This window comes from Aythya ferina (genome assembly GCF_964211825.1).
Source record: "Aythya ferina genome assembly, contig: HAP1_SCAFFOLD_37, whole genome shotgun sequence".
Taxonomy (NCBI): domain Eukaryota; kingdom Metazoa; phylum Chordata; class Aves; order Anseriformes; family Anatidae; genus Aythya; species Aythya ferina.
In genome coordinates, this window is record NW_028181461.1 from 64,612 (window position 1) to 134,358 (window position 69,747).

General features: G+C 45.7%; 5 protein-coding genes across 31 annotated transcripts; 1 reads left to right on the plus strand and 4 right to left on the minus strand.

The window, feature by feature from the left end:
• Positions 1–573: 573 nt before the first annotated feature.
• Positions 574–15,519, minus strand: ACADM (acyl-CoA dehydrogenase medium chain). Its single transcript, XM_084539761.1, has 12 exons — positions 15,372–15,519; positions 12,431–12,530; positions 12,079–12,176; positions 11,901–11,970; positions 10,388–10,488; positions 10,221–10,301; positions 8,362–8,492; positions 7,053–7,161; positions 6,101–6,241; positions 5,928–6,023; positions 5,038–5,286; positions 574–1,903 (listed from the first exon to the last, which is right to left on the minus strand). The coding sequence occupies exons 1-12, from the start codon at positions 15,393–15,395 to the stop codon at positions 1,832–1,834; spliced, it is 1,272 nt and encodes a 423-aa protein (XP_084395887.1). The 5' UTR covers positions 15,396–15,519; the 3' UTR covers positions 574–1,831.
• LOC311428226 (uncharacterized protein) lies at positions 15,507–57,731 on the plus strand. Of its 22 annotated transcripts, XR_014687625.1 has the most exons (7): positions 15,548–15,760; positions 16,209–16,266; positions 16,909–17,020; positions 23,123–23,258; positions 23,334–23,419; positions 24,109–24,189; positions 24,598–25,489. XR_014687625.1 is itself a non-coding variant. In XM_084539766.1 (6 exons), the coding sequence occupies exons 1-6, from the start codon at positions 15,638–15,640 to the stop codon at positions 43,248–43,250; spliced, it is 726 nt and encodes a 241-aa protein (XP_084395892.1). In that variant the 5' UTR covers positions 15,548–15,637; the 3' UTR covers positions 43,251–44,139. The 22 variants fall into 22 exon arrangements, 6 of the variants coding, with proteins under 6 accessions (XP_084395892.1, XP_084395893.1, XP_084395894.1 ...); XR_014687615.1 differs by lacking the exon at positions 24,109–24,189 and adding an exon at positions 20,141–20,322 and having other exon boundaries at positions 15,508–15,760; positions 23,130–23,419; XR_014687616.1 differs by lacking the exons at positions 23,334–23,419; positions 24,109–24,189 and adding an exon at positions 20,141–20,322 and having other exon boundaries at positions 15,508–15,760; positions 23,130–23,308.
• Positions 25,889–43,047, minus strand: LOC311428220 (caspase recruitment domain-containing protein 8-like). 6 transcript variants are annotated; one of them, XM_084539759.1, is made up of 15 exons: positions 37,182–43,047; positions 36,356–36,607; positions 36,032–36,064; positions 35,660–35,689; positions 34,920–34,955; positions 34,534–34,566; positions 33,125–33,300; positions 31,413–31,477; positions 30,866–31,086; positions 30,483–30,739; positions 29,735–29,866; positions 29,495–29,651; positions 29,254–29,298; positions 28,859–28,912; positions 25,889–28,203 (listed from the first exon to the last, which is right to left on the minus strand). In XM_084539759.1, exons 1-15 carry the CDS (start codon positions 37,456–37,458, stop codon positions 27,902–27,904), a joined length of 2,070 nt encoding a protein of 689 aa, XP_084395885.1. In that variant the 5' UTR covers positions 37,459–43,047; the 3' UTR covers positions 25,889–27,901. The 6 variants fall into 6 exon arrangements, with proteins under 6 accessions (XP_084395885.1, XP_084395880.1, XP_084395881.1 ...); XM_084539754.1 differs by having other exon boundaries at positions 25,889–26,937; positions 27,875–28,203; positions 30,483–31,086; XM_084539755.1 differs by having other exon boundaries at positions 30,483–31,086; positions 37,182–37,493; positions 38,081–38,096.
• On the minus strand, positions 52,317–53,252 carry LOC311428298 (olfactory receptor 14C36-like; the record flags this gene model as incomplete). Its single annotated transcript, XM_084539821.1, has 1 exon — positions 52,317–53,252. One exon carries the CDS (start codon positions 53,250–53,252, stop codon positions 52,317–52,319), a length of 936 nt encoding a protein of 311 aa, XP_084395947.1.
• Positions 57,732–68,164: 10,433 nt separating the features above from the next.
• Positions 68,165–69,133, minus strand: LOC311428273 (olfactory receptor 14A16-like; the record flags this gene model as incomplete). The annotated part of the gene is made up of 1 exon (XM_084539801.1): positions 68,165–69,133. One exon carries the CDS (start codon positions 69,131–69,133, stop codon positions 68,165–68,167), a length of 969 nt encoding a protein of 322 aa, XP_084395927.1.
• Positions 69,134–69,747: the final 614 nt, after the last annotated feature.

Genomic DNA, 69,747 nt, shown 5'->3' on the forward strand with positions numbered 1-69,747 from the left:
CTCTTATGCTGGGGAGCCCAGAGCTGGATATGGCACTCCAGATGTGGCTGAGTAATTTTTCCAAGAAGTCCAGGGAACACGCGTTCTGCCAGCACTGCCCAGCAGAGTCTAGCCAAATTTCAAACAAAACACAAAATTCTCAAGAATTCCTCTTCCTTTGCTGTTCCTGCTGCAAACAGTTAAGTGCATACACTGATGGAAAGGAATATACCTTTAAATACATTGAATCTGAAATAAAAATGATCACATAAGTCATTCTTACGGAAAAGTTTCACTTTGACTTGAAGTGAATCATCGTGACTGAACATTTACTTAAGCAAGTGCACCAGTCAGAGAGGCTGCATTCCTTCAAGCCGCATACCGTCACTGCTGGGTTGGATCTCAGTCCTCAGAACAGTCGTCATGCAGGCAAAGCCTTCACACTGCTGAACTGCAACAGCCATGCAGCTGTTGTGGGCAGTAGCACAGAAGGAACTGAGGTGAAGCTATTTGCCTGTTTCAGACGCTGGACAACTTATGCAAAATACAATTTAAATGATGTGGCAAACAAAATGAATAAAACCACCACGCCTCTCTGTTTAAAATGAGGTTTTATTCGAATGCAGCAACGGCTGTCAGAAATAACATTTTGATCATCTAACTTTACAGTGAAAAAACATTGTGTTGTGAGGTTCTCGTTTCTTGCCCTTTTTGTACTTGGATTTTTGGAGTAATATTCAAATTTAGAATAGATATATTATAAATGAAAATATGGCAATGTTTATTAGAGGTTATTTTATGTGGCATTGGTTAAAATTAAAAAGTTAAAAATTGAACAATCATTCTTATTTATGCTATAACAAAACCACATAATTACTTTTACCAAAAGCTGTCCATAACACCCAGCTGTAACGCAGATGTCTTGCACAGGAGAAGGCACAAGTATTTTCTTCATGAACACAACAGGTTTCTTTGAAGAACAGAGATAAAGGCTTTCAATGACATTTTTTTCAGTGCTGGATTCAAGTGAATAACGTGGTTAAGAAATTGAAAATAAGCCCTATTATGCTGTGTCTTTTGAAAACAAGAAGTAGGTTTTGTTCATATTGCTTCAGGGACACACATAAAATATAGACAAACTACAAATAGTAATCCTGTCTCTGTTTGAGAAAAATAATAGTGCAGTGTGTTCTAATTTATGATAATACATGCTTTCGAATGGTCCAGAAATTAATATTCTTTTTTTTTTTTTTTAATACAAATTTCTAAAGGCCAACAAAACCAACATGCTATCGTATTTATTTTCAGCGAGCTCTAGGTGACCTAGAGACAATCTGCTGCAACATGGTATTCCTGAGGAATTAGAATAGCATTTGTAAGTAACTATTTCCCTGAGATTTATTAATTTGATATCCATCCAAATGCCAATGATAAAAGAGACGGAACAAATCTGTATCATTATAAACAATACAGAAACTCTCCGTATTTAATTCCTCATGCTGAATTTCCACATGCTGAATGCCTTCACTGACCAAAAAAAAATAAAAATCTGAATTTTGGTAACTTTTTAAATCAAATAAATCTATAAATTTTATAGGGAAGGTTTTTTCCCTTCCCCCATCAAAGGCTGAATATTTGAGTGAAAATGATTAAGTGGGGAAAGACAACAATCAATCACTTTGGAATTCAGAGGGAGTGGATGGGAAGAAGTAGTGTTTAATAATGTATTCAATAAAAAGATTTTTAAGGAAAAGGACTTTTTTTCCCACAAATTTTCCATTGTATTGAGAAACACACTAAAATCCTCTTCCATGAGAACACAGAATACTACCATAGTGCCACACACATTTCTTTAAGCCTTAAATTTGCTAACATGTTCACGAGCTATGATCATCCTTTGAATCTGAGCAGTTCCCTCATAAATCTGAAAAGAAGAATTGAAACAATGTTAGATGATCATTCTTAAAAAGGTTTAAATTGATCTTTCTACACTTTTAAACCTCCTTAGCATACTAGATTACAGTGTGGATTGGAATGTTAAATCCAAGAAAAATAGAACTGAAAAATTCCAATGTGAGTAAGTAACTACATTTGGCTAAATAAAATAAATCATACACAAGACACTGATATCACTCATATCCTCTCATCTAAATTCAATAATTTTCTCAGGCAAATAGACATAGGGAGCCAAAAAAGATCAAGAAAGCGTGTTATCTGAGGAAGAAAATACATAGTTTAGGTTTTACAAACTAGGTTTTAAAACAATGGGTGAAGAGAAGATGACTTGTGCTGAGTGTTGTATTTTTGTTGTCTAGCCTTTCAAGGTCACATCAAGCATTTGCTTTGATTCATTTACTTCCATTTCTTCTTGTTAACTAGTACTCTCTCCAATACAGTATCCCTTTTTTTCTGTTCTTTAACCTTACATTCTTGCATCGTCTTCTAGAAACATTCTGCATCATCACCCTGTTTTACATGGCTTGATGGCAGGAAAGACAGAGATGCAAAACACTGTATATATGAAGCTCTAATGCAGTAAGAAGACTCTATGCTCCACAGATATACTGCAACAGGATTTGAGGGTGGAAGTAACACAGCTTAGGGATTCAAGTGTTTCAGTTCCCAGGTCTGCCAGAACTTGGTTTGCCGAGTTGCTCAAATTCAGGTAAATTCACTTTCTGCAGTCATAAAACAGGGACAGTATTCTCAAGAACCTTACAAAGCTTTTTGGAAATAGAACCACTATAACCTGCAGTCACATTAGTTTTTTGCTTCAGAGGAAACTTTTCATTCTCAAAGTGAATCATCGGACTGCTGCTGCTTACCCTACAATGATCCAGGTTATAGAGCAGATTTAGTTTGGTGAAAGCAGGTGCTTTTTAGAGCAAACTTAACTGGAAACTCTACTCCCTCTATACACCAAATATGGTCCAAATCCTAATGAAGCCAAAATTGTCTAGGCCTATAACGATTTACAGATTTGTTTACAACTTACAAGCCTTTACAATTACACACATAATGGGGACATTCAGTCCAAGTAACCAAACAGGCATGCTGTGAACTTAGCCTCTCCAAACTGGATATAGTGTAGCTGGAGGGCATTCAGCAGCTATTCCTGCAATCTGCTAATTTCCTCCTATTGTACTAAATTACTTGCTGATGAAGACAGCCATGGAACTCAAGTGTAAAGACATCAAAACTCTCAGTCTGCTTAAATAAATGCAAAAGAGGTTTTGGCTTATAAGCAACGGAAGCAGCTTCTAGCACCACCTTCAACTGAAGGGAAGTAGTAGAACTGTGTAATACTGAGAAATATCAAATATATGGAAGAAAAGAACAAGTGGAAAATGAAGTTTTATACATGAAACCCATGGCTAAAAGCATGTACCATGTGGAATTGGGCCATAACATAGTAAAGCATAATCAAGAGACATGGGCAAAATTATTCTAAAGACAAAATCCTTCCTTGTATTCTTTTAAGGGATGAAGGGAAGCAGAAAAACAACAAAAAATAATACTAAATCTTATTAGATTGAACAATTAGAAAAGTCTACCTTGACATGCACCTGTGATGGATCAGTATAATAGAAGATCTAAATAACTAGAATTCTGTAAAATTAATCTTAACTTTTAAATAAGCTTCCAACCCTCACAACATCTTTCTCTAGAAAAACATAGAACCTGACAGAAAAAAAGCCCAAAGTAAAATTAATTATATTACTCATTCATCTTGCTTGCAGGACTGCAATTAGTACTAAGGACCTTTAGATTCCAGAGTAGTAGCTGTCTTTCCTTAAACAGAGAAAACCAAAATATTGGCTAGGGAGAATCATAGTTTTCATTTTAAAGTCAGCTATAAGAGAAATGCTAACTACATAGGATCTTAAGAACGACAACTGTTATAACTAACTAACCTTTCAGATTATGGTTCACATGCATTTCTTGATACCTATTCTGATAAGTTTTACCTAGCCGCTATTACTATCAGAAAGAGGTGAAAAGACTACTGGTTTTGCTGAGCATAATTAAAACATTCTTGCTGAATAAAGAACTGCAGCATAACATATCCCAAGACAAGAATTATGACATAACATGGAATAATTTCTCAACAATAATAATGCAGAAAAACCTGGGAATTATGAGTGACTACAGGCTAAACATGAGTAAGTATAGGTTTGGTTTGTTGTTAAAAACAGGCTAATCGTTCCAGGTTGTGTCATAATTCTGTTAATACAACATATGCAAGACCACGATATAGTCCATGACACTCAATGTTGGTGATATATCAACTGAAATATTCTGCCTGGGTTATGCTACCAAAGTTTCAAACATAAGGTTTGGAGTACAGCCAGAAGCAATGAAGAGACTGGAAACAGAAAAGGAAAAAATAAAAATAAAAAAGTCATTCAGCATGACTGATGAGGAAAAAGGTGAAGAAGCCGCTGTAGTGTTCTCTTCTAGACTAAGATAAGAAAAACGTGAGAAGCTCCTAAAATGTCATTACCAATCAGTTGTTCTGCATACTGTCTTTGGATCTGAGGTGTAAAAGGAGATAATTTGCAACAACTGTTATTTGAACTAGGTATCAGGCTGAAGGAAAAGCTAAACTATAGGCAGGCACCAGTCTATGATACATATGGAAAATCAGAGAATTTCCAGCACCGAAGGTTTTCAAGAACAGCATCATACATAAACTACACCTACTTATAGAATACCAGAGGAAGTATTGGTATTTTGAGTAGTGTTTTCTACAGTGTTTGATTCCAAAATGAAGAAGATTCCAAATGAAGAAGAGCCTAAGAATTTCAGAGTTACCATATACGGAAAAAAACACACCATTAAATTTATTTGTTACATGTAGGTTAAGCTGTTGATCTAGTGCATAGTATGCAAGAATTTGCCCAATTTGAGTTTCCCTTTTTTTAAATTGAAGGATACTTACTGTCATTCTAAAAAATTATTTCATATGTGTACATCAAGATTTGAAATAAGTAGCCATTAGGTATTTCTATATAAAATTTAGGCATTATTGTAGAGATCACATTCTCTTTTACTTACCTGGTAGATTTTAGCATCCCTCATTAGTTTTTCTACAGGATATTCAGTATTAAATCCATTTCCTCCAAAAATCTGCACCGCATCTGTAGCTACTTGGTTTGCAATGTCACCAGCAAATGCCTTTGCAATGGAAGCATAGTAGGTATTTCTGCGGCCAGCATCAACTTCCCATGCAGCTCTTTGGTAAGCCATCCTAGCAAGTTCCACTTTCATTGCCATTTCAGCAAGCATGAATGACACTGCTTGGTGCTATGAATGATGAAATACACTAGATTAACATTGCCTGCTTAAGATTCTGTGACATCCAAAAAGAATATAATCTTTTTTATACACTAATACCTTCAACAAAGTAAATTGTACAAGATGAGTTCTACAGAATATGGATCAAGCTGTCATAATTCTGTGTTGAATTAGACTTTTAAGGTTTTCATTCTAAAATTCATTTAGTCACAGGGATTAAGTACTGAATTATGAAGTTGTGTTTCAGTATTTATGACATCTTATTTAGCTAGCTGTTTATTTAAATTTCTTTAAAACTGGTAAATTGTGTGATTGGTAACATATTCTAAGTTTTTATTAATACTGTGTATTGTTTCATATAGCTCAGAGAGGCTTATACCTTGCCTGAAAATCCCTATTTATTAGTATTGAAGAACTTACGTATGTCTTGAGAGTTTAGAAGAATTCCTGGAGTAACTGCATGGCTAGATTTACTTAGATGTCACTGACCTATGTATTTGAGAACCTAAGCAATGGCAGAGATGCAGTAACTCATACCCTAAAAATCAAGGAACAACCCTGAAAAATCACTAGTAGTACATCTACTGTACTGATGTGAAAACATAGCTTATATAAGTGAATACGTATGAATAAATATGTAATTAACTTACTTCAGCAATCACTTTCCCGAAGGTTTTTCTCTCCAAAGCGTATTTAGTAGCTTCATCGAGTGCTCTTTTTGCTAACCCAACAGCACCAGCTGCTACCTGAATTAAATACAGCACAGAATAAAAACAAAAAAATTCCTATTACATTTTATAAATAAATTATTTTTGATACTTACAGGTGGTCTGGTCTTATCAAAAGCTCCCATTGCGATTTTAAAGCCAGCTCCCTCAGCTATTAATACATTTTCTTTCGGGACTCTCACATCTTCAAAGACAATACCTCTCGTATCTGAGCAGCGTTGACCCATATTCATTTCCTGAAAAGAGAAATTTACGGAGGTGCAACTAAGTTGGATTTTTCTAAGGTACAACACATTATCTTGCTTTAGTTTACTCAAAGCATAAGGTAAGCTTCTCCCCTCCAGCTCCTCCCAGACACTTCAATTTCTTCTAAGAATTACCATATACGTGACAAATAGTAGTTCTGCATTTACAGACCAGCATGCCCTTTATTTGTCTAAGCTGGGCAGTTTATCTTACGCCTATATAAAATTGATTCTGTAGCTACAATCACTCACGTGGTCTTTCTCAAGTTCAACTGTATCATTTGAGGTGGGAAAGGAAAAAGTAAAGAAACTAGTATGCAGGCAGTAGAAAAAAATAACTGTAACAGAAACACACACACAAAAAAATAAAATGGAGTTTTCAAGTTTTCAGATTCCTTCCTTTTTTCCCCCTATTTATTTAATTTGCACCAGAACCTCGTGAGCCTTCCTTGAGCAGTAGCTAAAATTAAAGCTCACTGTGTAATTATGGTTAAAACTGTCCACCTTCTTTTTTATCCTTTGACGGCGTATTTCTCATCTACTGGCATTGATCAATAAAATGGTTCTCAAAAGATTTTTTTGCAGCTATTCAAAATCATTTTCTTTTAATCCACTCTGAATAATTCTTTATCTGACTGAGTAAAATTATGTCTTATGAATAGTTTATGTTGTGAAAATGAAAAGATGACAATGTGAAAATGTTCAGTTGCGTAACATGTTTTCTTTAATTGCAATTTGTTGTGATTTGATTTAGAAACAAATAATAACCCCTGGTTTGTCAAGTAAGAGATACTTTCTTTACCTTTCTTCCAATTTGGATTCCAGGGCTATCTGCCTCCACAATGAATCCAGTAAAAGCTTTGCTTGCAGGAACTTTTGGATCTGGATCGGTACGAGCAAGCAAGAAGTACCTAGTGTAAAACAAAGAAGTGGAAACTCAGTTTATCCTCACAATTAACAATGTGTGTGTATATCTATATATTTAGTGTCTCTAGCATGTAATAAATCTATAAGAAAATTAACAATCCATTCTTCTTGCCCCTTACAAAAATAAACCGACAGTGTGCAATGGAGAGAAGTGTCACTGCATCTCTTACTGCAACATTCAAGATTTAATAAAATTACTTAATATAAACATGCAAAGATTCTCCACCTTCTCCACTTACTTTAAGTCTTTATGGTATTATCAGTTTCACGAACAGTAAAAAAGAAACCTGTCACATCACATATTTAAAAATGAATTCTTAGGAGATACAGTGTTGCACAGAAAATGTTATCATCTGATTTCAAAGATCTTAATGTTATTCTTCTAAGTTGTAAATAAGTATTTCAATTAGAAATTAAACAGCTGTAAATCACATTCATGGTGTTCGGTAATGTCAAAAGATACATGTAGCTGGTACATTCTCTTTGATAGTTCTACCTTTTACAAGGAAATAAATAATTAGAAAATTCAGCTTTATGAGTCAATGCACACAGCTTTTTCACTTCAATTAAGACAATTTATGTGTTGGGGATGAGTGTGGTATTATGTGAGACATGATGAAAAGAGGTCTATATTGTCAAGCATGCTCCACAGACACACCACCACAGCAATATCTGGATTCTTTGTCTGTTAGAAAATGTCTTCCCTTATGAAAATAAAATGTAACACCACAATCCAAGAGTGTTTCTAGCCTCACTAAAAGTGAGAGATGTTTTGAACAGAATCAGTAGCAAGTGATCTCGATCACTGCACCTTCAAAGTAAAGTAGTTGGTAATATGGGCTTCCTGAGTATTTTGCAAGTTAAATCACACTCCTGCTGTCCTCCCTTGAAGAAAAAGCAAAATTATTTTGTTTGGTAGCATCAAGGTTTAAGAGGTATTCTTGAATGTATAGTTGCCATATCATCACTTAATTTCCTTTTTAAGCTTTGCACAGCCCTGAGAGTCTTATACCTTATGCTGATACACTAATCACAGATGCAAAGTTGTATTGGGGTGAAACATAATGAAGACTTGGATTTACAACAGAACTTTAAAGAAACACTAATATCTAACTTTGGGGAAAAAAAAAGCCAGTATAGAACAGAATAATAGAAAATGTAGGATGAGTCAACTGTTAACACACCAGTTTGCTTTCCCACCGTTTGTGATCCACATTTTCTGTCCATTAATAACATATTCATCTCCTTTCTTCTCAGCCTTTGTTTTTATACCAGCCACATCGGAGCCTGCTCCAGGCTCTGTTACGCAGTAAGCCTAGAAAAAAATAAAATATAAAATCTTGAGGAAAAAAGTTCTTTCTTTAGGAACCATATTATTGCAGACTATGTGCACCAAAACCACATAGTAAACCCTAAAATATTATACAAAAAACCCTACCACAAAAAGCAACAACTATTACCCTACAAAAAACCTACTACCCTGCAAAAAACCCTACTACCAAAAGCAACAACTGTCAAAGCAAATATGGGTTAATTTTCCTAATAAATGCATATTTTAAATAATTTTTAATGATCATAGAATGGTTTGGGCTGGAAGGGACCTTAAGGACCATCTAATTGCAACCCTCCTGCCACAGGCAGGGATGCCACTCACTAGATCAGGTTTTCTTCACCCTTTGAGTGAAGAATTTTATCTAACCTCTAACCTAAATATCCCCTCTTTTAGTTTAAAACCATCACTCCTCATCCTGTATTATCTGAGTGAGCAAAGAGTCTCTCTCCAGCCTTTTTAGAAGAACCCTTTCAGTATTTCAATATACAGGCCACAATGAGGGAGCCTTCTCTTCTCCAGGCTGAACATCCCCAGCTCTCTCAGCCTCTCCTCACAGGAGAGGTGGTCCAGCTCTCTGATCATCTTTGTGGCCCTCCTCTGGACTTTTTCTAACAGGTCCACATTTTTCCTGTTTTGGGGGCCCCAAACCTGTACGCAGTACTCGAGGTGGAGTCTGACAAGGGCAGAGCAGAGGGGGACAATCATCTCACTCGACCTGCTGCTCACACCTCTTTTGTTGCAGCCCAGGATGTATTTGGCCTTTTGGGCTGCAAGCACACACTGTTGAGCCTTTCGTACACCAGATAAACATGATAAACAGAAACATTTTGTAACTCTTAAGTCATCAATTCCTCATACTTCACAAACTGATGTAAAAGCTGAGGATCTTTAAAATTTGCAAATAAGAGTACAGTGTAACATTTTATACCTACTGTGTTCTTCATTTTATGGGGCTTATTTATTCAGGTTGTAATGCATTGCACATGACTCTTTCTTTCTCTGTAACAAGTACTGCTCATGTCATATGAATATGTGCTTATATAAGCCTCTTTTAAACTCCCACACCTCTTCTTAGATTCACAGAAGCTTGTAATTGTTCAGGTAGGAAAAGACCTCTAAGGTCATCTGGTCCAGCCTTTAACCTAGTACTGAAGTCCACAGCTAAACCATGCTAAATTCTATATCTACACGTTTCTTGAAGACCTTCTGGGATGGTGACTCAACTACTTCCCTGGGCAGCCTATTCTTATGTCACATAATCTTTTCAGTAAAGAAATTTCTCCTATGTCCAACCTAAACGTCCCCTGGTGCAACTTGAAGTCATCTTCCCTGTCTTATCACTTGGTGCTTGGGAGAAGTGCCCAATCCCCACCTCACTACAACTTCCTTTAAGGCAATTGTAAAGTACAATAAGGTCTCCCCTGAGCCTTCTCTTCTCCAAGCTAAATGACCCCAGCTAAACAACCTCCTGAAAGGGAAATAATTTTTTTTTTTTTGGTAAGTGATTAGGATGGTTTTCCAGGTAATATCTTCTATTTTCTCACTGTTCGCATCAAATTTACTATTCCTTGTCTTTGAATAAATGACACAGTGTATTTACATGCAAAAATAGGCTAAATTTTAAGTAGATACCACTGCTTTCTTTCAAAAAATGACTAATACCGATGAATGTAGGTTAGGAACATTCTACAGTGTATAAGTTATACTTACACACATCATTGGTTCTTCTGTCATTCTTCCCAAGTATTTTTTCTGTTGCTGCTCATTTCCTGCAATGATTACTGGCATTTGCTGAAAGAAAATATTTATACTATTAATCTGCTTTTTTAAAACGCACAGACTTCAGTTTAAAGGAGGTAAGAAATGACAGAACTTACCCCTAGGGAATTTGCTTCAATGGCAGTTTGAACCCCTGTGCATCCATAAGCTAACTCTTCCGTAATAAGGCATGCTTCAAAACTGCCAAGGCCAAGACCGCCTACAGTTGAAATATTTAATTTACTAAAATGATTTTAAAGTGGGACATACTAGCAATTTACATAAATTAACTATCAAAAACATACTGCCCCGTATACACTTGATTGTGCGCTGCGTTTGATCAGACATCCCACACCAACTTTTTAAATAAAGTTTTGTCAGAATGGTAAGAGATGATTGGAAAACTACATTTGACTGCTCCAAGGTTGCATGATTGATATGGGGCATGTTACACAGAATGGCAACAACTGTTTGACTACTTTACATTTGAGAATGTCCTTTAGAGTTCTTAGGAAGCAGAGAAGTGACCACAAAGGCTCCTGAGCTACCATAGCTCCTATGAATACCGAGTTATTCATGTTAGTCAGCCAACCAATCTTGTAATCTGTTTCTGACAGAAACCGACTTTGGGAAGTGCTTCGAAATACAGTAACAGTGCAGCAACATTTGTTCAAAATACATGCTCCATCCTCTAGGTGTCTCCCTCAGCCTGAAGTACTCTTGGTATCCTTGTTAACGCTAACCCTTGACAGACTTCCCTTCAGTGAATTTGCACTCATCTCTTTTTAACATAGGTAAATATTTTAGCATCAATATCATGCAGCAGCTATGAGTTTCACAAATTAACTACACACTGCATAAAATGAAGGGGATATAGAGATTTTAACTGTTCAGCAGATGTGACCAAGGAACGACCTGGCTGGAGAATGGGGTAGGCTGGCTGGGAGCAGGAATGCCAGGGACAGAGCAACTCTGCCACAAGTTTCTCTTGGTACCGTGATGAGAAATGCCACAGCTTTGTCTTGTAAAAGTGCTCAGGGGCCACCTTTGGGCCGTGGACCCGGTCTGGGGGGTGAATATAATGCAGGGCTAGCATGTTCCATGCTGATGTTCACAGTGATCAGTGCTGGTGCAGGGGCCTATAACAAATGGGCTCATGATGCATCTTGGCAGGCTCCTTGTAGTGGTAGGACTTCATCCAATGCATTGTTCATTAAACCTTTTTACATTTAAGGAAAAGCATGTGTTTAATTCACACTATCTCCTTTACTTTACTCAGAACCTGCCATCTGCTGACTTCACTGATGCCTTCTAGTTGTATGGAAAGGGATGATGAGCTATCAATCCCTTTTCACACTCTTCATGACACTGACATTTTAGTTATTTCTCATACAGAAGCTGTTCTGTATCTTTTGCTGTCTTTATCCTTTTTAGGAACCCCTTCCACTTCCATGATAGCCTTTGAAGATGGAAGGCTCAGACTACATAATGAATATAACAGGAAATTAAAAGGTTAAACTTAATTATTCAAATATGCAACTGTTTATTTTATACAGAATCCCTAATTACACATATAAACACCTCCAAGTCCTGTTCTTAGTTTTATTTTACAGATTAAAAATATTTACTTACCGCAGCTTTCTGGTATGTGTGAATTTATAAGACCAAGTTCCCAAGCCCGTTTTATGAGTGGAAGAGGATACTGAAATAAATGAGGAAAATCACCTTCTGATTAATCACAGCCAACATTTTAAATTTCATGCAGGGTAATATAAAAATCTAATTTTCCCCTACTGTATGATAGATTTACCTCTCCAGTTTTATCATATTGTGCAGCAACAGGAATAATTTCCTCCAGAGCAAATTTACGAGCAGTAGCTTGAAACTCTTTCTGTTCATCAGTAAGTTCTATTATAAAAGAGAAAAAAGAAGTCACAAATTCTACATTAGCTTTAATTTTGCCAGTTGTCAGAGTAGGGGAAAAGAAGAGTAGTGTCATTCCTCTCAAGACAATCTAAACCACCACTTCCTGGGCCTCTCTAGTAACCAAAAAAATTCAACTTTCTCTTCATACTGAACTGCAATACAGTGTTTTTTATTTTAAACTAACTCTGCAATTTGTCCTTAGTTGCTGCACTCCTTTCAAAGAATGTGATACCTACCGAAGCTAAAGCCAGCTCCAAGTTTGCCTGTATGGACATTTTGAGCAGGTTTACTAGAATGTGATCGCCATCCAAGCCCTGCAATGGTTTGGAGCATCCGCTGAAGAGAAACAGAACAGGAGATATAAGACATTGATAGCTCAAGTCTCCTAAAGCTACTAACCTGATGGCAGCACAACTTTAAATATAGATTCCCTGTTTAGAAAACAGTATCGCATCAGGTACAATACAGTGACTAACATGATCTAGAAGAATTCCTGGCTACCTTCAACTTTGTTCCTGTGGCAAGCTGATGCAAACTGATGGCTTACATCAACATGGGATCCAAGACAGCACTGAGCTTGTGTGAACTGGTGTACCCATTTCTAAGATTGCAAAATCATTTATTTAAAAATAACTAAGCATAATATAGCACGTCTTCTTTAAAGAACATAAATCCACATGTGAACATGCTCAGAGACATAATAATACATATATTTTGAAATGTACACTAATCAAGCCAGAAGTTATTGCCCACTACTAAGCACTCCACCTATCCAGTGTTTACCTATGGTCAGGATTAGTATGATTCTGAAAACAACAATCCACGTAATAAACAATAGGTATCAGAATATTTTGACCTAATAATGCCCAAGATTCCCTTCTAGCAAGTTGCAGTAATGTATATATACTTAGTGATTACTGTTGTAGTGGTGTCATCGCAGCCTGCATCAGAACTGGCATGGCCAACAGGACTGGGGAAGTGATTGTCCCCTTGTACGTGGCACTGATGAGCCTGCACCTTGAGTACTGTGTACTCCAAGAAGGACATCAGGGTTCAGGGGCATGTTCAGAGAAGAGCAAGGAAGCTATAAAACACATCTTATGAGGAGTGGCTGTGGGAACTGGGGTTGCTTAGCGTGGAGAAGAGGCTGAGGGGAGACCTCATCTCTCTCTGCAACTACCTGAAAGGACATTGCAGATGTCAGTCTCTTTCATCGTGTGAAAAGTGATTAGGTTAAAAAAAAAAGTTTGATGAGACCAGTCACTTATTTTGTAGCATTAGAAAATTGAATTAATCATAATAGTACAAAAATATGTCAGAATTTGTATTGGAAACTCTAGAGACAGGAGCGGAATATAGCTGGGTAGGCTATAAGTAGTTAAAAAACAAAGTAGTGGTAGATGACTGCTCTTAAAAATAAGAATGCTATGCAGAGAAGGTTAAAAAAGCAAACACGGGTATCAACAGAGTGAAAAGAGGTATTTTTAAAGCATACTGAAAACATCTATAAAGTTGAAAGGTGAAGAAATGCTGGAAGACTAGGCATAGGACAGGGGAAGGTATCACATAACTGAATACTTAACTATTAAGTTTATTCACAGTTTGGGATTGTATTTTCTATTAGGCAATATATTACTCATTTGGAGTTTTCACAAGCCATAGCATTGCAGAATAGTAGCATGATATTTTACTTAAGTTTTATGCAACTGCTACCACTGTTGTAATATAGGATAACAAACAAAATCAACAAGCATCTAGACGAACCTCAATCATTCAGAATTTTTTACACCTTCCTTTATCTAGTAGAAGCCAAGATGATGATAACATTGAGCAAAAGCTAGGTACTAGAAATCACCTTTTTTTTTTTTTTTTTAAAGGAGCAGCCCTTGATAGTCATACACAGCTTTTTCACCAAAATGTTTTGTCTCAACTAGAAAAAGTACTGAATTCAAAATAATGCTAAGGGTGACATCCTACATAAAGGAAACAGTGAAATTCATCCCAGAAAACCTATGTCTGTTGGGGTATGCCAGATCAGCACGGAAGCTTCTGCAGAAACACCACAGACAGACACATGGAAAGGACAAGGTGTGATCCATCCCTGGCTGTGGCGCAAGCAATCAAGTGACAAAGGACCACAGTTTGTAACCTGTAAGAATTTGGGTTGCCACCTATTTCATCTGCTTCCCTGTTGGACTCGGTGGGACAGCTGGATTCAGTGCCAAGGTGCTAGTGATGCTCACACAACTCCTACAGCTCTCTGCAGCCAAAACCGTGACTGTGAAGGTGACGTGTCCGGAGGCTGAACTCGGAACACCGATGTACATGGTGCATGGTCACTGTCTGTCGCCTTCCTATGGCTGGAAGCTCTCTGCCTGGTGCCCTGAACACCCGCTGGCCTGGCACACCACCCGCCCTGGCTGCAGGCCCAGCCCAGCGGTCATGCCTCAGCACTGACCCAGGGCCCTTCAACTTTTACCTACTTCTGGAAGTGGGGAAGCCAGGAAAAGGCCCCTGCGAAGGCTTAGCAAGGTGCTACCTGAGCCCTGAACCACCTCCACCCTGGAAATTAGGAGGTGCCGGTGGGTCAGCAGCTTTTGATGTATACAGAAATCCAGGTTTATAAAAGCTCAGCCCTTCAGAAAAACAACCTTTCTCCACTGCTCAGTAACTTCTTTCCATGTAAGCAGTGTTTCAAGTTTAGAGAACTGCAGCACTTCAGAAAACCAATATTTATGTACTGCACATATAAAAACAAAAACAAACCAACATAAGCAAAACAAACAAACACACAAAACAACTGTGTAGGCAGCACAGCTAGAAAAGGCACTGTATGAAACACTCTGAACCGTAAGCCCTGACGCTTAGAAGCAGGAAGCAAAACCCGTTTTTTTAATTTTTTTGTTTGTTTGTTTGTTTTCTAACGGCCCTGCGTGTGCAGCACAACAGCAGAGAGACACGAGCAGCGCTCCTGAGATAAACGCTGCCAATTCACGGCCGAGACGGCAAAAAAACAAACAAACAAAAAACAAAACACAACAAAACAGCGCAGGGCGCGGACTTCAGCCCCGCACAGCTCCGTCCTCAGGGGCTCCCGAGCAGCCCCGAGCCCTTCAGACCTCCGAGGCCTCCGCAGCCCCCGGCCCTGCCCCGCGTCCCCCCAACCCCGCCGCTCACCCGGGTGGCTCCGAAGGCAGACATCTTGGCCAGGGCCGCGGAGGCTCCCAGGGGAAGGGGGGGGCGGCGCTCCGGGGGCAGCGGGGCCGCGGGGCCGGGGCCGGGCTGAGGCGGGTGACGGGGAGAGGGGCGGGGAGGGGGCGGCCGGCCCGCAACGGGGCTGGCCGCGGGGGACGGAGCCTCTCGTCCCTCCCCTCGGGTAAGGGGGAGTTTATTTCCCTCTCTGCTCGTTACAGGCAGTGTGGGAGGCGCGTTTCGGCTACCAAATGGCTCTCTGGATGCAGTCTCCTGCCAGCCGCCTACGTCTTCTTCCTGCTGGCAGAGCAGTCCCGAGGCCTGTTTCACCGTGTTTTCGTCCCTCAGGGAGCGACGAAATGAACTTTGCGAAGGTGTGCCAGGAGCTGGGGCTTTGCAGGGGGTAGTTCTGTGGAAGCGTAGCCACAAGTGCTCTCAGTCCTGGCTGCGCGTTAAAGCAGCGAGCTCTAAGTTATTATATTATATATAAAGCAGCGGTGTTCTTGCAAACATCTGCAGTAAGGTAACTGCAGAGTGCAAAACACGTTCTTTTGAGTAGCATCGCTCCAGTGTCCTAAAGCAGAATAAACGCTGAAATAACACTTCCGAGAGAAATGGCTACTTTGATTTCTCTATTAACGTTTTTTTTTCCTATTTGAAATTTTAACAGAATTACCAAAACATAAGGCAGTTTTCTGAAAGCTGGATTTTTGCTAACCTTTTATTTTGCGTAACAGTTTAAAGTAAAATGTTGAAGGTATTTTTAGCATCGTTATTGCCTTGGTTTGCTCAATTCTTGATTGCTTGTTTTGTGACTGCCAGGTATGGCTACTGGTTTTGTACTCAGTACAGCAGAAGCACTTCACTAGGAAACTGGCTGGTAAGTTACTTTTTTGTCATATAGATGAACTGTTTGAAAACAAGCTGATTGTAATCTTGCATAGGCTTCATACTCCAGGCCTTTACTGAATGAAGGCATGTAAGCAGCATTGACTTAGTGCACAGACTACTAATTTTTCACTCCAGTATCACTGGATTTTTTTCTGCTGTACTTTAAGGGTAGATGAGTAAAAGGTATAGGCAAAATTTATAGCTGTATGTTATTTAAATATTTCTTGAAGATTTTTATATCTTTTTCCTGTTTTATATCTTGTTTCAAGTACTTTATACCTCTGAATCGTATGTCAGTGGGACTTTTAAATATAAGCACACAAGTCTGTGTTGTGTGTTTTTGTAGGGTTCTGTGCCATAGCTCACATTTCCCAAGTATGGTGTGGAAGATTGATTACTGAGCAGTCCACTTACTAGTATTTTGACGGCAAAGCGACAGTAGGGGTAATGTAGGCTGGGTTTTAAGAGGCATTTGTATCTATCCTATCCTGAGTTGTAAGACCATAACATTGCATTTAGTAACATCTAGTATACGTAACATTCAAGAACTTAACTGTCTAAATGGGTGTTGACATAAGATGCAATGTTAACAGTAATTTTGCAGTCAAACCTCTATAATTATCTTTGGCAGCTGTAGCAAAACATGAAAGAAATCCTACCTTAAGGCACAGGAGTTCAGTTTCCAGAACAGCTGATGGAACTTCTGCCCACACACTGAAGACAGGAATCAACAATGATTGCAGGTATCCTGTCTTCATAGGAGAGGTGCTCCAGCCCTCTAATCATTTTTGTGAGCCTCCTCTGAACTTGTTCTAATATTTCCATGCCCTTGTGCTGGGGGCCCCAGGGCTTGTGGTGGTTTTACCTTGCTAGGCAGCTAAACTCCACCACAACCGCTCTCTCACTCCCACATCTCAGAAGAGAAAGGGAAGAAGAAAGGAAAAAAAACAACTCACGGGTTAAGATAAGGATAATTTAATTAAAGGGAAAACAATTAAGATAAAATTGTTTTTAAGGGAAAATTAATTGAACTAAAGGGAAAAAGAAGACGGGACAAAAGAAAAAAAAGTCCATGTGGAAGCAGAGAGAGAGGAAAGAAATTACTCACAAATTAATCACTTCCCATCTATGATTGATTCTTGATCATGTCCCTGAAGCAGGGCCTCCATACACGTAGCTGTTGTTCCGAGACCATACATTTTCATAACAAGAGCCCGCTCCTCCCCACTCCTTCCCCTTTCCCACCTTTTATTGCTGAATGTGACATCATATAGTATGGAATATCCCTTTGGTGGGTTTAGGTGCCCTGGTGATGTCCCCTACCCCCAGCTTGCTGGCTTTTGGGGGGATTGGAGGGAGTCCTGGAGCTGTGCCAGCATTGAACAGCAATAGACACAACACTGGTGTGATACCAGTGCTGTTGTAGCTACAGGTGCAGAGCACAGCCCTGTATGGGCTGCTGCAGGGAACGTTAACTCCATCCCAGTCAGACCCAGCACAGAGCTGAACGCAGGGCTCCAGGTGGGGTCTCACGAGAGCAGAGCACAGGGGGAGAATCACCTCCCTTGACCTGCTGGCCACGCTGCTTTTGATGCAGCCCAAGGTACAGTTCGCTTTCTGGGCTACAGGTGCACGTTGCCAGCTCATGCTGAGCTTCTCATCCACCAATGCCCCCAGGTCCTTCTCCCCAGGGCTGCTTTCAGTCCTTTTTCCGCCCAGCCTGTGTTTGTGCTTGGGATTGCCCTGGTCCAGGGTTCAAGAACAGAGTATTTATTGACCATGTAGTCATTTTTTTTTCCATTTTTATTCCCTCTACCCTCCACATTTATTCCAGTTTAGAAGTTTGCATGTGTATTTGCTAGCAAACTTTAAGCTGGACCTGCCAGCGAGTAGCAGGGCCCTTGGGTCTAAGCTGGGGTATCAGGCAGGTGGTGGGGTCTGTGTGCTGGTACTCCCAGGGGGACCCCTGAAAGTGGTGTGCACTGGGGGTGAGTGTGAATGCTACATGTGTGCAGCAAGCACCATACTGGACCAGCCAGTGAGCTGGGGACCTGTGGGGTAGGTCAGGGGCTGGCGACTGCAGGAGTTGTGGGTGGACAGATGGGCCATGCTGATGCTTGGGGACCTGCAAATGTATGCATGTTTTTAAACCCTGAGTGTGTTTGTGTACCTGCACTGATGACTGTCTTCCCCTGCCAGCCAAAGAGAAGGGGACTTGGCTGGCTGTGTGTCTTGTTTTACCCGAGTCCTGCGTGTAGGTGCTGTTGAAGGCAGCTCGTGTGACCAGCCGTGTCACTGTCCTGTGTGTCTCTGGGGCATGTGCTCAGCATTGCTGCTAAGTGAACCCCACGAAGGGGAAAGCGGCAGCTGCATCCCTTACTTTGGGCAGAGACTCCAATTTTTCAACAGTTGGGATGGAAAAAAAAACAAAACAGGTGTTTATAGAACATTGGAAGGACAAGAAGCGATGCAAATGGCTCAAACTGCAGGCCTAGTGATGGGATTTGTAACTGAGGGGTGGGTAGGGGGAGAGGGAATGAAAAGAGCCACTCACTGCAGTAGGTTGCAACACCTCCTGTAAAGAACAGAGCATTTGCAGCTATCAAATTGATAAATTATATTGGCAGGAGAAAACCTGAGAGAACAAGTCTAAGGCTGAGCTCTTTAGGATTTGTGAGGAATCAGGTAGAAAAGGGAAATGCACCACTGCAAAGGAGTAGCCTCACCTTACAGAGATTTAACTGTGACGGAGCTGAGCAGTAGGGCTGAGTGGTGCAGAGGACATTGCTGAGTGCTGGGGAACAAACATCACAACTCTGCAAGTAAGGTGCTCACGGGGACTGTACATCCCTCTTTACACAAACACACATCCCTCTTGCAAATGAAAGGTGACTGGACAGGACAGCCCAGGGTCAGTGTGATTGCCAGTGGCACAAGAGGTGCTTGTCCCCAAGGATGATAAAATAAACTCCTAACCAAGGAGATACATTATTTTTTCCTCCCCTAAAATTCCCCTTCTAGAGATCCTTAAAGACTGCCCATGAGAATGACAACCTTTTGAGCAGAGGGATGGGCCAGGTGACAGTTTCAGTGCTGTCCTACAGAGCTCTCACCCACGCCCCAATATCAGCCCTAAAAGCATCCACAGCAGCAACACTTAGGGTGTGTGTTTGGGGGGTCAGTGCAGGGGAAGGGGCTGAGATAACATTCCGACCCCTCTGCCAGAGAGCCAGAGATATCAGGCTCATTCACCAAAGCAGCATGAGCACTGCTTAAAATGTTAATTCTGCACACCCTCTGAATTTGCTACTCAGCCCACGCTGGCTGAGATTAGATGCAGTACAACTCCCTGGGAGGCAGGAAGCCCCTGCAGGGAGCTTGGGAATTGCTTTTCTATCTTTTTTTTTTTTTTTTTTTTCCTCCCCTGAATGCTGCTGTCACTTGTACAGCCCTTCTCCTTCCTCTGGCTGCCGGCCTGCATAGGAATGCAGGCAAGTCCCTGCACACTCCTGACATCTCCACTTGCTGAGTCTGCTAAACCTTTTGTAATGTTCAATCTGCTCATTGACCTGAGGACAAAGGAAAACGTACAGCACTAGCCTGCACCCCACAGTGGTCTTGGAAGTAACTGTAAATCCCCCATAACCATGGGCAAAGAGACCTCTCCACCAACACGTGCCATGTGACACACCTCTAAATCCAGTTTGTGATTCACAGGCCAGTTATTCTTGTGGCAAGGAAGGGGAAACTGGGGGGGGAAGGGTTAGACTGGGGTGTGTAGAAAGGGTTACCTGCTGTGCCCTGCCCTAATGAGTTACCTGTTCTCCTACAAGCTTGATACTGATTGCTTTGTGTCTGCCTAGAGCTGCAAACTAGGGCCTGAGCACTCTCCTGGAATGCACTAGGAGCAGCAATCACCAAAAGTCCTGATTTGAGGAAACTTCAACCTAGGAGATGAGAAAGTCCTTTTTGTCTCCTGAGGCCTGGAGCCAATCTAATGCTTGCACCTCGCCTGCCAGAAGCCGTGCTGTGCATGGCAATGAAGGTCAGGATGGTTCTAATGATGTGTTCAGATGTGTTTTGTTGTAAATTATCTATTAGCTGCTGCAAAATGTAATGGGGGGGCTTTCATTTCTCTAGTGGAGGATGGGGGTCTTATGATCTTGACAAAGCTTTAGTAAAACTGTGTAAATCTGTCCATGGGTCCTGTTTCTTTCATGGTCGTGGAACATCCCAAGTCATTTTTGTGACAGAATTTGGCTCCCCAGGTGGGACCGCACTGACTGACTGCATCCAGAGTCTCCGGGGATGGTCTGGGCTGTGAACTGGGTAAAAATCACCTAGTTTATGTCTCTAACAGATGTGGTGGTGGTAAGATAAAACTGTAAATTCACAGAAATCTTGCAGAGTGGTTGTGTGTTAAAATTGTAATTCCACATAAATCCTGAAACTTAGAAATTGGACAAGATATAGTGAGTGATTGATGCTCCACTAGCAGAAGTTTTGGAAAATTGGAATAAAATTGGTGGCATCTATAGGTTGTCTAAAAAAAAGGTAGTGGAATTTTGTCAGACACCTTGGCCTGCTATGACTGCATTAGGGACTGCAGACTAAGGGTGGCCAGGAGTTGGCTGTTTTAGCATAGATTGCCTAAGGTTGTTGTGATTATTACTGCAGGACCAATCCCCTGCCCTGGTATGTTTGGGCAATTTGGAGAACTGAATTGCCCAAACAAAGTGGTCAATTTAAATAAAATGAGTCATAGGGTGATAGAAAAAAGGCGTCAACTTACAGTGTTTTGTCTATGCAAGTTCAAGCAACTGCTGCTAGTGGTGAAGGTGTTTCTGCTGTGCTGCTGTTGCCTCTGGATCCCTCCTCTCTTGCTCTCTTGTTTTGCATCCCTGGCTGTTCATCCTGCCCTGCCAGCTCTGCTAAAGCAATCACAGAATCACAGAATTTCTAGGTTGGAAGAGACCTCAAGATCATCGAGTCCAACCTCTGACCTAACACTAACAGTCCCCACTAAACCATATCCCTAAGCTGAGGTTGTTCTCCCTTTGCCTGCCATCTTCCTTTCACCCTCCCTAGAGGATGCATTGGCATTGTCTTTGGTGCAGGTGCCTTTTAGTGCTGCGCTGGGTTAGTAACTGCAACAGAGGCAGCAGGAGAAGGAATGGCAAATTGGACAAAGGTAAGAGGTGGTCAGCAAGGATCAGAGTACACCCCTCTGCTTCCAAATGAGGTTGGAGAAACAGCTGTGAATATTTGGGGAAATAGATCCTGAAACAGGCCCTTGGTTGTCTTATTGTTGGTAGATCAAGCAACGCCAGATAACAAGAAATATTTTACTAAATATACCCCAGGATGGCAAGGTAGAACAATAGAAGTAATGAGCATAACCACATTTGTGTATAATGGGAGAGATGAGGATACGGAAAAGCTAGACAAAAGAGGAAGTAGCAGGAGCAAACGGCAAGCCTTCTGGCAGCCGTAATTGGAAGGGATTTTAAGAGGAGGCAAAGAAATAGTAGAAACCAGAGAAGCAGATATCAGAGTAGAGGCTGAGCGACATTAGAGGATTGCTGCAGTTATTCCAAGCAATCAGAGCACTGGAGAATGCCCAGGAATCTCAAGGAAGGGGACTTAGAATGCAGGTTAGGGAAGCCTGATAGAGCAGGGGACAATGAGAGGAAGATAAGCAAAGATATTTTTAGATCACAAACCCCAGCACTGGGAAATGAAACAGGAATATACCTCCCAGGTGGATCCCAGGAAACGATAATAGATACAAACATTGGAAATAAGGTTATTCATGTTTACTTGATACCAGGACAACTTATTCCACAGTAACCGATGTCCCAGTGGGCTCAGATGTAACAGGAAATGTAAATGTCATAGGTGCAGAAGGAAAGCAGGGAACTGTTTCAAAGATAGAAGATGTGATGGGCCTGCTATTAGTAGACCAATTCTTTTTGGTATTAGAATCAGCGCCTACAAATTTATTAGGGTGGTACTTATTCTGTAAATTGTGAGCAGAATTGGTATGTGATCACTCAAGGTATAACTGTAAAACTTCCAGGAGAAGATGTTCCAACAATAATGTTTATGTTCTGGCAGAAAATAAACAAAATCCCTGAGGAGCTGAAAGGCATACAAACATCTTTGTGGGCATGGAGTTCAACGGGTATGGGGCTACTAAAATCAGCAGCCCCAGTTACATTGAAAACTAAAGGAGGAAACTTCCCCCCTTAAAGCAATACACATTCCCACAAGAGGCTAAAGATGGAATAAGGCTGACGTGTGAAGAGTTGTTGAAGAAGGGAATTTTAACCCCTTGTAAATTTCCTTGTAAAACAGCATTATTGCCAATAAAGAAGCCCAAACGTGCCCCAGAAGGAAAGCTGGTTTTTAGATATGTACAATGATTTTCCAGGCCATGGATAAGAGCCTGTGGGAAAATACCTGAACCATTTGTGGCCTGCACAAAAGCAGATGACTGAAATGGACTTCAGATTTGGAGAAAGCTTTCATAATCCTGTAAAAAGTTTTGATGTCAGCACCCACACTCAAGATGCCAAATTACAGTAAGCCGTTCCATTTACTTGTGCACGAAAGGAAAGGAATGTCCTCTGGGTCTTGGCTCACACTTTGGGAGGGCGGATGTACCCAGTGGCTTACTGTCAGCCCAGTTGGACCCAGTTTTTAAAGGCATGGCAGGAAGCATTGGAACAATAGCCTCAGCAGCACTGATAGTAGAAAAACGTCAGAAGATTATGTTAGGACTCTAAACACCCTACATGGCGTTGAATTGATGTTAACTAAATGTGCTTCTTTATCTGTATGAGTTTTCAGAGACTCCACAAGTACGAACTGCTGTTGATGACAGTAGATAACATCCTCTTGAGAAGATGCAAATCCTTGAACCTGGCAACCTTGTTACCATTGGTGGATGAAGGGGAACCACATCATGGCTGCATAGAGGTAACCTAGAATCAAGAAAAGATGACCTTTTCTTGATCTGTAAGACCAAGGTGAGCTCTTTCTTGATCTTGACAGACATTTCAGATCCTTAGAGACCTTAGCCTGCCAGCTCCAGACTGGACTCTATCTGTAGATGGATTATCTTACTACCTGGAAAGAAGGTAAGGAACGGGGTATGGCACCGTGACCCAGAACAGATTGCTAACAGCAGAGCGTATTTCTCCTAAACACAATGCTCAAGCAGTTAAGTTAATAACCCTGACATAAATCTGCAGGGAAGCAGAATGGTAAAAAGTGACCATCCATGTGTAGTAGAAATATGCTTTTGATATCTTCCATGCTGCAGGACAGCTGTGGAAACAGAGGTTTCATGACCTCTAGTGGCAGACAGATAGTAAATGCTGAATAGATTGAGAATTTGTTAGCAGCTATTAACCTTCCACTTTGAAGAGATCAGTGTGATGCATAAGACAACCCACAATAAAGAAAAGACTGATTTATAAAAAGTAGGCACCAATGCAAACACTAGAGCCAAAGCAATAGCAAGACAGCCTTTGGGAAAAAATCACATATCAGGAGACTCTTCCTAATTTGCTAATTTTATATGAACAAATAGCAAAAGAAGAAATAGAGGAATGGAAAAGACTGGGTGCACAGATAGATAAAAGAAGAAGTAAATCAGGTTTACCAATTTTGGCCAAAAGGTACTTGATTACAATGGCAAAAATCCATTACCAACTAAATCATTTTGGACATACAGCATTGGCAAAGACAATTCTGAAAGGACTGGTGTGCCTCAGGAATTTATGTTGCAGCAAAACAGGTGACTAAAATTTGCCCAGTTTCTCAGGTATACAGTTTGAAGGTGGACAAGGAGGAAAAGACTCTTGGAGACAAACCATGGGCTACTTTCCTGTTCCAAAACCTGCAAGTAGATTATACAATGTTGAAAACACATTATGTGCATGTCAAAGGGATACAAATATATGTTAGTAATTATTGACTAGTCAGGTGTTGCAAATAGATTTTTACACAACTTTGATTTAGCAACAATCTAAGATTTATTAATACTTTTTATGGTAAGTCACAATATTAGATTGTATTATTCTTAATAGCACTTAATGTGCATTTAATCATCAGCCAATTTAACACAATAATTCAAAGGAATTTGCTACAATTGAAACTGTGACTTGGCTAACGGTTTGAGAATGGCAAGGTTCATATGAGACTTACTGCAGGGTATTGGGAGGGGGAGGTCTAAAGTCAGTTTTGTGCTTACAATCTTCCTCCATTTTTGGTAAATTACTCACTCTTCTCCCTCATTGGCCTTTGTCTGCAGGTGAGCCTTGACACTCAAGGCGTCAGCCCTGAGAGACACCCCACCTCAGAAGTGTCCCAGCTTAGGGACACTGAGGGTCACAGCCTGCTGTGATCCCTGGAGAGCTCCATAATTTCTCCACGGGGAATTTCAATGGGTACCTGCTTTAAGACAGTACCCCCTTTGTTCATGGTCATGGCTTTGAGCATGCACTTGGTGCTCTGATATTGATGTGCTGTCTGGTTCAAGGAATGGTCGCATCAAGGCCTGCTGTGGCTCATAAACCCAAGGAAGACTTACGTCAAGTGCAGGAGAAAAGCATACCTACCACAATAGGATGCCCCAAAGCAATCACCTTTATGGAATGCAGAGGCAGGCAGTATAATAAGATACTTATTAAAAGATATGGTGACCAGGCTTGGAATTCCAGAAGAGGTTGATTCAAACCAAGGGAGCCATTTCACAGTTCAAGTTTTAAAAAGGTGATATGAAACATTAGGCGTCACGTAACACCTGTATACCCCATATCAACCACCATCATCAAGGACAGTGGAATGAATGAATCAGAGCTTGAAAAATACTGTATTTAATACTTGTGCAGAAACCAATCTGAAGAAGACAATCACTTTAATGCATACAAAGCAGAGGCCAAAAGAGATAAGATTAATGCCAGCTGGGGTATTATTTGGGAGATATTTTCAGATTCCAAATAGATTTTCATTTTCAGATTCCAAAAATTCTTATGTAGCTGCAAAGACTATCTTATGGGGAGGGGGTGAAAGGTTGACTCAGTATGTGGTTATGATCCACAAGTACATAAAATCTTCACAATACCAAGCTCAACTACAGCAACCACTGTCTTTAGAAGGGAAAATGCAGCCCTATGAACAAGAAGATTACATAAAAAGAAAAATCAGTTAAGCCCAAGGTGGGAACAGCTTTCTTTCAGGGGATATTGTTGACTTCTTTTTCATCAGTACTTGTAAGAGGGAAAAGCACTGGGATGCACTGTTCTCATATGAAATTTGGCAAGGCTGAAGAAGTTAAAGTTCCCTTGAAAATTATATTGAAAAAAAAAACAAAACACCAAAAAAACACAAACGCAACAAGTAAAGAGAAATAGAGTCACAGAATCATAGAATATCCTGAGTTGAAAGGGACCCACCGAGGATCATCCAGTCCAACGCCTGGCACCACACAGGTCCACCCAAAAATTCAGTGCACAGTCCAAACGCTTTTTAAACTCCAACAGGCTTGGTGCAGTGACCATGTCCCTGGGGAACCTGTTCTAGTGCGCGACAACCCTCTCAGTTAAGAACCTTTTCCTGATATCCAGCCTGTATCTCTTCTGTTGCAGCTTGACACCATTCCTGCAGGTCCTATCACTGGTCACTAAAGCGAATAGATCAGTGCTGCTTTCCAGCATCTCATCTCCCAGTCTGTACGTATAGCCCCATCCCAGTTGCCCCAACCCTTTGCCCCATCCCAGTTGCAGATCCAGCAGTTGCTCTTGTTAAACTTCATGCGGCTGGTGGTTGCCCAACTCTCCAGTCTGTCCAAATACCTCTGCAAGGCCTTTCCACCCTCAACAAAGTCAAAAACACTTTCCAGTTTAGTATCATCAGAAAATTTACTCAAAGGACCTTCTAGTCCTGTATCCAAATTGTTTATAAAAGCACTGAAAAGAACTGGCCATAAAATGTAGCCCTGGGGGATCCCACTGGTGACCGACCGCCAGCCTGATGTGGACCCATTTAGCACAACCCTTTGAGCCCTACCAGTCAGCCAATTGCTCACCCATCATATGATGTTTTTTCTTTTAGCTGTATGCTGGACATTTTGTCCAGTAGGATCCTATGAAAAACTGTGTTGAAAGCTTTATTGAAATCCAAAAAGATTACATCAACTGGGTTCACTTGATCGGCTAGATGGGTGATCTTATCACAAAAAGAAATCAAATTTGTTAAACCAGACCGACCCCTCATGAACCCATGATGACTGGGATCAATGACTGCATTGTCCCCAGGTGCACTTCAGTAACTCCCGGGATAATCTTCTCCATAATTTTACCAGGCACTGACATGAGACTGACAGGCCTGGAGTTATCAAATAGGTGGTTCAAGATAAGTAAAATAGATCTGTCATTAATTGTGATATTGTTGTGTATGGCTAACAGACAGAAATGTCAGCCCTGCTTACAGCTCTATGCCATTGATTTAAGTATGGCAATACAGGCATAATACACTTGGATTGCTAAATTCCTGATCATAAACCAAAGTCTTGCTCTCCGAAGGACTGGAATTCAAGCCTGCACAGTGTGCCTGGGCTTCACAGTGCCATTCACTGCAGCAGGTATGGGATCTGGAACAGAGGATTGGAAGAGAAAATAGTAAGGTTGTAGTGCTTAAAATTGAGAAAATTTCCAGTATGTATCTGGAACAAAGCAAATGTCCATAGTTGCCCAGACCAGAAGAAAAACATCACTCTGCATGTTTGTTCCCCAGCTTCTGGGGTTGGGATGGCAGCAGCCAGCCTTGTGTGTAGTTCTGAGTTCTGGTATGGGCCTGCAGAAACTGTGCATACATTGAACCTTCCTGGGCTGGGGGAGCGATGGGTTGTCCCAGGGTAGGACAGAAACCCAGGCCCTGCTGTGCTGGTGTGCCATGGACTCCCCCCCCCCCGCCCCTAACAATGCTCACCCTCTCCCTATTCTTTTGCATCCCCCACTCCCCTTTTTTGCTTCCCTCTCTCCCTTTTCCTCAGGCACCCCCTGAGGGGGCTGAGGGAATGGCAGTGAGGGCACTGGATTCAGGGGTGCCAGAGATCTCGGGGTTACCCAGGCTGTGGGAGATGATTGTGGGGGCAGCCCTAAGGCAACAGGGGCCAGTGGGGGTGATTGTTGTCCCAGGGGGGTCTCCTGACAGGAGCTGTCAGTTGTGGGGACACCCAGGAGCCATCCCAATGCCTGAGCCCCCTGGTTCCTCAGGGGCAGCTGAGGCAGCCGTGTGGGGCTGGTAGACCTGGGCTCTGCTGGAACAGCACTCAGAGCGCAGGCAGAACACGGAAAGTGACAAACATGGGTGCAAACAGTCTTCTTGTGCTCTAAGGACAATTCTTGGCTCAGAAGCACCATTTCAAGTTTTTTTTTTTTGTTGTTTTTTTTTTTTTTTTTTTTTTTTTTTCACACCTGCTGGCTCTGGGGTCAGCTTTTTCCCCATGTGGTGCAGTGCACACTACTTCATCAGTCCCCCTCAGCAGCACTGGCTGCTGGCTCCTCCTGGGGTTCCCCATCTCTCACCCTCCCTGAGTCCTCAAAGTCCTGTGTTCACTTGGAACCACCATCATCCTCAAGTTGGCCCTCACGACCCTTGATCTTTTGGATGAGGTAGGGATTGGTTTCCTTCAGCACATCAAGGAACAGGTCCTTGCAGTTGGTGTCCCAGCTGGGCATGAAGCTGTAGAGGAGGCGCATTTTCTCCTGTGGGGTGCTGTTTGCTCGGATGCAGTTGTACTGCTCATTAGTCAGAACACGCATGTAGAGCCGATCCAGAATGCTGTCGACAAATGGCACACACTGGATCAGCTCCTCTCGGTGTTTCTCCACAAAATGCTGTCCTGGTGCACAGGCTGGAGATGTACAGAAGGGTGAATGGTTGGGTGCTGCTGCCAGCTTGGCAGGAGACAACCCACCAATGTTAATACTGAAGGTCCCGTTACTGCTGTCCCTTGACCCTTAGGGCATAGGTGGCATGGAAAATTAATCCATCTTGTATCTCCCACTTCCACTAAGATTTTGTGCAGGAGAGAGAGATATCCATAACCTCAAAGCAGATCTCATCCTGGTCCTCCTCACCCTAGACAGAATCTATTTCTAGAGATGTGCTTTATAGGCCACAACTCTGAAGTGCTTTGGGGCTTTGATATAATCCTCTGGAGCTGTCGGGGACACCTTGTGTTGGCAGATAGGACAGAGTTGTGTCCAGGGACACTTCCCTCTTGGAGCTAAAGTGGGACCTCCTGGGAGTCTCCTAGGGGACCATCTGGATGAGCAGAGGGACATCATGGAACCCCAGTTCTGCACTGACAGGAGCCAAGATGCACCAGCTCAGAAGACATCTGCATGTAGAACCCTGAGCTGTGGTTCTTTGGTGTTGTAGTGAATCCTGAAGCACTGATGAAGGGGACACGAGTCCACAGATTCTTCTGCATTATGGCCTCATGGCCCTTCCCCTTCTGGCAGTCTGGGCTGTATTAGGGAGAATGAAAACAGTCATGAACTCACCTTTATGTCTGACCTGGAGAACAGAGGATGGCTCATGCTCCAAAAGTGAGGGACCTGCATGGGTGAGCAGCAGAAAGGAAGATCTCAAGTTAGGTGGAAAGCCATGGCTGGCATTCTGTGGAAATAGCTCATGTCCTCATACTGTCCCATTGTCCCTGGCCTGGATATCATACTAGAATCATAGAGTTATAGCACATCCTGAGATGGAAGGGACCCATAAGGATCATCGAGTCCAACTCCTATCACCACACAGGTCTGCCCCCATTCTCCCCTGAGATTAGTATGTCTGCTGAAGGGAAATCTGCCACCATGACTGAGGAAACGCTCCTTCCACATTTGATGTCTTCTCCTTGGCCCTCCCTGCCAAACCCACACACCCCAAAAGATGAACAAACCTGAGCATGTTGGAGTGGAAGAGGTGGCCAGCTGCTTGATGTCACCTGGAGGAGAGACAGAAGGAGAATGGAGAGTAAGAATTGAAGACAGGAGGATGGGACATGCACTATTTGATGTCTGAACATCTGCACCTGAGCATGTCTGCACCATGCTCCCTTCCCAGGCCAGGGGACTGAACACTTGGACATCCTCCAAGCCTGTCAGAACCTGTGACACAGGCCTGCATCCTGCTCTCCCTACCTGCTCTAAGGAGGGTGTCCCAGAGTGGCCTGCAGTCCCTCTTGCCATCCTGGACCACCTTTGTCAAGGTGAGCTGCATTCCTTCCTCCATGTCCTTGGTGTAGATCTCAGTGAAGAGCTGACGTCTGTCCAATGACAGGTAGATGAATTTCAGCTCCTAGCAGAGTCAGGGTAGTGTGTCAGGATGATCCATGAGAACACTATTGTTCACCCTGGTCGTGAGGTATGAGGCTCACTTACTTTGGGGTTTATCTCTGCCCTTGAAGGACTGGATATGCGATACCACCTGTTAAATCTCAGTGGTCGGATGGTGTTGGGAGGTTTGTTCACCAAGACCGAATGTCCATTTCTCTTCTCATCCTCATCCACTGCCTGCAAAATTGTAGCATAGTGACTTGAGAAGTGGTGACGGGAGTGCCAAGAGGGCAGGGAGACAAAGTGCTAGTCTGATTGCTCTGGTAGAACTCAGCTGAGGAGGAAAAGCTACAAGCAGTTTGAAAGAGCAGGATCCCTCTGATGCCTTGTGGGACCCTCTTCAACAGAAGCCTTTCCTCCAGGTGATTTCACCGAATGAACCCAGTCTTTTCCTGATGCTCTTGCTGCACCAGAGTCATAGAGAAGGTGTTGTTTAGTGTCCCCTGAGATAAACTGTCTCTCCAGGCCACCCTCTGATGGCATGTTGTTGCTGCTGCCCCTCAACTCTCCTTAGATGACAGGCACACTGCCTGGACTCTCTGGGGATTTGTGCCCCAGTGCAAGCAGCTAAAGGTTGGGCCTTGCTTCTGACCACATGGCCAAGGCTGTTTTGTGGTCAAGGGAGAGACGTCCTCCCAGAAGCTGTCTGGTAATGTGTGCCATGGCCAGGGGGAGGAATTGCAGTCTGGAGGCACCTGTCTCTCTTGACTGCATAGAGGATGTGCACAGGTGACCTGGGTGTGTACCCTGGGAACCAACAAACTTGAACGAACAGAATCAGAGTCACACTCACCTTTTCCAGGCCACGATGGTTGGGGATTAGGTAGAGGTGAAAGGTGATGTCTGCAGCACTTAAGACCTGATAGAGGAGTACAAGGGAATGGACGGGGATGAATGGCAATATGTCAGAAAGCACTATGACACCCATGGGGGAAAAGCTGGGGTCCTGCAGCACAGCATGGAATGGCTTCACCCTTGTAGGCTTCTCCAGGAGTAGGTTCCCATCAACAACGTGGGCAATTTGCATCCAGAAAGTGTTTTGCTTCCCCTCTGTCAATGGACAAAATATGTTACAGATTGGCTTGCCCCACCAGGGCAGCCAGCCAGCAAGTGGGTGTGTGCTCCTGTAGGGCCTTTGCTGTCTCACCCACCAAGCCATCATCTTTGCCACAGTACCTCCAAGACACAGGAAGTGTGGGATATAAATGGCCTCTACAGTGCCTGGTGGGGCATGGATGTCGAACACGGGGCCAACCTCCATCCATACAGGGGGGATCCCTGAAGCCAGGTGACGCTCCCAGAAGGAGTACTTGTACTCAATGCTGGTGGCCATCCTCACCAGGAACTCAAGGTCTGTCTCGACACAGCGGAACAGACCAGCCCGAGGAAAATGAGCTCTGCAGAGTGGTGGAATGAGAGGAGAAAGGAACTGTCAAGTTAAACACCAGGCTGTGGGATCACCCTGCCCTTTTCCTTGGAGTGTCCTGCTTTGAGGCTTTCCTCAGCACAACTGCCCGATGTGTAAAGACATGGCAGGGATCTGCCCTGTAAAAGCACCTATGTCTCTCTGTTGCATGGATGTCTTCCTCTGTTGGAGACTTTCCTGGCCTAGAGATCTTTGATTGGTATGAATCAATCCCTTCCACCTCCAGTAAGAACTGGCCCATGCTTGTAACTGTTTGTGCAGGGCAGAATGGAACACACTCAGCCACCAGGTGCTTACCTGTATATCTCCTTCTTCCCTCGTTTGTCCCCAATAATCTCTGGCTTCATTTCTTCTGCCCAGTCCTGAACAAGAATCACAGAATCACAGGGTGTTCAAGGTTGGAAGGGACCTCAGGAGGTCATCTAATACTGTTTCCCACAGCATTCTCTTGGAGAAATGGGCTGCCCATAGCTTAAATGGGTGTACACTTCTCTGGGTAAAAAAATGTCTGGGTGGTTGGGCCCAAAGGGTTGTTGTGAGTGGAGTTAAACCTGGTGGGCAGAGGGCCACAAGTGGTGTTCCCCAGGGCTCAGTACCAGGGCCACTTTTGTTTAAGACTTTTATCAATTATCTTGTTGAGGGGATGGAGTGCACCCTCAGTGAGTTTGCCGCTGACACCAAGTTGGGTGGGAGTGCTGAATCTGCCTGAGGGTAGGAAAGGTTTGTAGAGGGATGACATTCAACAATGGTAAGTGCAGGGTCCTGCACTTGGGCCACAGCAACCCCATACAGTGGTATAGGCTTGGGGAAGAGTGTCTGGAAAGCTGCCCAGAAGAAAAGCTGAAGGAATAAGCAAGAAGGGTGGTTAGGCATTGAACAGGCTGCCCAGGGAGGTGGTGGAGTTGCTGTCCCTGGAGCTATTTAAGAGGTGTGTGGATGTGGCACTTAGGGACATGGTTTAGTGGTGGACGTGGTAGTGTTAGGTGGATGGTTGGACTTCCTGATCTTAAAGGTCTTTTACAACCTAAACTATTCTACAGTCTGGTCCAAAACCCCTGTTCAAGCAGGCCCACCTAGAGCAGGTTGCCCAGCACCATGTCCAGAGAGTTTTTGAAGATCTCCAGGGAAGAAGACTTCACAACCTCTCTTGGGAGCCTGTCAGCACTCTCAGGCTTTCCTCATAGAAGTGCTCCAGGCCTTTTGTCATCTCCATGTCCCTGTGTGGGACTCTCTCCCATAGTTCCGTGGTGCTCTTTCTTGTACTGGGGAAGCTCTGTGCAATAGTACAGCCAGTTGTGTGTCATCTACAAACTTGGTGATGGTATGCTCTGTCCCATTATCCAGATCATTAATAAAGATATTAAACAGGACAGCACCCAGCACAGATCCCTGATGTACACCACTAGTTACCGGACTACAACTAGACCTTGTGCTACTGACCACTACCCTCTGGGCCCAGGTGTTCAGAGAATTTTGAATCCGCCTCACTGTTTGCCCACCCTGCCATCCATAAACAGCTTCTTTATGAGGATATCAATAGAGGACAATGTCAGAGCTGTGGATATTGTCTTACTGAAGTCCAGGAAGGCAATGTCCATAGCTCATCCATTAGGCTGGTGGATCAAAGAGCATGTGCTGGTCTTGGCCCTATGGGCTTCCTCCTGGGTGCTTCTCTGGCTCTGACTCAGGGCCTCAGGCTCAGAAAATGCATCAGGCTTTTGTCCCACATGAAATGAGTCAAAGAGCTCATTAGGATTGTATCCAGATGCACTGAAGTGACTGGAAATGAATCCCCCTTTTCACTTCCCTTTGCTGGTCAACACCAGAGATGGATGTGTACAAGGGTAGCCTGGGAAACCACAATAGCATGAGCAGGCAGAGATGTGCAGACCCTGAGCCCAGCTGCTGGATGTCTTCATGCACTCACATGCTGCCCTTGGAGAGGAGCTCCAAGAAGCTTTTGTAGCCAAGGTGAGGACAGGAGTAAAGAGAACTCAGTACTGCCTTACCTCTTCAGTGCGACATGACATGCAGATGGCACCTGAACGTGTGTTGCTGCCCGAACTGGGACTGGTGCTCTTATCAATGTCTCCAAAGAGTGGTAACATGGACACTGCTGCCCCATGGACGCTGCTGCCCTCGTCCGACCAGTCTGTCTTTTTAGAGGGCAAGTCCGCAGCTCTAGCTGTCAAGTAACAAGGAAGTGAGCATCCTTTCTCCCTAAGGCCTCAGGAGCTGTGATGGCCTCCCCAACTCCTGAGGTCTTGTAGGAACTTGAGCCTGAATGCTCCAGAGGAGCTGTCCCAGTCCAGAACCCACCTTTACATTTTCCCCTAAACCCCTTGAGATCCTTCCTCTGCCTGCCCTGTGGGTCTATTCATGAAGGTTGAAGCCAAGAGATCCCAGCTGACATTTAAGCCCCACATTTCTTGCTCAGCAGCAGGAGGCCTGAGGAATGGCCTCATCCCATCCTCCCTGTACTTCCATTTCCCAACAGATCCCTTAAAAAAGATGGCTTGGGGAACAGCAAGCAGAAATGCAGCTGAGCTGTAGAAGACACTTGCCACTGCCTGGAATAGCGACATGCTGTATCATGTCGCTCAGCACATAGTATGAAGGAGGAAACCAAAAGCCAAGGACTGTCTGGATCTTTAGACATTTTAAGTAGCATGACTACATAGAATTTGAATTGATGTAGCTGCTGCTCTGGGTAACTCTCCATTCTGCACACAGCTCTTAGGTATTTGGCTGCAGTGTGGATTTAATTTTGTTTTATCAGTTGTGATAATACACTTGCCAGGAATGTTTCTGACTTTCTTATCCTGAATGGTACTGGGAAGAGAACTGGAGTGAAGTCAGTGGAACCCTCACTGCTGTGCGGCATAGCCACATGGAAGCTCCCTTTGTGCTATTCCCTGATTATGGTTGCAAGATACTTTGCTGCCTTTGCTTGTAAACTTTGAGTTTTGAGTGGCTACCCAAAGTGGAGCTGTGATCATGACCCACCTTGCTCCAGCTGAGGCAAATTTGCCTCTCTCTCCAGCACTGAGAAGGAAGGCAGACTTGCATCCCTCCCTTCCACTGTCCAGGACAGGTCTGAGCTTGGCTGAAGGGAGACATTCCCTGTATTGCATTTCCTCACAAGGATCATGATTTACATTACCTAAGTTCAGCCATAAGCTCTTTGGGTGTTTCGTAGATTCTCATCTCAGAAGTGGAGAGATTGTTCCCTCCAAAGCTTAGTCTGTACTAGACCAGGTCCCTGCCCAGGATGCACAGGGGAAAGGTGGAAACTCAAAGCCAGCTGTGCTTTTGGAAGGGTATGTCTTGAGGGATGGAGGGGACTTTGGGAAGGTGCTGTATTCAGAAAATAAGGAGCTAATAACGCTGATCAGTAAAGAGTACACTCAGCACTTACCGCACTGACGTTTAAGGCCAGACGCCTGGAGAACTGCAGGAGAGAGGAGTCAGTGGTGAGGTACAGAAAGCAGGGTGACCTGATTGCTTCGAGGGCTTGGGAAAGGCTGCTTGGAGTAGAGCAAAGGAGAGACAGCTTCTAAGGAAAGAGATGCAGATGAGCAACAAGAGGAGGTACTTGCTCTGGAGTGGGAAAGCAGCACCTTCCACACTGTCCAGCGCATAGCTCCAGGATGGGGACCACAGGGCAAGGACTGCCTGGATCCTCACCCATCTTGAACATTATTATTGTACCAAATGGGACAGGAGGGGACTTTGGAAGGGTGATGTATTCAGAAAACAAGGGAATGATGATGTTGAGCAGTTCAGAGTTCACCCAACACTTACCAGCCTCACCCAGAATGTCAGACTGTGCCCAGGGACCTGCAGGAGAGAGGAGTCAGTGGTCAGGTGCAGAAAGCAGAGTGACTTGATTGCCTTGAGCGCTTTGGAAAGGCTGCTTGGAGCAGAACAAAGGAGAGGCAGTAAAAGAAATGTAGCTAAGCAGCAGGAGGAGGTATTTGCTATGGTGTGGGGGAGCAGCATCTTCCAGCACTGTTCAACACATAGCTCAAGGATGGGAACCAAAGGCCAAGGACTGGATCTTTACCTATCTCTGACTTAATTAACGCACCAAATGAGGTAGGGTGGACTTTTGAAAGGTGATGCATTCAGAAAATAAGGGCATGAAGGTGCAGAGCAATTCAGAGCTCACTTTGTCTTTCTGCAATGTGTTCCCAAAGATCTGCAGGAGAGGGGAGTCAGTGGTGAGGTACAGAAAGCAGGGTCACCTGATTGTTTCAAGGGCTTGGGAAAGGACTCTTGGAGCAGAGAAAAAGAGAGACATCTTCTAAGGAAGAAAATGCAGCTGAGCAACATGAGGAGGTACATGCTCTGATGTGGGACAGCAGCACCTTCCAGCACTGTCCAGCACATAGCTCCAGGATGGGGACCACAGGCCAAAGACTGCCTGGATCCGCAACCATCTTAAAATGCATTAGAGCACCAAATGGGACAGGAGGTGGCTTTGGGAGGTTGATGCATTCAGAAAACAATGGCATGAAGGTGCAAAGAAGTTCAGAGCTCACTTTCGTATCTTGCAGTATGTTCCCTGGGACCTGCAAGAGAGAGGAGTCAGTGGTGAGGTACAAAAAGCAGGGTGTCCTGATTGCCTTGAGGACTTGGTAAAGGGCTGTTGGAGCAGGTCAAAGGTGAGACAACTTCTAAGTAAAGAAATGCAGCTGAGCAACAGGAAGAGGTATTGCTAAGGTATGGGAGAGCAGCACCCTCCAGCACTCTCCAGAGCATAGCTCAAGAATGGGGACCGAAGGCCAAGGACTGCTTGGATCCTCAGCCATCTTAAAATGCTTTAGAGTACCAAATGGGACAGGAGGGGACTTTGGAAGGGTGATGCATTCAAAAACCAAGGGAATGATGGTATATATACACACAGCACTTACTCTGTAATATGGCTCTACCTGGTGCCTGGACAGCTGCAGGACAAAGGAGACAGAGAAGTGGAAAAAATTAGGGTTAAAGCACTATATCTGCAGTCCTGGAATTCAGCTGGAAGCATGAGTTTTCCTAATGTGTTCTTAATAGCCTCCTCTACTTTTGTCATTTGACAGTAACTGGCGTGCTGCCACCTCCTATAGAAATGGCTCCTGACCATCCCAAGGACAAAGGTGTTTATATGCAACAGTAGTTGGCTCATTATCCTGAAAGGCCCAGCCCCTGTCTTGACTTTTTCACAACTGGGAAGATAGTAAAGGTGCATTTCTTACCTGTATATGCTAAAGTGAGAATTGGATTTGTTGCACATAGAACCTTATACAGGCAATATTTCTTTGTGACATCCCACATTGGCACCAGTTCATAGAGCTTCTGCATTCTCTTCTGGTTGGTTCTTTCTGACATGATGCTGTCAGACTGCTCCGAGGTCAGTACACGTTCACGGAGGAGAGCCATGATGACATTAGCCACATTAGAGGATCGTTGGATCACAAATTGTTTGTAGCGCTCGACAAAATTTGCCCCTTGTAGAGAAGTGGAGAATACATTTGGTGCAATTCATACCTCACCAGGGTAGTTCCAGCAATGAAAGAATCTGAATGGTTGATGTGTCAAGCTTCCTCCTTCCCCCAGGGAAGAGCAAGGTCTGATGAAGGTGGGATGGTGGAATTGGGCAGGAACCCCTTGCCCTCCACCAAGGAAGGTGCCCCAGCTCTGTGTAGCCCAGAACCCCATCCAGTGCATTCTGCTTTTCTGCACTGGGGCCCATGGGGAAAGGTGGGGTTGTGCAGGGACCCTCCAGCTGCTTCTCTGGGGTGAGGCTGGAGCAGAGAGCATGTTGCTTCATCTACAAGTTATTTACACCAACTGCAGACATGTGAGTGCACCCCAGATATCCCAGGGAGACCTGGGTAGAAGGAAGCATTTGCTCTCTATGGGACCAGGTTCTGAGGTGTGTGTCTTGGCACAGCATTTTGGGCTGAAGGCAGTGCAGTGCCAAGGGGAACAGCCTTCTGCAGCACTTGCAGTAACAGGTATGGGTCACTTGGACTCAGGGCTACCCTAGTCCCTGCCTGAACCTCCTTTCCCCCAACTTACCATGGGTCAGCCTGCGCAGGAGTGCATATGCCAGGGTGCTCCTTCCCATGGCCCTCAGCACTCTGATTGTAACCTCCACACAATAGGGCTGTCCGTAGTGGCTGCACAGCAGCTCAGCGAGGGCTGCTCGTGACAGCCCCATCAGGCTCTCCAGTTCGATGCGCTCATACTGCTCCTTGGGCTGGATTTTACTGAGTTCCCTTTTGAATCTCGGGAAGGCGTATCTTCCTAGCTCTTCAAGGGTTTCCCGCAAGAGATCTGCCATGATTTTCTCCATACTGCCTCTTGATGCCCCAGTTCACCACGGTGCTGCTGCAAAGAGAGGCAGATGCTTGCGGATGAGTGGCTGTTGCAGGATGCAATCCCCACCCCGCGCCCCGTAGAGCAGGAGTTTTTTGCTGCAGGGAGGCAGCAGAAACGTTAAGGACATCTTTCAGCTGGTGCTATGGGGACTGGCAGGTTATTTAGGGATTCTTGGCAGAGTGATGAAAGACCGTAGAGCTGTGGTTATAATTACAGTTGTTTCAGTTGTTTCAATTCATAACCATTTAAGCAAGCAGTGTGGCTTATTCTTACCAGCAATAGCTTATTGTTGCACAGAATTTATGTGCAACAAAGTACACTATACTTATTACCATAGCTTTCTTACTGTCTAGAATTCTTGCTTTCCGTGACTTGTCAGTCATTTCCTGTCTGGTAGCTGTAGAAAGTGAAATTGAAACCTTTTTCCCCTGTGGGAGCGCTGGGATGTCCCGGGATAGGGTGGAAACCTGTCTCCCCCCGTCCCTCACACTGCTCATCCCCTCCCCATCACCTCACATCCCTGCTCCCCTTCCCAGCCTCCCTCTGCCTCAGCCCCCCTGCTGCCTCGGGGACCCCACATACGAACCCCCCACAACCTCGGTGCCTCCCAAGTTCCGCCTGTGCATGCGCAGAAGTGGCGGCACCTTTGGGTGCTTCTCGGGCTGGGTGGGGAGCAGCGTGCAGGGGGGTGCGGCCGTTACCGAGCCCTGAGGGAACGGCAGTGGGGGCATGGCGCTGGGTGGGGGAGGACCATGCGTGGGCATTCACCCACAGACTTTAATCTGGGCTGGACAGCAAAGGGCGGGGGTCTCGGGTTGTGGGTCCATGCTGCTATGCCCCGGGATGCTTGTGTCTGTGGTGTGCATGAGGGACCAGTGTGTGACGGTGTGCATTTGCAGTGCACTGAAAGCTGGAGCAGCTAGTCAGTAGGTGGCCCCTGAAGTAGGTAAAGGGTTTGGGGTCTGGGCAGGGGTTCCAGGTGGACAGAAGAGCCATGATAGGTACTTGAGGGATCCACAAATGCGTGTGTGCTTGAAAACCTGGAGTGTGGAGTGTGCCTGCAGTACTGACCTTCTGTCTCTACCAGCCAGAGAGGAGGCAGGGGGCTCAGCTGTCTCTGTTTCACAGAATCACAGAATGGTAGGGATTGGAAGGGACCTTGAAAGATCATCTAGTCCAATCCCCCTGCCGGAGCAGAAACACCTAAATCATGTCACACAGGAACACATCCAGGTGGGTTTTGAAAGTCTCACAGAATCACAGAATCACAGAATTTCTAGGTTGGAAGAGACCTCAAGATCATCGAGTCCAACCCCTGACCTAACGCTAACAGTCCCCACTAAACCATATCCCTAAGCTCTACATCTAAACGTCTTTTAAAGACTTCCAGGGATGGTGACTCCACCACTTCCCTGGGCAGCCTGTTCCAATGCCTCACAACCCTTTCAGTAAAGAAGTTCTTCCTAACATCCAGCCTAAAACTCCCCTGGCTCAACTTAAGCCCATTCCCCCTCGTCCTGTCACCAGGCACGTGGGAGAACAGACCAACCCCCACCTCTCTACAGCCTCCCTTGAGGTACCTATAGAGAGCGATAAGGTCGCCCCTGAGCCTCCTCTTCTCCAGGCTGAACAAGCCCAGCTCCCTCAGCCACTCCTCGTAGGACTTGTTCTCCAGGCCCCTCACCAGCTTCGTCGCCCTTCTCTGCACCCGCTCAAGCACCTCGATGTCCTTCTTGTAGCGAGGGGAAAGGAAGAAGAAGGAGACTCCACAGCCCCCCTGGGCAGCCTGTTTCAGTGCTCTGTAACCCTCACTGTGAAGAAGTTTCGTCTCATATTTAAGCAGAACGTCCTGTGTTCCAGCTTGCACCCATTGCTCCTTGTCCTATCATTGGATGTCACTGAGAAGAGCCTGGCTGCATCCTCCTGACACTCGCCCTTTACATATTTATAAACATTAATGAGGTCACCCCTCAGTCTCCTCTTCTCAAAGCTAAAGAGGCCCAGCTCCCTCAGCCTGCTCCACTTCCTTAATCATCCTCATGGCTCTGCACTGGACCCTCTCAAGCATTTCCCTGTCCTTCTCCCTTTCATGTGAGTCCTGTGCGTAAAAGCTGTTGAAGGCAGCCATTTGCTGAGGCAGCCTGTGTGACCAGTCATGCCAGTGCTCTGTATCTGTCTTTGTGTCTCTGGCATATGCTTGGCTTTGCTACCAGCTGAAACTGAAAAGGGGAAAGCATCGACTATGTCCCTTGCCCTTGGGTGTTGACCCCGGGTCTACAGGCACCGGGCTGGGCCCCAGTGGCTGGACAGGAGAGGGCTTGGGTTGGAACAGCTGGAAGAGGAGGCCGCGCTCCTGACATCCATGCATATCTGGTGTAGTTGTCAGGATCTGGTCAAGACTGTGTGTATGTGATGAGTGCCTGATCATTTGCTAATGTGCCCCCAGTGATAAATTTCCAAGGAACCTTTAGAACACTATTTGGGCACATAAATGCCCACCTGTGTTAGTGAATTCCTGCTTTAACTGAAATGGCTTGCAATGATTGGTTCAGGCCTAAAAACTGGAATTTGTACTTTGGGTGATAAAAAGAAATGCTTACCAAAGTATTTTCAAAATGTCCTGTTGCTAATAAATCACTTCCAACTATGAAATCGATAAATGATATTGGCCACAGAGTTGGAAGTAACCTGAAAGAATCAGGCTAAGGCTGAATTCTCTACAAATTGGACTTGTCAAATTTGTGAAGAATTGGGTAGGAAATGCTAATGTGTAGTTACAGAGGATCAGTGTATCTTACATGGTTTTCAAACTTGATGGAGCTGAGCAGTAGAACTGAGTAGTAAAGTGGAAATCTGTGATCTATGGGAGGGGAAAAAAGCTATCTGTGATCTATGGGAGGGGAAAAATCACTTAACTCTGCAAATAATGTACTTAGTGGAAATCTCTTGTGCCCCTTTCATAGGACAAATCCATATTCTACCATTCTGCCTGTAGATGAGAAGAGGCTGGACAAAGTAACTCATGGTCAGCCAGTATAATGGTCTGTGGCAGAAAAGGTCCACGTGTCCAGCTAGCTCGTATGTGACTGTGGAATGTCTTTTTAAGGATCTGGGACCCTTCTAGGGATCCTGAGAGAAGTTGCCTGTCAGAACAGCAAAAACTCAGGGATGGAGGATGAGCCAGGTAGCAATTTCGGAGCTGTCCTGCATGGTTTCACCCTCCACCATCCTGGGTAATTTAAGAGCTAAAGGCAACTGGAGTGGCTGCACTCAGTGGTGAAGTGGTGAAGAGGGGTAACCACAGGGCAAGGGACTGAGAAAACATTCAGAGCTCCCACCTCCACCACAACAGAGACAGAGATATCAGGTTCATTCATCTAAGCAGCAGGAATTTTGCTTTAAAGGTTTCAATCATATTGACCACACTCTAAATTAACTACTCCACCACCACCAGATTGAAATTTGATATTTTTAAGGATGGATAAGGTGGGGTCAATCAACTGAAATGGAGGTAACCCCCACTCCCATTCAGCTGCTTGGAGGTGGTGTGCTTGGGTTCCTATGATGCATCCAGGAATCTTTCCCTGTGAGAGATTCTTGAGAATATAATGAAGGAAGAGGTGGGCAGACTCTCATAGAATCATAGAATGGTTTGGGTTGGAAGGGACTTGAAAGATCATCCAATTCCAGCCCCTTGCCAGACTGTATCTAACTTGGCCTTAAACATTTCCAGGGATGGGGCATCCACTACTTCTCTGGGCAACCTGTTCTAGTGCCTCACCACCCTCAGAGTAAAGAATTCATTCAGAATATCTAATCCAGATCTACCCTTTTTAAGTTTAAAACCATTCCCCCTTGTCCTATCATGACATTATCAGATACAGAGCTCACCCTGAGCTTTATTGTAGGCCTTTTTTAGGTACAGAAAAACAGCCATGAGGTCTCCCCAGAGCCTTCTCTTCTACAGGCCCCCTTTCATAGGAGAGGTACTCCAGCCCCCTGATCATCTTTGTGGCCCTCTTATGCACTCGTTCTAATAGCTCCATGTCCTTCTTGTGCTGGGGACCACAGAGCTGATCAGAGTACTACAGGTGTGGTCTCATGAGAGCAGAGCAGAGGGGGAGAATCACCTTCTTCAACCTGCTGGCCACGCTGCTTTTGATGCAGCCCAGGGTTCAGCTGCCTTTCTGGTCTGCAGGCACACATTGCCAGCTCATGTTGATCTTCTCATCCAGCAACATCCCCAAGTCCTTCTCCTCGGGCCTGTTGTCAATCCAGTCTCCACTCAGCCTGTATTTGTGATTAGGATTGCCCTGGCCCAGATGTAGGACTTTGGACCTGGCCTTGTTGAACTTCATGAGGTTTTCACAGGCCCACTTCTAAAGCCTGTCAAGGTCCTTTTGGATGGCATCCCTACCCTCCAGAGTGTCAACCACAGCACACAGCTTGGTGCCATCAGCAAACTTGCTGAGGGTGCACTTGATCCCACTGTCCATGTCACCAACAAAGATGTTAAAGAGTTCTGGTCCCAATACTGACCCCTGAGGAGCAGCAATTGTTACTGATCTCCACTTGGACATTGAGCCATTGACCGTGACTCTTTGAGTGCAGTCATCCAGCCAATTATTTACCCTCTGAGTAGTCTGTCCACCATATCCATGTCTCTCCAGCTTAGAGACTAGGATATGGGGGACAGTGTCAAATGCTTTGCACAAGTCCAGAAAGAGTATATCAGTTGCTCTTCCCTTATCCATCAGTGTTGTAAACCTGTCATAGAAGGCCACCAGATTTGTTAGGCATGATCTGCCTTTAGAGAAGCCATTTTGGCTGTCACCAGTCACCTCCATATTTTCCATGTTACCTAGCATAGTTTCCAGGAGGATCTGCTCCATGATCTTGCCAGGCACAGAGGTGAGACTGACTGGCCTGTAGTTCCCCAGTTTTCCTTTTTTCCCATGGGGGTTATTTTTCTTCTCTTCTAGTCAGCGGGAACTTCACCAAACTGCCACGACTTCTCAGATATGATGGGTAGTAGCTTACCAACTTTGTTTGCCTATTTCCTCAGGACCCATAGATGCACCTAATCAGGACCTATGGACTTGTGCACTTTTAGGTTCCTCAGCTGGTCTTGAACCTGATCTTCTACAGTGGGCAGTTCATCATTCTTCCAGTCCCTGCCTTTGCCTTCCTGGGCACAGGCCACGTGGCTGGAGCTCTTGTTGGTGAAGATTGAGGCAAAATAGTCATTACCTATAGTTCTATAGTACCTATAGAACTCTTTCTTATTGCCCTTGATGTCCCTGGTCAAATTTAATTCTAAAAGGGCTTCTGTAACTTGATCCCTGGATGCTCAGGTGATTTCTCTGTATTCTTCCCAGGCTATCTGTCCTTGCTTCCTCTGTAGGCCTCCTATTTCTGCATAAGTTTGGCCAGGAACTTCTTGTTCATCTATGCAGGTGGACTGATTTCCTCTTTATTGGGATGCATTACTCCTGAGCTTGGAGGAGGTTATCCTTGAAGATTAACAAGATTTTCTGGGACTTTCTTCCCTGCAGGGCTTTGTCCAATAGTACTCTACCAAGCAGGTCCCTGCAGAGGCCCAGTTCTGCTCTCCTGAAGCCCAGGATAGCAAGCTTGCTGTGCTCCCTCCTTGCTGCCCTAAGGATCCTGAACTTCACCAATTTATGGTCACTTCAGCCAAGGCTGCCCTTTAGCTTCACATTCCCCACCAGCCCTTCCTTGTTGGTGAGAAGAGGCCCTGCATAGCACCTATCCTATATCTCAAAAACTTTTCTCCTGCTTCAGTTTCAGGATACAGTTCAATTTGCCAATTTCAGTTAGAAAAGTGCAACTGGCAATGAAGACTGAGGCAAAGAAGTTGTTGAGTACCTCAGTCTTCTCTCAGCCTGTCTGCTCTCTCTGTTTAATGATACTCTCGATGGGTGGATCCTGGACCTGGTTCATCCTCTCCCTGCCCCTTAGAGTCTCAATGGACCCTGTAAACAGCACTCTTGGCTGCTCTCTCAGCTAGGTTACAGTGGGATTTTGCCTTGTCACTAAGGGCAGGCAGGTGACTGTTCCTCTGCAGCCCATGGTGTATCATAGTGGAGCAGATCTCCACACTGCAACCCATGGAGAAGCCCATGGTGGAACAGGTGGGTCTGTCCTGAAGGAGGCTGTGGCCTATGGAGAGTCCCCTCAGGAGCAGATTCCAGATCAGAGCTGCAGCCCTTGGAGACGAGTAGGTGATCATGCAGGAGTAAGTGATCTGGCAGGAGCTGCCAGCTGTTGGGAACCTATGCTGGAGCAGTTCTCTCCTTATGGATGGAACCCATGGTATGGACCCATATTGAAGCAGTTCCAGAACTGCACCCGTGGAAGCTCACATCAGATAAGTCCAGGAAGGATGGCATTGTGTGGGAGGGATCCCACACTGGTCCAGGGGCAGAGAGTGACCATGAAGAAGAGCCAGATGATGAAGTGTTCTGGATTGACTGCAACCCCCATTCCCTGCATCATGCAGGGAGAGGAAGCTGAAAAGGGTGGATTGAGGGGGTTGGGAGTGGGAGAGAGGGGTTACGGTGTTTAGTTTTCTTTCAGTTTCTCAGTGTTCTAGTCTGTTAGTAATATGCAATAAATCATATTAATCTCCCTATGCTGAGTCTGTTTTGTCTGTGATGGTAATTGGTGATCACTTTCCCTGTCCTTATCTCTACACTTTTATTGAGATAACACCTAGCTCTTTTTAACTGTGTTTTCTCCCCCTTTTCCTCTGAGGTGAGGTGAGGGGGAGTGAGAAAGTGGAACAGATATCAGGGGTCTCAACTGAGATGCCTTGGCCTGCCATGACTGTGCACCAACTTGTGCTCCAGAAAGGCTCCCACAGGTCCTAGGTCACACTTCCACATTCCAGATGGGGAATCCAGCTGCCCAAGGAGGGCAGTGGTTCTCTCTGGGTGGGCAACTGAATCAAGCCCTGAATGAAGATGTTAGGCAAAGGAGAAAACATGCCAAAAAATGGGTGTTAAGTAACTTTATAAGTCTTCATTTTCAGAATTTTGAGGGTTGTCTAGTAATTCTCATAAAATGTTTCATAGTCCAAGGACATGGACGCTTTCTCTCCTTCTGTGTAAATATAGATTTATTCAGTCATTTCCAAGAATACATTTCATCCCAATACTTCCAATGGTCTAACAGTGTCTCAAGGATATGTTTATATTGGCATATTAATATTTCATAACTAAATAGATCTGGGAGTAATGAAGATTGGACAGATATGACATAGTCCAATCAGGAGCTAAGCAAGCTAACCTTTGGTACAGAGAAAACACTGATAAGTTCTCCAGGACATTTTAGAACTAGTGCAAACACCAATAATAAAAGCAATGGTAAAATGCCCATTTTCTTCATGATGATATCCTAAAGTTCATTACTTTAATTCCTGAAAGTCACTCGTTGGGAAAAACAAACAAACATAAATGAGCTGCCATGTTTCAATAGAAGCCTTTTTTTTTTTTTTTTTTTTTTTTTTTTTTTTTTTTTTTGCTGTTAAGCAATGACTTTACCTGCTAACACTTTCCTCCTATCATCCTTGTTTATGAGCTGGCCAAATCTTTTTATTATATACAGTGTGACAACACCATGGCCCTCTAAGAGACAGACCTCAGCTGATACACAGAGGCCCAGGGCATAGCTGTATCATTAGAGTCCTTCCGCACTCAACACCCAGAGGGTGTTGACCATGCCTAGGCCAATGATGGGCAGCTGGAGGGGAGGCCTTTTGGTTTATGCATGATCTTTGCCAGGAATGCAATTTATCTTGCCAAATTTAAGGGGTTGAACTAAATAATGCAAACTGAATGATTCATATAAATTTGGTTATTTATCCAAGCCCCCATATGTGGGCCTAGAGACATCATAGTTGTGAACTGCAACTCCCTCAGGCAGAAACTGGCCTGTGCAGAGGGGGATGAACACTTCCCCTGACTGAGTTCCTGCTCGTTCAGACCAGGACTTAATTGGTTTTGTCCTTTTTTGTCCAATAAAAGCTAAGAACCACCTGAGCCCAGCCAGGCAGTCTCCCACCTGTCACTGTAAGGCTGTCATCCATCCCTGGGGCAGAATTCACTGTGGGTGAATCTAACTCAAAGTTCAAAGAACTAAAGAATCTAAATCTACCCTCTTTTAGTTTAAAGCCATTACCCTGTCAGTCTGTGAGGATCCAATGTAAAATGGGGTAGGTAGATTATTCTCATGCCTGCAACTTTTTTTTTTTTTTTTTTTTTTTTTTTTTTTTTTTTTGATTACGTGAAAAGACACCACTGGAAATAAGCATCCATTCCCAGCAGAGAGAGGGGACCCAATGTGAGCTCCTGGCAAGCAGGCAGTGCCACAGAGAGAAAGCTCTGCCCAGGAGCAGCTCCTCTGCACAATGCAGCAGGGCTGGGGGCACTGCCTGCAGGGGACAAGGGTGGCTGAGAGAAGGGAGGGAGATGTTAAAGGCAGTGTGCAGAGGGGATGCTGAGAGCTCACTGTGGGAGAACTCTTCACAACACTTCACAGAGTAAGTATTTGGCAGAAGGGTACAGTAGATGAGTGTCCCCCAGGAGTCTTCTAAATCTGCCATATCCCACGAATGATAGGACATGTCACAGTGTCTGTCCTGGCTTCTCTAATGTGGAGTACGGTGGTATTCCCTGGATCAATGATTCCCTGCCAAAGCTGTCAGAGGGACAGGACATGAGGGTTCCTTCTCACAGGACCGGCTCCAGGCTGCACAGGCAGGGTGCAGGCAGGGGTGGCCAGGGCTGTGGTGCAGAGCAGGGTCCCTGCTGTGCCCCAGGGGCTGTGTGCTGGGACAGGGCCTCTGCCGCCTGCCAGGCTCAGTACTCAGCCTGAGTGGTGAGCTGCCCAGGGTGCTGTGGGGAGAAGCTGTGGGTAGAAGGAGCCTCCCCTTTCAGGGCAGGACAAGGTTCTGCTGGTTCTCAGAGGTGAACCAGCAGGACCTTGCCCTTGTGGTTTCTTGTGGTATCTGCATGTTTACTCTTTGCATTTTTTGTTTTCCTTTTGCTATCCTATGTGCTGATCTTCAGGGCTGTGCTGAGGATTCCCTCTGCATCTTTAAATAAACAAAATGATCCTGCACAGACTTGCTTGCCTGAGACCCTTCCTTGGAGACCTGTGGTGGAGCTTCAGGGGCATGTGACAGTGTGGAGAGGTGGAGGGGTGAAGAGTCCTGGCACAGCAGCACTGCCAGGGTGCAGCTGTGATTGTTCCCTGTTCATGGGCAACACCCTCAGAGATGGTGAATTCACCTGCCTCTGTCCACAACATGCAAGAGAGCTGATGGCAGGCTGGCATCTTTCTGGAGGGAAGTGAGAGCTGACAGGAAAGCCCAAGCGCTTGGCAGGGACTGTGCGTGCCAGGGAGTCAGTAGCACATGGAGCCCATAGAGCATGTCCCAGGTGGAGCCACCCAAAGGTAAAGTGCTAAATCTTGGTGGGAACAGGAAAGGAGAGCTCTGCAACTCCAGGGAACACAGCAGGCAGAGGGAAAGCAGAGCAAGGTACTGTGTGTGTGCAGTGCTGCTGCCTGAGGAGCCCCAGGGCCGGTAGTGTGGTGCTGTGCTGTGCTGGGGAGGGCAGCTGGCCTGGGGGACTGCAGGCTGTTTGGGGGAGGGGAATCTCCTGCAGATGGCAGCAGCAGCAGGGACACTGACACTGCCCTCCACTTCTCCATTTGTTGCTTTGAGTCCAGCCCAGCAAGCTGGGCTGGGGAGGGGACAGGGAGATGCAGATAGCTGGGGAGGGTCTGGGCTGGGCTGGCCTCCTGGGAGAGACGGGGAGAACCAGAAGAGCAGGGGCTGGGTTGGGTCCTTGTTCTCTGGACACCCTGGCAGATGCTACCCTAAGGCATGGTCCCAGAGCAGCCTCTCCCAGCACATTCCCAGCACTGAGCTTTTGGCCCAGCTCGCACAGGTGGTTTGTTCCTCCATGGAAGGACACAGAATGACTGTCAAAAGGACATGTTTGCCTTGTCCATAATGAGACTGCACTCAGTATGTTAGTGGTGAGATGAACCCAAGTGAGTACAAGAGCCCTAGGTTGTTCCCTAGGGGTGCCATGAAGTGGGACAGACAGTGTCTCAAAGTCACTTCCCTTTGAGGGTAATATCCCCTGGGAAACCACATGATTGAAACAATGCCAGAAATTATGAAATATTCAGCTCTTACAGTAATTACAATAATAATTTGCCTCATTCTCAACTTTTCCCTAAAATGCTCATTCAGTGCTTGATTCAGTTTTCCACACAGAGGTGTCTAATTCTTTCAGGATGCCCTGGAGGAGCTGAAGATCTCACAGAGGAAATGTGAGTCGGGATGTGTGGGAGGTCTTCTGCAGCATGAGGTGGTTAGCAGGCAGAGTACCTGAGTGATTGTGCAGGGCACTCCCTGCACCCAGTGCTCCTGGGTGGGCTGAGAAGAGGCCTCCTGAGCACAACAGTGCCTTGTAACCCTGTGGATCCTGGCTGTGAGGTCACCTGTGTCCCAGCACCTGGCTGGCCAACAGCAGGGAGACAGAGCCTCTGAGGTCATAAAGGCCATCAGAAAGCTGCCCCCAACAGGGTGACACATTTGGGGAGGTCAGGGGGAAAGTTGGGAGAATAAAGGTAGGAGATTGTGGAGAGAAGGTGGAGAGAAGATTGGCTTGGCTAAGAGAAAGGAAATTTTAAAGAAGTGACAATGGTTCAGGTAAGGCTGATGGTTCTGCAATATTCACTGGGAAAATAAAAAGTACCTGAAGCAGAACACCAAAGCTTACCTCTAAGCCTCTGCACAATCCATAACTCTGGAAGGCAAGATCTAATCCCTATGACCAAAACTGAACACATAATGCTCAAATCCCACATTCCTGCACTCTAGTCACCTAACTGAAGCAGTTTGGCTCCATGAGGCTGGGCAGGGTTTGGGAGATCCTTGAGCAGTCGCTTGGTCTTGGAAGAGGCAGGCGATGTGACACGGATCTGGTCAGGCAGTAGGACTCAAGGATGAGATGGGTGGGGATTCTCTGCTGAGGTCATCTGTGCCTCAGGATCTCAGGAGACAGCAGGAGGTCCGTTGTTGCAGGAAGCACGGCCGAAAGCACAACAGACACCAGTAGAGTCAGATCATGCTCCATTTTATTGCCCGAATAGCCTAACTTTTATAGTGAACTTAACAGGGGCAGACAGTGTTTCACACAAGATTATTGGTCAAAAGCACTCAGACAAGCAACTACAAGAAAACAACCCCACCTGCAAGAAAACAACCCCCTTGTGATTAGAAGTCACATAGACCTTGTCCTTGAAGCCAACTACTGGTAACAATATTTTTCTGAATTCCTCAATTGGGCGATGTGGGAACACTGTCATGGGAACTTCTCATAGTTGCCCTGGTAGCTTGGTTTGCTCAGCTACAGCAAGGCATGGGATTTTTGCTGTTTCAAGAAATCCCTCAACAGTCCGTTGCTGTGCAGGTGGGTGTCAGGGCCTGATAGGCCACCTTCAGGCACGTGGCTGGTGCTTGTGTGTGTATTTCAGCTGTGCAGAAGAAACTAATAAGCTACTGACATGCAGGTGGCTTGAAAATTAATTACGAGATGACTCCTGCCCTACTACCTAACAGAGCTGTACATATCTATCTCCTGCCCATTGACAAGCTTAAAGGCCATGAGCAGATGCATGGCCTTGGACGATGACTATGACCTTGCTTTTATGTGTTTTTTTGTTAGGCCACAAAGAGGGTGCCAGGTGGGCATATTCTTATGAGATGCCAATGGTGCCTTAGAAACTCCAAATCCAGTAGTAAGTAAATGGCTTTGCTGAGGACTGTGATGTCACTTCTGCCTCTGGAGCTGATAGGCCAGCAGCAGGAGCATGGCTAGGCAAAGGACTGGGAGGTCCCATCTTTGTGAAGTAGCTGCCAGGTCAACCTTTGCCTCTTGGCTGGTAGATAGGCTTTTAGGTTCACATCTCCCGGCGTCTTTCACAGGCCTGCAGAAGACACCTGGCTGGCAAGGTGCTTTTGTGATGCCCTCTGCCCGAGTACCTGATAGGCCCATTCAGAAGCAGCCTTGGCTGTGGATTGTCAAGTCTCTTTTGCCTCTGTACAGGAGTGGAAAGCAGCAGGAATGTGGCTTGGTCATGTCTATCTGAGGACCTGAAAGGCCAGCAGGAAGGCCACATGGCTTGGAAGATCATGGTGAGGTTCCTTCTGTCTAGTCAGATGACAGGCAACAAAAGGCTGATGGGTTAAGATGCCTGTGTAATGGGTAGTTTCCAAGATGATGGAGCTTTTTTTAGTAGTTGGAAAAAGCATGCAAGAGAAAAACTGGAGAGGGTAGAGACATCAATGAAGGCACAGAAATACCAAAGACAGAGCAAGGTGGAAAAGCAAAGATGGGTGTTTGCAGCCAAGGGGGAAATGGGGCCAGCTGTGGGACAGCACAGGTCAGCTGTTGGCAGAGGTGGAGAAGGGCACTGGCAAGGCAAGACTTAGCCAAGAAAACAAAGGTCTTGTCCCCTTGGCTATGTCAGTTTTCTCTGCCACCAAGGCCTAGGAGGAGACATTGCTCTCAGCATTGGGACCTCATCTCCTCTTTGCACCCCCTGAGGGAGGCCAAGAAGTGTCACACCACTGTCTTTCACTTGGTACTGTATACCCCACTGCCCAAAGAAGAGCCTGGAACCCCACATGAGGACAGGAGCTCTCTGCTCAAGGCTGGCAGCAGGGCTGCTCAGGGCTGGCAGCAGTTTCATTATCCTTTCTGCGTGATGAAACAAAGCCAGGATTTTCTCAGAGTCAGAGTCATTACAGGTAGGCCAAGGCACCTGCCCAGTGCCTTGGCCTACCTGTAATCATGGTCTCCAATTACCTGCTCTAAGGAGTCCATGGGGCCTTGTCAATATTCTGGGTCTGGCTGGGATGGAGTTAACTTTCACTGCAGCAGTCCATACTATGCTGGGCTCTACATTTGTAGCTAAAACAGCACTGGTATCACACCAGCATTTTGTCTACATCTGTTCAATACTGGCACAACACCAGGACACCCTCTAAACCCACAGGAGCCAGCAGGCTGGGGATGGATAAGAGGTGGGGAGGGGACGTCACCAAGGCAGTATTTTATTTTATTTTATTTTATTTTATTTTATTTTATTTTATTTTATTTTATTTTATTTTATTTTATTTTATTTTATTATTTTATTTATTTTTTCTCCAGCATACTTTCTTCTCCCCCTTTCCCTTTGAGGAGGAGTGAGAAAGCAGTTGTGATAGAGCTTGGCTGCCCACCTGTGTAAAGCCAACACATCAAATCATCAGGAACTTCTCCTGACTGCCATGAGTTTTCAAATATTATGTCCCCTTAGGACTTGAATCACTTCTGGCATCAGACCTCTCCACTGATATCTGCAGTTGCACCTCATAGCTCTTTTGCCCCAGCTCCCTCCTACTTTCCTTAGAGAACAGGCTGCACACAGGTAGAGAAGGATGATTCTTAGTTGCAAGCAAACTAAAGTATGATGAAGCTTAATAACAACCAAACACACTGCTCAAGTGTATGCTAGGTCCAGGCTGTATCCAGTGAAGTTCGCCTCCCTCAAGGGATAGTCTTATGAGCATTTGATTTCAGCCAGTAGACATAAAAGGTTACATAAATACACAATTTGGGAGTTGCCTAAAGGCACCATTAGAAAACATAAAGCAAGGAGAAGTTTTGAACTCTGTGAAGTTTAAAGCAGCAAAATGATCATAGAATCATAGAGTCATAGACTTATTGAATCAAAGACTGTAAGATCATCTTAGTCCAATCCTCCTGCCATGGGCAGAGGCATCTCTTACTACATCAGGTTGCTGAAAGCCCTTTCCAACCTGACTTTGAACACTTTCAATGGCAGGGCATCCATAACTTCTCTGGGAAACCTGTTACAGTGGTGCACTACTCTCATCCTGCAAACTTTCTTCCTTATATCCAATCTAAATCTCAGCACTTTCATTTCAAAAGCATGACCCCTTGTCCTGTCACTACAGACCCTGATATTTCATTTCTGTGCTTTAGTTTGATTAAAAGGTCCTGTCTCAGCAATGCTGGTCTCCTGTCTCCCTTGCCTGGTTTCTCCAATGCCTCAGGAAACATGGGCAGTGCACTCAGGATACCCCTTTTGTTCCAGAGATGCTGGCGGGGAGGCCAGATCTTGTACAACATTCAAAGCATTTGTGAAAGGTTCAGACATGTTTAGCTAAAGCCTCAAGAGAATTGGTGTAAATCTAAGGAATAACCTGTTGGTACCATTATCTACAGGAAAAGAGAAACTCTGGGAATTGTGCAGAGAAGGGGAAGCAGGTTCTTGTTGATGGTACAAGGTTCCCTGTAGTCAGTCTCTCAGTGCCTCCTGGAACTCACAGCTTACCGAGTTCAGAAGTGCCAGCACCTGATGTGATGATAGAAAGCAGATGGAGAAGGCCTTCAGGGAGGCAAAAATGAGGTGCTGACAAACAGGCAGTCTATGGACAAGTGAGGGAGGAATAGGGAAAATAAGTTGTGTTGACTACCGGCCTCTGCACTGAATAAATCCTTTCTTAATGAAAAGAAGAAACAGGAGGCCACCTGCCATGCGATGATAGGCCCATTTACAGAAGGCCTCTGAGTCAGTCTGACTGCAGGGACAAGTCTATTCCCTGCAGAAATGGAATGAATGCAAGCACCTGTGTACAGCCATGATTATCAATGACAGAATGCCTCAAAGCACATTTGTCTGAGATCAATCAGAGATCACTTGTGGAGAGAGACAGGCACTTTATTTCATCTTAATTACCACCAGTAGGATCAGTTTCTTCAGTGCCCCTTTGAGTTCCTGGTTCCTCATACTGTAGATAACAGGGTTCACTGCTGGAGACACCACTGAGTACAGAACTGTCATCACCAGATCCAAGGATGGGAAGGAGATGGAGGGAGGCTTAAGATAAGAAAACATGACAGTGCTGAGAAACAGGGAGACCACGGCCAGGTGAGGGAGGCATGTGGAAAAGGCTTTGTGCCGTCCCTGATCTGAGGGGATCCTCAGCACAGCCCTGAAGATCTGCACATAGGACAGCAAAAGGAAAACAAAACATGCAAAGAGTAAACATGCAGAAACCACAATAAGCACAACTTCCGTGAGATAGGCATCTGAACAGGAGAGCTTGAGAATCTGGGGAATTTCACAGAAGAACTGGTTCAGGGCATTGCCATGGCAGAGTGGGAGAGAAAATGTATTGGCAGTGTGCACCATGGCATTGAGAAAGCCACTGCCCCAGGCAGCTGCTGCCATTTTGACACAAGTCCTGCCACCTATGAGGGTACCATAATGTAGGGGTTTGCAGATGGCAACGTAGCGATCATAGGCCATGACAGTGAGAAGAAAATACTCTCCTGAAATCAAAAACACAAGCAGAAAGACCTGGGCTGCACAACCTGAGTAGGAGATAGTCCTGGTGTCCCACAAAGTATTGGCCATGGCTTTCGGGAGAGTGGTGGAGATGGAGCCCAAGTCAAAGAGGGAGAGGTTGAGGAGGAAGAAGTACATGGGGGTGTGGAGGCGGTGGTCGCAGGCTACGGCTGTAATAATAAGGCCATTGCCCAGTAGGGCAGTCAGGTAGATGACCAGGAAGAGTGCGAAGTGCAAGAGCTGCAGATCCTGCATGTCTGCAAATGCCAGGAGGAGGAACTCAGTGATGGAGCTGCTGTTGGACATTTTCTTCCTGTGAGCCCAGGCAACTGTCCCAAAACGAAAAGACAGGAAAGGGTTAGGACAGACTTCTCTGCAAAAAACAAAGCCATTTCTCATAGACTGTCTTCCCCAACACACTCATCCTTTGTCCTTTTTTGCAAGACCACTGTGCAGTTCCTTACTGGAACTCTACTTTTGGCTGACTGAGAGTGTCATGAAGAGCTTGGCCTCTGCCTGTAGACTCCCAAGGTGTTGGTTTTTTAATTCTGTAGTATCTGAAAACAGGGGGATGGAGGGGTCAGATCTGATATTCAGGATCTCCCAGGTGGAATCCCTCTGAACACAGAAGGGCTTGTCAGCATCTGCACCCCAAATTCTATGACGCTTGCAGAAATAAGCTTCAGACCTTTGTTTGTTTGTATTTTGGACAGCCCTTTGAGCCCCACCTTCTCCCACCTCCATCACCTCCTCTGGGAAGTTTTCTTTGAAGGCAGAGCTCCTGAGCATCTGTGGGGCACTCAGGCACAACATCTGTGAGTCCTGACAGGCAAAAGATTTGCAGTGGTTTTGTGCAGGGTGAGGCAAGCTGGTGTGTCCATTGGTGTTGTTCCCAGCTGCCCCATGCTTGCTCCTTCTTGCTACGGAGGGGTATTACGGTCCTGTGTCCCCCTGAGAAGAAACCAAACACCTCTGAGAGCACAGGCATCAACTGCAGATCACTGAGTGCCTCACCCTGCCTCCAGGTACCTGAGCAAGTTGTCAGCACCCCACTGCTAGCCAAGGAGTTCCTTTCACCATCCCAACAGCATTTTCCTGCCCATAACATTTCTGTACTTCTCCATCAGATAAAGCAGAGCTGCTATGGGAGATTGCAGCCTGGAAGGAGCTCACAGCTTGGAAGGACATCTCAAGAACTTCATCAAATGTCCTAATGAGGGCATATCTGGTGAAGGGAGGGTCAGATCTTTTCCCACCCCCACTAACTGCATTGCCAGAGTCCCACAGTGTAAAGGAAGCCTGGGACACCACTGCACGACATATCAAGAGGTGCCCCTGTTGCCCTGACACAGGATTTTGGTTAAATATTTTGTCTTAGTGCCTGCCCTTCTCTGCTGCCTCGAGCTCTCTCTGCTGGGAGCTGCTTCTCTGTCCCCATGTATGTGCCCTGCCATGGCTCACAGACCCCATGCCCTGTGCTGTGTGCTCAGCTCTGCCCTGCAGACACCTCCAGGGGCAGGGAACAGCCTAGGGGCATTGCCACCTGTTGTGGTTTAGCCCTTCAGGCAACTCAGCACCATACAGCCATTCGCTCACTTCCCCACAGTAAGACAGGAGACAAAATCAGAAAAATAAATCCTAAAACTTGTGGGTCAAGATCAGGGCAGTGTAAGAGGGGAATAAAAAAATATATATATAAAAAAAAAAAAAAAAAAAGGAAAAAGAACATGTAGAACAAGTGATACACAATGGCACATCACCAACTGATGCCCAGCCAGCTTTGCGTAAGCACTGCTCAGCACAATGTGTTATCAGCCTTCTTCTCATCCTAAATACAAAGCACAGCACCATAACAGCTACTAGGAAGGAAACTAACACTACCCTAGCCAAGACCTGGACGCTATGTTTGCATGCAGCTCACACAATCCCTGATGAAACAGGGAAGGTGACAGTCTTATCTGCAGGCTATTGGTTGCTGAGGTTCCTCACAAACCTCAGGGTGATGCTTTAGGAATCTGAGCCCTTCCTCTAAACCTGACATCCCTCATGTTCCTATCAGCATGAACAAGCAAAATGCTGAAAAGATAGCTGCAGAAAGGCACAGACTTGAGCAGGACATATCTGTCTTGATCATATTCATGAACAGTCCCTTCCAGAGATGTTTGGGCTGTGCTATGGACCCGTGAGCAGCCTACCCCAGGCAGCAACCTCTGGGCACCAGCAGGACCCTGTCCTGCCTTGCACGGGGGACTCCTTCTACCCACAGCTTCTCCCCTCAGTGCCCTGGGCAGCTCCCCGGGCAGACTAAGGGCTGAGCCTGACAGGCAGCAGAGGCCCTGCCCCAGCACACAGCCCCCGGGGCACAGCAGGGACCCTGATCTGCACCACAGCCCTGAGAACCCCTGCCTGCACCCTGCCTGCACAGCCTTCCAGGAGGTACCCTCGTGTCCTGTCCTTTTGACAACTTTGGCAGGTAATCATTGATCCAGAGAACTGTCCCTGCACCAGAGAAGTCAGGACAGACACTGTGCCATGTCCTATCAGCCGTGGGAAGTGGCAGCTGTAGAAGAACCCTCTAGGATACTGCATCTGCCTTGCCCTCACACAGACACTTACCATGTTAAAGCTGTGAAGATTTCTTCTACAGTGAACTCTCAGCATCCCCCCCCCCCCCGCCCTCCACACTGCCTTTAACATCCCTTCTCTCAGCCACCCTTGTCCCCTGCAGACAGTGCCCCCAGCCCTGCTGCGCTGTGCAGAGGAGCTGCTCCTGGGCAGAGCTGTCTCTCTGTGGCACTGCCTGCTTGCCAGGAGCTCCCATTGGGCCCAAGATCCCAGCCCAGCTCATCAGCACAGCTCCAGCCCAAATGCTTGCTGTTTCTCCCCCCTCAGGCTCCCTTGAGGTGTCCCTGGGCCTCCAGGGGAACTGACTTTGAAACTGAAGCGATTGCTGATGTTCCTTCCCTCCACTAGGGAAGGAAACTCTTTTCCAGCAATGTCATTCCTTGTATCCAAAAAAGTATGAAGTTCAAGAATCACCTTTCTGTGTCACAGTTTTAGGCTGGGACACGCATGCAAGGACAGGAAGGGATCTTGCCTTGCCCAGCTGACAGAAAGGTGTCAGTTGAATCAGCCAAGGCATCTCTTTGTTTGCAGTCCTGAGTCCAGAAGGGGGCTCAGCTCCCTCCCATGCCTCACACAAGACATCTGCATGTCAGCTGCTTGTCTCAGCTTCCAGCACATTGAATGAAGATGGAGGCCGGGAGGGAGATGTTCAGATGCAGACATGGCTTTGAACACCTCTGGGGATGGCAATCCAGGAACCTCCTAGACTGCTTCCTCAGGGCTATATTGTATTTCCAGCATATGTGCGGGAAGTTAAAGTCTCCCATGACAACAAGCGCTGGCGGTTGCGTGACTTCCGCCAGATGCTATGGCACAAAGCTGCACCAGAGGAGTTTCAGACTGGACATTAGGAAAAATTCAAACACTGGAACAGGTTTCCTAGTGACCTGGATGATGCCCCAGGCCTGTCAGTGTCCAAGAAACATTTGGACAATACCCTCATACATAGTCTCTAACTTTTGGTTAGCCCAAAAGAGGTCAGGCAGTTGAACTGGATGACCTCTGAAGGTCCCTTCCAACTGAACTATTCTATTCTGTTCTGTTCTATCCTATCCTATCCTATCCTATCCTATCCTATCCTATCCTATCCTATCCTATCCTATCCTATCCTATCCCTCGCTGAGGGTGCACTCAATCTCATCATCTATGTCATTGAAGAAGACATTGAAAAGCACTGGTCCCAAGACAGACCTTTGAGGGACACTACTTATCACCAGTCTCTACCTGGACATAGAACTATTGACCACCACTCTCTGTGTGTGGCCATCAAGCCAATGCCTTATCCACCAGATGGTCCACCCTTCAAATCCATATCTTTCCAATTATGAGATTAGGATGTCATGTGGGTCTATGTCAAAGGCCGTACAGAAGTCCAAGTAGATGACATTGGTCAGTCTTCCTTTGTCAGCTGATGCAGTTACTCCATCACAGAAGACCACCAGACCAGTCAGGTACAATTTGCCCTTGGTGAAGCCATAATGTCTGTCCTGGATCACCTTCTTGTCCTGCATGTGCCTTAACATTGTCCCAAGGAGGATTTGTTTCATGATCTTGCCAGGCACAGAGGTGAAGCTCACTGCTCTGTAGTTCCCTGGGTCTTCCTTTCTACCCTTTTTAAAAATGGGAGTGATGTTTCCCTTTTTCCAATGTACTGCGTCTGGCTGAGGTGGAGTTAACATTCCCTGCAGGAGCCCATACAGGGCTGTGCTCTGCACTTGTAGCTAAAACAGCACTGGTATCACACCAGTGTTGTGTCTACTGCTGAGCAGTGCTGGCACAACATCAGGACTCCCTCCAACCCCTCCAAAAGCTAGCAGGATGGGGGTGGGTAAGAGGTGGGGAGGGAACGTCACCAGGGCAGCTGACCTAAACCGACCAAGGGGTATTCCATACCACATGATGTCACACTCAGAAATAAAAAGTGGAAAAGAGGATGGAGAGGGGAGGGGTGGGCTCTCATTATGAAAACGTCTTTCCTCCCAAGGGGAGGCTATGCATCTATGCATCAACGCATCACTTGTTGATAGGCAGTACAGAGTAATTTATCTTCTCTCTCAGTGGTTCCGTGTGGCATTTTATTTTATTTTATTTTTATTTTTTCAGCCTCTGTACTTCATTCCCTTTCCCTTTGAGAAGGAGGAGTGAGAGTGGTTGTGGTAGAGCTTGGCTGCTCACCTGAGTAAAACCAACACATCAAGTCACTGGGGACTTTGCTTGACTGCCATGAGTTTTCAAATATGATGGAGAGTGGCTTGGCAACTACATCAGCCAATTCCCTCAGGATGTCAGGATGCATAATATCAGTAAAAAATTATTTTTGCACAGAAGGAGAGTGTAGGTACATCTTGCTGGCATGTGTCTATGAACTATGAAAAAAAAATCAGGAAATTTTGTAGGTCTTCAAAAATTCTGAAAATGAAGACTTCTTACACAACTATCACAACACTTTTTTTTTTTTTTTTTTTTTTTTCACATTCACTTCAACTTTTGCCTAGCATCTTTATATATGGCTTGATTCAGTTGCTCACACAGAGTAGCCACTGCTTCCAAGATGTGCTGTTACTAAACAGCCATCTTTTTGGCATATGTTTCAACCTTTGCTCAACATCTTCAGTCAGGGCTTTATTCAGTTACCCATCCAGAGTGACAGTGCTCTTTTGGGCAGCTGAAGCCCCCCAGTGGGGTTGGGGAACGTGACCTGGCATGTACAAACACCTTTCTGCTGGAGCAGGAGGTGGTGCAGAAGCAGGGTATGCCAAGACATCTCAGTTGAGACAACTGATTTCTCTCCTTTGACTAGAAAGAGAAGTCTGAACAACTGAATGAAAGGTGTGGTCTGTTAGAGGAGATCACACTCATCCCTGCTGGTATTGGAGTCACATATTAAGTGCCGTGCAGAAAATGAAAAATGAGTAGGTCTAGGTGCTTCAGTCTTCCTGAGCACTTTCCTGTAACCCATGTATGCTGGGATTAGCGCAGACTTGGCTATACAAAATCAGGCATCTGATTCAGTTTCTCTCTTTCCTTCCCTGAATCAAGGTAGCTCATGCCTTCAGCATGTGACTTGCTGCATGCCAAGAGTGAATATCCACATAGAGTCCAGGGCAGGGGGTGTTTTAGGTGTCTTTCGATCTGTGCTTGAAATAAACAGATGTTTTCCAATTGTCAGATATTTTCTAATTTGGAAAGTGAACTTCAGAGGAGGTAGTTTGACTTTCATCTTCTGCAGAGGAATGACTTGTATGCTTTTATTGAACTAGGCCTTTGTTTTTGATTGTTGTTGTCTGGGTTTTGGCTAGGATAGAGTTAATTTACTTTACAGAGGTTCCTGTGATGCAGTGTTTTGGACTTGTGATGGAAATAGTGGTGATAACGTGTCAATGTTTTGTTTGTTGCTGAGCAGTGCTTATACTTAGTAAACGCCTTGATTACTGTGTGCAGTTTTTGGCCCCACAGTAAAAGATATAAAGTTGTTAGAGAGTGTCCAAAGAAGGGCAACAAAAATGGTAAAGTGTCTAGAGAGGAAGATGTATAAGGAGTAGCTGAAGTCACTTGGATTGTTCAGCCTGGAGGAGACTGAGGGGAGACCTCATTGCGGTATACAGCTTCCTCATGAGGAGGAGTGGAGAGGCAGGCACAGATCTTTACTCTCTGGTGACCAGCAATAGGACCTGAGGGAATGGCTTGGCGCTGTGACAGGGATGGTTCAGGCTGGATATCAGGAAAAGGTTCTTCATCGAGAAGGTGGTCAGCACTGGAAAAGGCTTGTGATAAATTAGTGGGGGTTTGTTCATTGTCTTTGAGGAATTTGGAGAATCTGCTGGGGAGAAAAGGTTGTAAAATTTAATGGCCTTGATAAGGGAGGAAGCAGGAGGGGGTGTTGGGTGAACATCCTTGAGTTAAACCAGACTCTGTGAAATTCCTTACCACAAGACATCCTTTTTGCCACTTCACTACCCCCACCTGAACACGAAGCAGAGGAATAACGACCCCCCCTCTCAACAATAGACTGCGCAGCCCCAGCCAGTTCAACAAGTCCTGATAAGCCGGAATTCAACTGCTATAAAACAGCAACACTGGAAAGGGAAGTTGCGTGCTGTTGCGGAGCAGAGACTCCCCAGCCGCCCAGCGCTGTTTTGCTTGTGTCTGCTTACTTGATTAATAAAATAATTTCAATAGACCAGTAAATTGTGTGGTCTAATTTATAACAATTTGGTGCCGTGACTCGGATGAAGGCGGATTGATCAGGAGTCCCTCTAGGGGAGGTGCCCCGCCGATTTTAGCGGCCCCAGAAACGGAAACTCCTGCTCGAGCCCTTCATTGACAACAGGCTTGCCAGGGAAGTGGTCATCGAGCCTTCCAAAGTTCAAGAAGTGTTTGGACAGTGCTCTTAGACACATGGTCTGATTTTTTGGGTGGTTCTTTGGGGACCCAGGAGCTGGACTCGATGATCCTTAGGGGCTTCTCACGACTTGGATATTCTATGATTCTATGTTAAAGGAAAATCATGCATGGAGACGGCACGTTTTAGGGAGTTTTGCACGTTGAAGAAGCCCTCTGGTGTCAAGTTCCTGAACTGCAGCTACTGAAAGACCAAACAAGCCTCTGAAGTAAAAGACAGGAGAAAACCTCCAAATTGCTGAGGCAGATGGAAGGCCACACTGAGAACCATGACTGAAGAGACCATAAGAAGAATGACCAGACAAGGTGTATGTCATTGGGGGCACTGCATATCTCAGCACTGAAATGCACATCCTCCTTCTGCTGCTGCCTCAACATCAAACATCCACCTATTTCACTTCAGCATGAACTCCTGCTCTCCCCAGTATCTCAGCTCTTCTTCCTGCTTTTAACACACTCACTACTACACAATCACTCTGCTCTCCTTGCACTCCCCTGAGGCTCACAAACCCTGCCCTCTTCCCCTGCAGTAACAGGTCAGAACTTCAGGAAGTTCATGCATCCTCCAGGCTCATGGACATTTCCTGGGGTCCATCCAAGTGTGAGGTGTTAATGGAGGGGAAGAGAGGAAGGTCGGCTCATGGGGCATGGCTGAGCACAACCAGGCACAGCAGTGGGCATTCCTCTTCTCCTAAGTTGAAACACACACACAAGATGGAAACACCTCTGTCATCCCTGACTTGTGCTGGAGGGGTCTTCCTTCCTCTCACAGTCCCAGGAAAAACATTACCCTCCATCCATAGACACCAGCTGCTTTCCATGTCTGAACTCACACATGCTTGTAAGGACTTCCCAAGCCATCAGCTATGACCTTGTTTCTCACTGCTGTTCCTGATCCTGTGGCTTTAGAGCAAGTAGTCTCTCCTGAGAAGTGGATCCATCCCCTGCCATTCACAGCAGAGGGAAATCAACAGAGTCTGTGCCACCTGAAGAGATGAAGGGCGACCTCTGCAAAAGCACCCTTCATCAGAGCCTGGTAGATACGTACTTAGAGATAGGGCTTCATGTCTCACATTGCAACCACTCATTTAATTGGCATTGCTCTGAGTGGATACCACAGAGGTAGTCTGCTTCATTGCAGGTGTTTAAATGTAGGTAGATTCATGCTTTTATTCTGTAGGTATTGAGACTTTTAGGGAAATCAGAAAGACACATGAAGGATGATTGAAGGATTCTTGACAGAAGCCTCACCAGGTTTACATCTCAAGAAATGAGATGCCTGAGGGCAAGAGAAGGAAGCTTTGGGCACTGTCGTGGGATTTGGGAAGCTGAAGCATGTTCCCCTCTCCCCAGTACCCTTCCCTCCTCAGTGAGCTGTGTGAGAAACTCTGCCAACAAGTTCTGGACTCACAGGTGTGTCAGGGAGCTTGTGTCACACAGTGCTGTCCTGCCAGCTCAGGGTTGGAGCCTCCACTCAAGTCCAAACCATTTCAATTCACTCTACTCCCAGCTTCCCTCAGACACTGGCTAGTGTGTGACTCGACTGTCCTGGCTCTCCAGGCAGCATGGGCAACACTTTGATGCTTGCACTGGATCTGTTCTCCTTGTTGGGAATGCGAATGCAGCAAGCTCAAGTCAGGAGGTTCAAAAAAAAAACAGCTTCCTATGTGGCCACTTAACAAATACGTCCCATAGGTTGTGGGACTTTCTCTTTACTAACAGAGAAGTTGTGAATCCAGATATCAGAGCTTTCCTTATTTTTCTCCCTCTCTTTTTACCTAGATTCTCAGCATTTATGCACTTCATCTGCTTTGACACTTTGAAATTGTCTTTCAAAAACTGTGCCACCCTGTTTCTTTTTTCTTTCTTTTTTATTTATTTTTTAACCAAATGATTATTCAGAATCAAAGTGTGTTGTGAATCTTTGGTGAACCTTGCATTTCTCAAACCTTTAACTAAGTCACTATTTCTATTGTAAAATTATATTGAAATCATTATGTTACATTGGCTGATGATTAAATGTTGATTCAGTGCAGTTAAAAATCCTACAGTCTAACCTTGTTATTTACTCTAAATTCATAAAATAAGTCTTAAATGTCTGCTGCATTCAAGTTGTGTAAAACTGAATTCCGTGACACCTGCCTAGGAGCTAGACACCCCGTTGGGCACAAGCCTGTGGTGCTCCTTTTCCAGTCTTTCTCCATCCTCTGGAGTTTGTCTGAGCAGAGGATGTCACCTAAACAACTGCCTTCAGAAGGCCTTGTGGTCCTCTCCTGCTCAGTTAACCCTTCCAATGGGTTAGCAGCTGGCCCCAAGACATCAGGAAAGAGCCTTTCCTGCCTCGGTCCTTTACAAAGCTAGCTTCCCCAGCAATGGTGATGGCCTGTGCTCTCACAGGAGGGGCAGCTTGTGACTGTTGCACATGGAAGGCTGCTCCATTTCAGTGCAACTTTCCACTCCAGAGACCTCAGAGCATCAGACTTTCCTGAAGCCTCATGCTGTGGACCCAGCTGAGCCTTAGGTGCTTGGAAAAGACAGCATGAGAAAAAGCAGGCCAGCCCCTTTGCAGTCTGCACCCTGGCACCCAGTGTCCAAGATGGCATCAGGCTCATCTTCTTGGCAGCTTCCCACTGTCCCCATTGCACCAACACCCTCTGGGATCACTCCAGAACCTGTGGGGAATGCATACTCTTTCCTGGTGGTGGCTGTGGCTCTTCTCAGCTCACCAAGAGAAGAAGAATGAAGAAGAATGTGTCCATTCCCAAGAGGCTGAAGCAGGCTTTCAGTCCTGGTGGGATCCCTGCTGGGAGCTGCAGCTGTAGCAGAGAACCTCCTGCAGGCTGCTCCAGGCTCCAGTCCTCCTTCCTTGGCCCCCTCCTGTCCCTTCCCTGGGATCCTCAAAAACTTGATGTCAGATATCCTTGTGGCTGGCCCCAAGCCAGCCTTGTCCCCAGGGCCACATCTGGCAGGCTGGCAGGGGACACTTCAGCCGGCCCCCTTCACCCTGCCCCGGGCCATTGGGACTGGGCCTTGCTGGTTGGCAGCACTATGACACAGGGGTGCCATGGCCCTGCTGCAGCCCCATCTACCTCTTGTGGGCTCAGCGTGGTCCTGAGAAGGAGGAAGGCCCTGGGGGTTGCTGGCCATGGAGAGCAGCTCCATGAAAAGGCATGTTGATATTTTGGTCTGGCACAAGTTGAATCTGAGTCAACCATGTGCCCTGAGAGCTGAAGGGGCCACATGTACCCTGGCTATGTTAAGCACAGCAGAGCTAGCTGGTCAAGGAGGGGGCTTGTCCCACTGTCCTGTCTGCTAGTGTGACCCTTACCTTGAGTCATGTGTGCAGCTTGGGGCACCACTAGAGAAGAAGGACATCAACCTTGTCTTGTGGCATTTTTTTTTTTTTTTTTTGATTTGGTTGAAACAGAAGTGCTGAGGTAATAACAGGCCAGCTCCTGTTCTGAACACTATCATCAGAGTCGTTCCAAAAAAAGGAACAGGTTCAGAGGAGGGCCACGAAGATGATCAGAGGGCTGGAGCACCTCTCCTATGAAGAAAGATTGAGGGAACTGTGCTTGTTTACCTTGAAGAAGAGAAGGCTTTGGGGAGACCTCACTGTGGCCTTTCAGTACTTGAATGGAGCGTATAAACAGGAGGGGGAATGCCTGTTTATATGTGTTGGTAGTGATAGGACAAGGGGGAATGGTTTTAAACTAAGACAGGGGAGATTTAGGTTAGATATTAGGAGAAAGTTTTTCACTCAGAGGGTGGTGAGGCACTGTAACAGGTGCCTCAACCCAGAGAGGTTGTGGATGCCCCATCCCTGAAGGCATTCAAGGCCAGGCTGGATGTGGCTCTGGGCAGCCTGCTCTAGTGGCTGGCAACCCTGCCCAGAGGAGGAGTGTTGAAACTACATGGTCCTTTTCAACCCAGGCCATTCTATGATTCTATGATTCTACAATTCTATGATTCTATCAGTATGGTGGCAGGCACTTTATATATAAAAATTTAAACATATATATACTTATACAAAATATATATATTTATATATATATAAATATATTAATGACATTGAGAGGGTGTTATAAATGGCTCAGGATTCAAATTAGGATTAAATAAAAAAATAGGATTTATTAAAAGAATATAAAGGAATACAGGTAAGCAAACAGCGCTGGGTGCACCAGGACTCTCCGCTCCACCAGGACGCACACCAGTTACATCAAGCAGCTGATTTTTATGCTCCTAGACTAATACACATTCATTACTACTTCTAAAAAAAACAGGTTATTATAATTAGCTTCCAGGGTCCAGTCCCTCCTACTGGAGCATGCGCATCAGTCTCCTCTGGGGGTCTCTAGGGGTCTTTCATGCTGAAGGCTCGTAGTCTTCCTCTCCAAGTCCTTCCCCTTTGTACTCCTTTGGCACCGTACCAAGTATATAGAACATTTTCTGCAGGTCTTGTCTCCCAGACATCCTTCAGCTTCTTTTTTCTTCTTCTTAATCTCTTGGCCACCTGGCCAGATACCAGAGGTTTGCATGGTATCCCATAACAGTCACTAGTTGTTATCAGTTGTTCTGAAACCCCAGACATCAAAGACTTCATACAAACACAAATAGCTTTCTTATTGACACTTCACCAGTAATTAAAACATTCTTCACCAGCCATTCACAGGGACAGTCACACCTATAGCAGTGTTAAGTTAATCTCAAAGAAGACAGAAAAAAGGCTGTAACTGTTAGAAATAGAAGTCCGGAATAACAAAAGCAAACAGGTTCATAAATTTGAGGAGTATTTTCTGAAGACTTGATAAATTGACTAGAATGAGGGGGAGACTGGGACACACTGCATCTGTGGTTCAAAATTAAATTGCCAGTGCAGGGCCCAGAGGCAGACAGGACTGTTCTTTATGGACACGAATTGTTAAACCATTCCTAACAGGGTTTGTTCTCTGCCCTTGTTCTCTGGACACCCTTGGAGATGCTGCATGGAGCAATGGTCACAGAGCCGCCCCTTGCAACCACTGTTCCCAGCATTGGGTTCTTGCCCCAGCTGAAACAAGCGGTTTCTTCTTCTGCAGAGGAACACCAAATGACTACATCCAAAGACCCTGTTTGCCATGTTCACATGAGATTTCACAAAGTATTGGTGTGGTGAAATGAGCCCAAGTGCTGTTCCCTAGGGGTATCATCAAGTCCTGTGGGACAGAGTGTCTCAAGGTCACTTCACTTTGAGGGTAATATCCACTGAGAAACAACCTGAATGAATCGCAAAAACACAGAATTGTCTAGGTTGGAAGAGACCTCAAGATCATCGAGTCCAACCTTTGACCTAACACTAACAGTCCCCACTAAACCATATCGCTATGTTCAACATCTAAACGTCTTTTAAAGATCTCCAGGGATGATGACTCCACCACTTCCCTGGGCAGCCCGTTCTAATGTCTAACAACCCTTTCGGTAAAGAAGTTCTTCCTAACATCCAACCTAAAACACCCCTGGTGCAACTTAAGCCCATTCCCCCTCGTCCTGTCATCAGGCACACGGGAGAATAGACCAACCCCCACCTCTCTACAGACTCCTTTAATATACTTACAAAGAGCGATAAAATTGCCCCTGAGCCTCCTTTTCTCCAGGCTGAACAAACCTAGCTCCCTCAGCCGCTCCTCATAGAACTTGTTCTCCAGACCCCTCACAAGCTTTGTCACCCTTCTCTGGACTCTTTCAAGCACCTCCATGTCCTTCGTGTAGCAAGGGGCCCAAAACTGAAAACAGTACTCGAGGTGCAGCCTCACCAGAGCCGAATACAGGGGGACAATCACTTCCCTAGACCTTCTGGCCACACTGCTTCTTATGCAAGCCAGGATGCTGTTGGCCTTCTTGGCCACCTGAGCACACTGCCGGCTCATATGAAACAATGCTAGACATGATTTCAGCTACTACATAGGCCTTGTGCAAAACATTTGACATTGTCCCTCATGACATCTTTGTCTTCAAATTGGAGAGACAGGGGTTTGATGGATAGGCTGCTTGGTGGATAAGAAATTGAATGGATGGTCACACTCAAAGTGTTGTGGTCAGTGGCTCAATTTCCAAGTGGAGAGTACTGATAAATGGTGTTCCTCAGGGTATTGGGACTGGTATCATTTAACATCTTTGTTGGTTAAATGGACAATGGGATTGCGTGTATCCTCAGCAAGTCTGTTGACATCAAGCTGTGTGGTGCTGTTGACTCACTAGAGGGAAGTAATGTCATCTAGAGTGACCTTGACAGGCTTGAGTGGTAGGCCCATGCAAACCTCATGAAGTTCAACAAGGCAAAGTGCAAGGTCCGGCATCTGGCTCAGGGCAATCCCAAATATTAGTACTGAGTGGGCAATGAGAGGATTGAGAGCAAACCTGTGGAGGAGAGGAGGTGAGGGTACTGCTGGATGAAAAGCTTGACATGAGCCATCAGTGCGCACTTATATCCTAGAAAGCCAACCATATCCTGGGCTGCATCGAAAGCAGCATAACCAGCAGGCTGAGGGAGAGATTCTCCCTCCTCTGTTATGTTCTCAAGAAACCTCATCCACCTGGAGCAGAGCATGCAGCTCTGGGGTTGCAATGCAGTAGACACATGAGACTTAGGACATAATACTTATAGAGTGGGTCAGGAGGAGAGCCACAGAAATGATCAGAGGGTTGGAACACCTCTCCCATGAAGACAGGCTGAGACAGTTGGGCTTGTTTAGCTTAGAGAAGAGAAGACTCTGGGGGAAACTTTCATCAAGCCTTCCAATACTTAAAGGCAGCTTAAAAGAAAGATGGGGAGAGACTCTTTCCAACTCCAACTAATTTGTAATTTTGCTCACTGTAGAATGCCTGGAAATGTTTTTGAGAACTTTTTTATAGTATCCTTGCACCAGTTGTACTCTAGGTTACCATAGGGCAGAGCCTCATTTTGAGAAATACCCCACTCACAGGGTAACCTTAAGGAGCAGGGATTAAAAACAGCAGCAAGGCCTCAAAACACAGGATTGTCAAGCACTCTAACTGTGCAGTCCATCCCCTTCTTCCCTGAGTCAGAAGGGACCTCTGGAGATATCCACTAGCATCATCTTCTCTGAGCAATGATAGCTTTACAGGTAGATAGGTTAGTCAGTCTCCAGCTGGGTTTTGAAAATCTCTGGGCCCATGACCCAGGCTGATCTACTGTCTTGGTGTCTGTTCCTCCCGTATAGACACTGATGCCAGCAGGAGGATGGAGCTGGTCAAATTTCAAAGATCAGCTCCCCTTGGACAGTGGGGAACAGCCGTTCCCATGCTTTTCACAAGTGGTCCCCAAGCTGGTGGTGCTGCTGTGCAGAGCAGATGGGCTGTAGTGCTGTGGGGTGAATCTGCATGGCTTGGTGGTCAGGGTGGGAAGCAGACTTAGACAGGTCCGGATCACTGGGTTGGACCAGGCAGAAGTACTTCATGAATGGGGAGATGAATCACTCCCTAGCTTCCCTTCCCTCTGCCTCCTAGGTACCCACTCTCTTCTCTGAGACTACAGAGTCACAGGTTCCCTGTGAATACCAGGCTTTAGTTCTTTCACTGTGGCTGAGCTCACAGAGGGAAATCTCTCACTTTCACAGGGGCTGCAGTAACTGCTCATGCCAGGCTCCAGTGTCCCTGGAGGTACACTGGTCTCTGCAGGCAGCTCCAGACTCCCCTCCTGAAGGACATCATCTATGGATCACATGTGGGAACAGCCCTGGCTATGTAATGCAGTGACCATTCTCTGCCTCCACTGTCAGCAGACACCAATGGGTGGGTCTTAAATCTAGCCCTAGGTCTCTGACAGGTCACAATGCAACAGTGAGCCATTCCTTCCTGAACCAAAGCAGGAACAGACCCTTCTGGGGACCAATTCTTTGGGCCTATTCTTGGCACTGGTATCAGAAGGAAATTGCAGGCTTCAGGCATTGCAATGGGGCGATTCCATTTCGTTACAGAGATGTGCATTCTCTTGCTGTTAGGAACACATTCATACAGCCTAAACATGAGACAGAGCAGGTTCGTTCATCTCATATTTATGAGTCATAAATATGAGTCCTCATATTTATGTAGATGCAAGAAACACAAGCAGTCAAAATGACACTAAGAAAATATTAATATTAATAATAGCAAAAACAAAGAAAACCCAAGGCTGGAATGGGATGGACTGGGGTTCATTTGTAGACAGGGCAGGGAACTTTATGAGTACTGAAAAACATTGATACCATCAGTTTTCTAAGTGCGTCCTTGAGCTCCTTGTTCCTCATACTGTAGATGAGGGGGTTCACTATGGGAGGTACCACTGAGTACAGAACTGCCAGCAAAAGGTTCAGAAATGAGGAAGAGATTGAGGAGGGCATCACGTAGGCAAACATGATGGTGCCGCTGAACAGGGAGACAACGGCAAGGTGAGGGAGGCACATGGAAAAGGCTTTGTGCCGTCCCTGCTCCGAGGGAATCCTCAGCACAGCCCTGAAGATCTGCACATAGGACAGAACAATGAAAGCAATACATGCTGTACCTGAACAAAAGCAAAAGATGATGAACTGGACTTCTCTGAGGTAGGCATCTGAGCAGGAGAGCTTGAGGATTTGGGGAATTTCACAGAAGAACTGGTCCAGGGCATTGCCTTGGCAGAGGGGGAGGGAAAAGGTATTGGCAGTGTGCAGAACAGTACTGAGAACACCAGTGCCCCAGGCAACTGCTGCCATGGTTACACAAGTTCTGCTAGCCATTACTGTCCCATAGTGCAGGGGTCTGCAGATGGCAACATAGCGGTCATAGGCCATGACAGTGAGAAGATAAAACTCTGCTGTGATAAAGGCAACAAACATAAAGACCTGAGTAGCACAACCTGCATAGGAAATGGTCCTGGTGTCCCACAGGGAATTGGCCATGGATTTGGGGACAGTGGTGGAAATGGAGCCCAGGTCGAGGAAGGCGAGGTTGAGGAGGAAGAAGTACATGGGAGTGTGGAGGTGGTGGCTGCAGGCTATCGTTGTAATGATGAGGCCATTGCCCAGGAGGGCAGCCAGGTAGATGCCCAGGAAGAGCGCGAAGTGCAGGAGCTGCAGCTCACGTGTGTCTGCGAATGGCAGGAGGAGGAACTCAGTGGGGAAGCTCCTGTTGGACATTTGCTGCATCTGGACATGGTTGGCTATCCATGGAAGAAAAGACAGTGACAAGTTAGGCAGATTTCCCTGAGGAAAACACACTCCTCTCATAGAACTCACTGTTCCCTGAGCTGAATGAGGGATGAGTCAGCTCATTCTCTAACCCTCCCGACTGGATAAGAGTGTGCCTGACAGTTTAAAATGGAGCTTGGGCACCTTGTTTCCATGAAGACACCCTCAGGGCAGGGTACCAGCCGTCTGTGTCAGAACAGAAGCTGCACCCACCTGAAGAACACCAACCTGCACCCCAGACAAAGAGAGTAGGAAAGCCACACACAGGTGGAGAAATAAGAAAGAATACCACAATGCTCCAAACAGCTGATACAGAGAAAGGCATATGGGCATGCAGGGAAGCCTTCAGTTTACAAAGCTTGCCTGCACTGCAGGCCTGGCAGGGAGTGCCTGAATACCCCCTCCCTTGGTGTTTCAGGCATCAGCTCCCTCTACCTCCCTGCCCAGGTCTCTGCTGCCTGGAGCTGTCCCTGCTGGCAGCTTCTTCCCTTCAGGTAGCCTCTGCCTTGGTCCTCCCTGTCAAGGACCTACCCCAAAGATGTCCTGGGAGTGCTGTGGAGCTGTGAGCAGCC

Bases quoted from the DNA above. Each gene is read 5' to 3' on its own strand.
- ACADM (XM_084539761.1), bottom strand. From the start codon at position 15,395: ATGTCTGCCTTCGGAGCCACCCGG. The intron at 12,177-12,430 runs GTAGGTATCACA...CTTTTATAATAG, and splicing joins TGGAGCTGGCTTTAGCTTCG to AACTTACTGATGAACAGAAA. The intron at 6,242-7,052 runs GTAAAGAAAGTA...TTCTCTTTTCAG, and splicing joins GAATCCAAATTGGAAGAAAG to GAAATGAATATGGGTCAACG.
- LOC311428220 (XM_084539754.1), bottom strand. From the start codon at position 37,458: ATGGAGAAAATCATGGCAGATCTCTTGCGGGAAACCCTTGAAGAGCTA. The intron at 31,478-33,124 runs GTAAGGCAGTAC...ATTCTTGTTCAG, and splicing joins TGTCATGTCGCACTGAAGAG to GACTGGGCAGAAGAAATGAA. The intron at 31,087-31,412 runs GTAAGCACCTGG...ACCACTCTGCAG, and splicing joins GGGAAGAAGGAGATATACAG to AGCTCATTTTCCTCGGGCTG.
- LOC311428226 (XM_084539766.1), top strand. From the start codon at position 15,638: ATGGCTCTCTGGATGCAGTCTCCTGCCAGCCGCCTACGTCTTCTTCCT. The intron at 16,267-16,908 runs GTAAGTTACTTT...TATCTTTGGCAG, and splicing joins CTTCACTAGGAAACTGGCTG to CTGTAGCAAAACATGAAAGA. The intron at 23,420-43,039 runs GTAAGGAACGGG...TCTTCCCTGCAG, and splicing joins TCTTACTACCTGGAAAGAAG to GGCTTTGTCCAATAGTACTC.